Here is a 72,089-nt window from a genome sequence, read left to right on the forward strand (position 1 = left end):
GTAGATCCAGTTCTCCAATCATGCATATTTGGCTTTGGAAGAAGTTTCAATACTTAAATGTGAATGTTGGTGTCCTTCCAGTTGTAGGAATCCACTGTACTGTGCATCAAAGGAATTCGACCACCAGAGAAGGAACCACTTATTAGAGGCTGGGAACTGCTCCACTCCTGCTCCAGATGCACTCTTCCCTGTGCCATTTTATTCAAACAATGTCACTGTGGTAGATAGACGGCAAAAGGAGCCCCATTCTTCCCTTGTATCCACCCTTCTCCCAATGTCATCCTGCAACTCTTCTTATCAAGAGGTGGGGGTCTATTTCCCCACCTCTTGAATCTGGTGGGCCCTTGTGTCTTGCTTTGGCCAACAGAATGTAGCAGAAGTGCCAGCGTGCCAGTTCAAGCCTAGTCTCGAAAAGCGTGGCTCATTTTTGCTTGTCTCTGGGAACACTACCACCGCCATGAGAACATGGCTAGGCTAGCTTTCTGGGAGTGTGAGGGCCTGTGTGAAGAGGGCTCAGTCTAGCCCAGCCAACCCCCAGCCAGCCAGCCTACAGATTGCACATGGGTGGAGCAAACCCAGCTGAGCTCACCCAGGCCTGAAGAGCCAACCAACTTGAACCAACCCACAGAACTGTGAGCTCAATAAATGGCGACTGTTTCAAGCCACTAAGTTTTGGGGTGGTGGTTTGTTACACAGCACCCCCTCCTCATATGAAGGTTTCAAGACATCAAACTGCCCTTTGTGCTTAAGGTAGAAAGAGAAATTAATTCTTCCTTCTTTTGGTAGTAGAGTTAAATGTGAGTAGGAAACCCTAAATTCCACATCCCTTTCAACTCTTTGCATAGCCAACCTGTATTTTAAAGAATTTTCTTATGAGATAAATAGCATATATGATATATCTATCATAATACGCTATATCATCATAGCAAGGCATTTTCTGTCCCAACTCTGTTGCTGAGGTTTCCACCAATAAGACACAACATAACTAACATTTGACCTCATGGCACACCACAGAGATCAGGAACAAGTCAGAACATTATTTCACAAAGAACTCTGTTTAAGCAAGCCATGAAAAAAAAAATCTCTATGGTCAAATACAAGTTTAATAAAGTCTTTATCACATGCGCCCCCCCCCCCAATTTTTCATTATTGTCTTCATTTCATTCTGTTTACATTTGTTACATACATCTCTACAATATAGACACAGACCTTTTTATATTTGCTATACATTTCCTATCATTTCATTGTCTTTGGATCAATACAGAATTAGTAAGGATCAGTGTGGGAAAGAATACTACCTTTTTCTGAAAGTAGATTCTTGTGTATTTATTTAGCACCTTTTATTTAAGGAGCTCAAGATACTTTAACAGGCACTGTAGCATCCTTTTGTTATCTCTGGGTAGGGAAAGTGTCAAATATGATCATTAGTGCCTTTTTATAGAAAAAAGAAAGCATAGGAAGGTAAAGTAACATCAGTGAGATGATGACAGTCACAGTCGAAACTTGGGTCTCTAGCTCAGCATTCTATTTTGTGAACTCTGTTTTGTCTAAGATACTCCATATCAAAAGGTATAATGGTTTCTTCCATTTTTATAACATTTCTCTTTGGATGGATGTTAACTAAAAGGGCAGGACAGTAAATTCCCACCACTGATCATTCCGGCAATGCAGTTGTTTCCTGTAGTTTTTTATGTCAGCTAAGGAGTCCCATAAATTACAGAGCCACCCTCTGCTTCTACATTAAAAATCACAAATTTGCTACTACTCTTCTAGCATTTCCAAGAGATCTGCAACAAGTAGGGAGAAACCAGTGACCAATGGCCATTCCTTTCAGCTGGGCATTGTGGCCATTAAAGTCTAGACAGTGACAACTAGCAGCACTCTTAAAACCTACCAGGTCCACAAAGTTAATTTTAATATGCTTAGGTTTTTCATTTTTCTCCAGTATTTGAGGAGAAGAAATGCTCACTGGCCACAACAGATAGAGCTCAGGGTAATTCCTTTCAGTCTGACTCAGATGCTCTACTTCTTCACAAGAGGACTGATGCTAAGAGAAAAGCATCTTCAGGGCAAGTTTTCTTCAATTCACAATATGAGGATTTGATTTTTAATTTAAATGCATTAGAAAATAGCAGGAATGTTTTCCACTTCTACAAGGCTAAATTACAATTATTTAGGAGGAAAATAGGGCCTATTGCCTAAACACATTTATGCCCTTCTTATTCAGAAAGAGAAAACGCAAATTAACATTTCCACTTTATTCTTTCTTTCTGGAACTTCCCTGGCACCTTTTTTCACTCCGTGCAGGCTATCCCCGTGCCCTGTTCACTTTCCTCTTCTTTTCCAGAGAGACATCAAGAATAAGAATGCCAAGCTGCAGCAACTTGGATTTTGAGAGATTTAGTTGCCAAAGTACCTGACTGCATCTGCTGGAACAGGTAAATAAATTCACCCCAGGGGATGAACCATTTCGGGATGGCGAAAGGGACGAGGACGAAAACTGCCACTTAGTTCTGCCCAAGGATTGACACAAACCTAAAAACATTCAAGGGGGGAAATGGGGTTTCCCTTTCTCCTTCCTTCAGAAAAACGGAAACAGAAAATTTTTCAAAAACTAAAAATCCCTCCACTTGTTCCCTGAGCCTCCCTCCAGGCTTCACATTTCCAGCTTTTTTCCCAAAGTGCTTAGTACAGACAACCCCTCCCTCGAGAAGCCATCGCCCAAACACAGGCACCTACTTGTGAGAAGGGGTGCGAAAAATATGTAAAGACCAGGACCCTTAGGAGAATTTTCAAGAAAATCTTTAAGTAGTCAAAGGGGGGGGGGGGGGGGGGGGAGTAACAAGAACAATGCTAGGAAAGTTATGAAAGTGACATACAAATATAGGGGGGGAAAATACAAACCCCAATAGAGCCAGATAGCCATAAAAAGAGATGTCATAGAGACCAGTACTGATGAAATGATGGAAGGAGGGTGGGAAAGGAGAAAGAAAATCCATAAAAGGAGGTAAAAAGTGGAGCTACCAAAGAGAGCAACGTGTACCTGTGTCATTAGTTGGTATGTGACTTTGGACATCAGCAAATGGTAACAACTAATGCACGTTTTTAAAAAGTCCCCGATTCTATGAAGAGCAGGTGGGCAGAGAACGTCAGGTAAGTTGACGCAGATGTACCGAATGGAGGCGCGGAGAGGCGCAGATCGGGCCCCGTCCCCTGCTCCCCGGCCCCGCCCTGGTGCAGGTGCTGGCGGCCGGCGCCGCCGGGTAAGGATGCGGTCCGGTTCGTGCCCGCGCAGAGGGCGGGCTGGACGGCCGGGGGGTCGGCACTCCGGCGGCATCGCGGATCCGAGGGGCGCCGTGGGCCGCGGCGGGTCCCCGGCCGCTCAGCGCCAAGCCCCGGGCGCGCGGGCGTCGGCCTCGCCCTGCTCCTGCACCGGCCGCGAGGCCTTGTCGGGCTCGGGGGCGCCGCGCTCCTGAAGCCCCGGGCCCGGGCGCGCCTCGAGGCCGGCACACGTGTCCGGGAAGCGCGGCCCGAGGCCCGCGAACGAGTCACAGCGCGGTGGGCTCTCCTCCTGCACCGGGCGGCCCACCGGCTCCCCCGCGCCGCCGCCCGGCGCCGCCGGGCCCTCCTGGGAGTTCTGACTGACGTAGACCACGATGATGTCGCCCTTGAAATTCATCACCTGCCCGCTGGAAATAAACGTGGAGTTACTGTTTCCAGTCACATTGCCTACAAGGGAGAGGAAGAGAGAACACGCAGAGGGTGAGTCAGCAAGTCTCCGTGAGAACTTGGTCTTGTGAGAGGAAAGTTTCCCTAAGAATCGGGGGCGATGGCGTCCCAGTGCGCTCACAAGCTGTTCTGGAGCGGCCCCTCCTACCGACACGGCTCCTAAACCGCATCGGGCACCCCCAGCGGCTCCTTCATTTGTCATCTCACCAGGCCTGACTGCGGCCGAGGAAGGAGGGAGGGGGAGAGAGAGAAAGAAGTTAAGAGCAGAGCAGCCAGAAGAAGCGAGGGGACAAGCCCAGAGACGAGAAGCAAGACTAATGGCCATGCACGAGTTTTGAGTTTGCCACCGGGACCCTGGGAACAGAGCACACCCGGACTGTAGAAGCACAGACAAGATTCAGATGTTACCACAGGGTGCGCGCGCGATCGATATGCAGCGAGCAGCCCACGGCCCAGCCGTGGTCAAACGTGTCAGGAAGGGAAGCGAAGGCTGGAGGGAAGGTTGTTGCCTGACAGGACCCTGGAGGCCACCTCAGCCCTGACCTGCCTCCTCTCTGACCGGACCCTCACATCTGAGGCCTCTGTCACCCTGGGTGCCTTTACACTTCCCACCCTCCATGGAGGTCCCTAACAGCTCAGCCGTGGAGGGCCATGGGGCCACCCAGGCTCAATTTAGCAGAGGTTGATCAGTTTCCTTTTTTTTTTTTTTTTTTTTTCCAGGCAGAAAAGAGAGAGAGAAAATTTGCGGGGGGGGGGGGGGGGGGGGGGGGGGAATCAATCCTTTAAATCACTCTTCTGAACCCTGAGGGATGTTTTGCCCCTAGGAGGTTCTATCATCACTTCTTTGTGGATGACTGGATTGAGCCAGTCTCTAATTAACGGGCCTTTTGAAAAAACAAATAGAAAAGTTCAAGTGTTAGGAAACCCGCTACCTCTTATTATTCTTCTATTTTAAAGACTGATGCTCTAGAAATGTCCCCAGGGAAAATAAGTGCCACAAACCAAGCAGATGCAGAAATGCCCCAACACTCAGCCTCACAAACAGAATTTTTTAGTCTGACCAGGGGAGGTGAGCATCAAAACGACTCATTATTCATCTCCCTCATCTTTTTTCTTCTCTATTGTGACCCAGCCTAATAGTAATTTATGCAAGTGAAATTAAGTTTCTGTCACTACTCCACATGGAAAGATGTTCCCTGACTTTGGAAGGCGTGTTTTGGATGGTCTGACTAAAATACAAAGGGCATACAGGAGATCCCTTTGGGGGGCCTTCTCTCCACCCACAGGGTACCCACAGAGAAGCCGAGACTGAGGCACAGAGGCCCATGAACACAGGGGTTTCAATGTGAGCAATAAATCCAAAGTCACACGGGAAGATTTGAGACTCATGCTGTTTCTCCCCTAGGCAGTTGTATGGGGGTATATTCCAAGATGGGTAGTGGCAGGGATTTATTTGCTTAATAACCCCCTAAACAAAATGGGGGAGGCCAGCTAGTATTTCCATTCACCAGCTAGCCAGATTGACCCACGTTCTCCATTCCCTCTACAATGTACCGACAGGTGCTCATAACAGACAGCGTTCTCTCTAAGCTACTTCTCTAAGCTTCTACTCTCTAGCATGTCTGTGTCTTCTTGCTCCCCCCAGTTACTAAGTTAGTTCTCAGGTCTGTTTTTACCAGTTGAACTCATTAGGAAATCTAACTAAATATCTATTATGTAAAGTGGTGAAATCTAAGTGTGAAAAAAAATGGGAAACGTTTCTATGAAAACTAAAGTGAATGCTTTTCAAGGACCCAAATAAAAGTGAGTCACTAAGGGTAAAACAAAAGAAAAAAACCAGCAAGCTGCTTAACTGGTGTGGTGCTGTGGGCAAGGCAACTGCTGGAAAAGGGAAAAAAACGAAACAAAACAAAAAACAGTAAAACTCCAGAAGGGTTTTGCACTCAAATTTGTTTTGCAAATATCTCTAACTTCTCGGTCTGCACTAAAGAAATAGAAACCGGAAATTCAGATGGCATGGTTAATGTCAAAACAGTTCAGGAGACTATAACCTGCCGATACAGCCTTATACTAAAAAATAATCAGTGTGTGAATGTAAGTTATATGTTTTAAGTTAAAAAAGATGTTTAAGATGTGAACTTGAAAATGACTTTTTCAAGGAACTCAGCATCTGCTGACCAAGAGCTGATACAAGGGCTTTTGTCGCAGCAGAGTGAGTGAGCATGTAACACCGAAGCCTTCCTATTGAGAGGTCACTAGTTAGTTAATAGAAAAAAGTTAAAGTGAAAAATCAAAACCAATGTGTATATACCGTAACATTCTATTCTGATCCAAAATGTTTGGGGCCAGCCCCACGGCCTAGTGCTTAAGTTCGGCACGCTCTGCTTTGGTGGCCCAGGTTCAGTTCCCAGACACGCACCTACACCACTTGTTGGTGGTCACGTTGTGGCAGCAACGTACATACAAAATAGAGGAAGACTGGCAAAGATGTTAGCTCAGGGTGAATCTTTCTCAGCACAACAAACAAACAAACAAAAAGGGGCGAGCCCTGTGGTCTAGTGGTTCAGTTTGGCACACTCCACTTCGGTGGCCTGGGTTTGCAGGTTTGCATCCCAGGTGCAGACCTATGCCACTTGTCAGCCACGCTGTGGTGATGACACACATACAAAATAGAGGAAGATTGGCACAGATGTTAGCTCAGGGCTAATTTTCCTCAAGCAAAAAAAAGAGGAATTTTTTATTTTTGAATGTGATTTCACCTCTTCTTTGTCCTCTTCATATTGAGATTTATAAATTAATATCATGGTACATATGATTTCTCCATCATTTTAAACTGTACTTTCCAACAAATTGTCATCATGAATCCATTGTTGTGTAAACTTCTTCCATGTCAGAACCTTCAATTTGTCTGAACTCAGGTAAAAACCCATTTTTTACTATCATCTTGCACATCAATTTTCATATGAAGAATTTCATTCCATGGCATCGCTTCATGGCAAACAATATCATTGATATATTCTATAGGATCTATATTCTTATTTTCTATTTTTTTCCTAAAAGTGGCACTCGAACCCTTTTGCCTAAGAGATACGTGTAAACATTTCAGAATCCTGATTCACAGACTGGATCAAGAATATTATTCTCGTGGGGGCGGGCAGAGTTGGGGAAAGGACAAAAATAAGACCTTTAAATTTCCTGATGATTAGGATGTAAAGAAAAGTTACCTAGAAAGAATATGAGATTCTCAAACAATTTTATTCTTCACGTTTCTTTATCGAAGGTACAATGATGGAAACCACCTTTGTCAAGTCCAAGTCCATTCCGTCCATTCTGACTTTTATGAGACTAGGAGACTGGTACAGACTAAACTTCGTTAAAAAATTCTACTGATTTGCCAATGACAGTAAGTGGCAGGAGGCGTCTTCATGTGCGTGAGACCTGTGCAGTCACACAGGGCCCTGTGCTCTGAAAGGCCCCATGCCTGCTTTAATGTTCTACTGTCATCAATTTGAAATTCTTACTAATTTTCGCACAAGGCCTCGTATTGTCATTTTTCACTGGGCTCTGGAAATTATGTAGCCAGTCCCAAGTGGCACGCAGCACTTAGGAGTATTGCTCTGGGATTTTTTTCCCCACTCTCTAATTTTAGCATCATTCTTTTTGGAGGTAATGTCTTATAAGTGGGACACGTTTTGATATTGCAGAAGTGTTTGCCAATCTCATTTTCTCTATTGATGAAGAAGTAAGCGTTGAGTAAGACACTGGGTTGCAGAAGCTATCCACTGGGGCTCCTCAAATACGGATCCTATGCTGCCCTGGTGTTCAAGCCATCTGTCACTTGCTGTAAATCGTTCAACACAAGCTTTCTGATACAGCATTGAGGCTTGTCCCTTTGAGAAAATCCTTTACTGCTTTGCCTACAGCCTCTAGTTGGGCTTCTTTAAAGTGGAAGGAGAACTCAGTCACTTGCCAAGCAGTCTAAGTACAGAATCTTTCTAGGGTTTTATTCCCTTCATCTTTCATAGTTGTCTCACCCACCTCAACTTCAATAGCAAAAACCTTCTAGCAACTCATTCTTTGAATCGTCCTGAAGCAGTGAACAGTTTTCATAGAAAGAGTTCTCATGCTTATCAACCTCATTTTTTACCAGTTAATGTAACAGTTAAAGTTTTAAGTTAAAGCTCATACTCACAGGACTGGGAACACCCATGGTTAGTAAGCGTGACCGTTCCCCAGGTGGGAGCAGAAAGGCCCAGGTGTTCTTGAGTGACCTGTTAACTGAGAGCCATCAGTGTGGCGTGGGCTTCAGGCGGCTTACTTTACAGAGGGAAAGGGGAGTGTAGGCTGATCCATGGCTACTGGAGATAGATTAAGAGAGCACCCATTACGGCAATAATACACTCCAAATCCAGAATTACTGAGCGCTCCCTCCATGCCAGGCTGGCTGTCCTGCAAACACCAGCAGGCAGTTACTTTGCATGTGAGCATCCCAGGTTTGCTTCTTTTTCCCCCTCTACTGACTGACACTGCTTCAAGGATGAAGACTGTCTAACAGCCTTCTTTTTCCACGGCTTGTCATAATGCAGACTCACCCGCAAGTTATCTAATAACATCAATGTCATCCTGATGTTTCGGTCTCTGAAGAGCAGAAGGTACATGACTAGTGACTAAAGGGAGGGTGGATTCCGTGGCTGCCTGAGTACAGGAGGGTAAGAAATGGGTGGGGCAGAGGATAGTGCAGGGGTCTGAAAGCTCTGCTCTTGTCCTGGCTTGGCTCCCACTAGCTGTGGAATGTGGGACAAACCACCTGACAACTCTCCAGATCTGAGTCTGCTCATTTATGAAATGAGCATCAATTTTCAAGCCCTGCTAGCTTGGCGGGGTGCAGCTGCATATGATAAATGTTAAATGAATAAATGAATGCATGAGAACCCGGCAGGATGGCAGAAGGGTCGAATGAGATGATAGACTTGAAAATGCTTGGGAAACAGCAAAGAATTAGTCAATGCATTAGGTGCAGTGATGGCCTGACTACTCCCAGAAAGTAGTCTTAGTGCTCATGGAACTCCCAAGGAAACAGAGATTTAGGAAATGTACTGAGCAGTAATGTTATCTTTCCATCCCCATCTTGGAGGACTTGTCTTGAACACTGAAAGGCACTTTCCTCTAGAATCTGACCAACTTTTGTTTTCTTTGCTGAAATAATCATTATGACTGTCTCTGGTTTGAACATTCATCTATGTAATTCTACACCAACCCCCCACGGTCTTGTTTCTCGTCATGCAAGTTGGCTGTGAGTTGAACACAGCACTAGAGTAGATCAAGGTTTAGAATGAGTTGGTAATATTCGTATTCTATCATATACCTCAGTTCCAAACGCACCTGGTTTAAAAGCAATAATTCCTTAAACGTTGCTTTCTACCTTTCAGAAGAGAATGTTTTTACATGTTCATGCGAACTGACCTGAGAGGGCAAGGCCCTGGGATGGCAAATCAACAGGACACCATGCCAGAAAGCTGCATAATCAGGTGGTTGCTGTGGGGCCTTCTTTTCAGCATGGTGGCCATGGTTTCTGCAGTTGAGCCCCTCAAAGGGGTAACTCTTTCCGTTGAGTGCCAAGGAAGCCCCAGGATGTTCTGATGTTCTCCCTTGCTGGTGGCTGGTAAGCAGTGTGAAAAGGGAAGGATGGTGTGGACGAGGCTTATCCAAGATGCCTTAAAGGCCTGAGGCTTTTATAGGTACCGTTAGTCTATGTTGCCCCTGGGAATACAAGTGAAGCAAGGGCCCGTCACTCCCCTTTTCCTTACTCCCCTCAGCTGCCTTTCCAACAGCTTTCCTCTGCAAGGCTGCCCCTCACATTTATTTTGTTTCACTTGCAAAAAAAAGATTGGGTTGGAGGCATGTGAAAGAACAGGCTTTCCTCACAAAAGAATCGGTGATAGTGAAAATAGCAACTTCCTGAGACAACTGGCAGAAGAGAAGGACTCATAGGCCAAGGTGGCCATCACCTGCACGGACCCTAGTGTCCCTTCCCGTGGAACCTTTGGGCCGGGCTTGGCTACTGCCCTTCGCTCAGCCAGAGTAGGTGATTATCCCAGGCCCGAGTCTGCCCTTGTCCTGTGGCACACTGGACTCTCCAAGGCACGGTACACAAATGAAATCCCTATCAGCGGCACTGATTTAAGGGGAGCCCATGCAGTGGTTTAAGAGACAAGCTTCACAGTCAGATGTTTGAATCACGGTTTCGTCACTGACTAGCTGTGTGGTTCTGCATGAGGAACTTGCTGATAGGACTTCTGTGAGGAATTGGGAAGATAATACACACGAAGCCCTTAGCCAGAACCTGGTAACTAATATCTATAAAGTCATTGATAAAAATATAACCTTCAGGATGTCAACACGGTCTTACACGTCTCTGAACACAGGCGACTGATAGAATTATATTTGAAGGCTAATCAAAAGTATGATTTGAGAGCCAGAATGACATGAGGATTTTTGTGTTTTTTTTTAAGGAAGATTAGCCCTGAGCTAACTGCTGCCAATCCTCCTCTTTTTGCTGAGGAAGACTGGCCCTGAGCTAACATCCATGCCCATCTTCCTCTACTTTATATGTGGGACGCCTACCACAGCATGGCTTGCCAAGCAGTGCAGTGTCCGCACCTGGGATCCGAACCGGCGAACCCTGGGCCGCCAAAGTCGAACATGCGAACTTAACCGCTGCATGGCACAGCCAGCCCCTACCTGAGGACTTTTTTAATTAGAAATTTTGAAGAGTTTCTAACCTTTAAAATGGGTTAGTTGACTTAACATTAATATTTAATGTGACTTAACTAGAAAAATTTCCAAGTAACTTGAGAGAGTTAAAAATAGCATTTAAGTCAACAGAAACAATAATAAATGAAGTGCCCCATCGTGACCAGAAAGGTGTTTATATTTTGCTAAGTCCATGCTTTACAAAGTGGGCTCCGTGGAATCTCTTATTTCTCAGGCAGAGAGAACAAGCTTCCTTTTAAGAACTCAATTCCTGACAGAATTTACATTTTTAAGCAAGGCAATGCACACTTCTCTTCTCAAAAGCTTATGTTGTTTAAAATACATGAATATTAAATCACAAGAACTATAGCAAGTAATACCACCCAATTGTCATGTAGATTTTCTTCCAAGGAACAGAACTAAAAATATACACAAATACACTCAAACTACCCAGGCTACATTGAGTTCTTTTGGAATTTTTTAAAAACTTATTTTATATTTAACCCATATGCTTCTCATGTGATTTTCCTTTTTATGGAAATGCAAGCTCTGTTTTAGGCATTTGGAAGAAACTGGGTATATGACGATAAGAGAAGGGAAGCAGTATTTAATAGTTCCATTCTGAATCATGCTTGAAAATTACTTAGAATGGCGTACGAAGGAAACCCTTCCAAAATGAGCCCCATTAGAACAGAAAGAAGGCAAGCAGGACTAAAGTAAACAAAATATACGGTGAACACATTTTTCATATATTTTGAAGTAATGCATTGACTTTTAGCACTAGTGAATGCTGAATATTATTACCAAAAACCAAATTATAAGACCTTTTTTAACTTGCAGAGTCAGTGAGCTAATACCTGCCTGTACCACACTTAGCTCAAAGTGAAACACAAGTTAGTGGATGGCATTTCAACAGGAGAGAGAAGAAAGTTAGAAACAGAGGACGAGCCATTCTTTGGGGTGAGGCAAGGAAAGGGGAAGAAAATTAGGGCAGGAAAACCTTTATCTGTCCTTTCAGGATGGAAATAGATAGTCAAGAATGGTCATTTCAGGACAGAGTGGGACCCAGGGATGGAGACTGAGGATGGGGGAGAAATGGGGTGGGGCAGGTTCCCTTCATCCTTCAGTGTCCTTGCCTCCCAGGCTTTGGCCTTGGCGTATCCGCCATTTGGATGAACCAGTTTGCTTTTGCTTCGTCGTCTCTGCCTCCTCTACCCAGGACATCTAGGTCTGCCCAGGAGCACTAATGCCAGTCCCTTCACCCCCTGCTTGGCCCCCAGCTCCCCAGAACAGACTGAAGAAGTGGGAGGCTGACCACGGGTTAGGGAGCAAACAGGGAGCTATGGTCTCTTGTTCCTCTAGTTATTCATGACTGGATGAATGAATGAATGAGCTTATAAACATCTACTCTCTTAACATACTGTGACTAAGCCACCTTAGGAGAGACTAGAAAGATCAGGTGTGGCGAAGGTCATGGAAATTCCTACTGATGGCTGTGGCTGCCTAGAGACGGGATGTTGAGAAAGGAGTGAGTGTGCTAGGCTCAGTGAGAAAGACTCCAAGATGAGCTGGGGAGGGCTGCTGAGGGTATGGAAGGGGCCAGTGGCCGCACAGGCGGCATACCTGCCATCCCTGGTTTAGGAAGTAGCATTTGAGCTGAGAGTTCAAAGACAGGAGGAAGTGGGCGCGCTGAAAAAGGGACAATGTGGAGACAAGGGAAGCACGTCACGGTGCAGAAGCAGGCAAGGGAGAGCTGTTCCCACTAAAAGTGGCTGGCTTTGGCCAAATCTTTGGTGGGTGAGCGGATGAAGGGGCACAACAGGCTGCAGGTTAGAGAGGGGCGTGCCGTGGAAGGCTCTGCTTTCTCAAATTATTGATTCTTTTTGTATTGTCCATTCCCTGAGCTCAATCCCTATTTGTTTTCCAAGTCTCCATGGCTCAGTGGACCCTCAATAAAATTTGATAGAAAAACAATGTGTAGCTGGTGTTAAGAACCATTGTGGGCCTAGTAAATAAACAACTCGCTCCGGCTCAGAAGCAGCTGAACCAATTAAGTGATTTCAGGAGCCAGAAGCAAGTCACTGGCCCACTAGAGACACATTAATTATAAGAAATCGTTCTTTCTTTCCCATGAAATAATTTTCTGGATACAGTGAGAATTCTCCAGACTCAAGGCGAACGGGCTTGTAACCAAGGTAACCACCACCGAGTTGTCAGGATAATACTTAAGAGGTAAATGAAGACATGATTATGTTAGGACATAACCAAAGGTATGTTTTCCCCTTTCTGGGTCTTTGCTAGTAATTCTCACTGTGCTTTGAGAGTTATACCACTGCTAAAATAGCCTTCATGTTGGGTATTGGTGGAGCTGTTTCAAGAATCATCATTCTCTTCAAAAGGATGCTGGGGGCAAAGGAGACACTCTTCCCTACCGAGGAGGTCCCCAATCCTGTCATTTCTCCAGAAACCACTTGATTTGGTTGTGAGTTAAAAAAGCAACAACACAAAATCCAAAACCCAATAAAAAGCCCACCTCCCTCAGGTCCTGAGAGCACAGTGGCTTTTAGGACATCAAATAGGATCAGGCCCCCCCTCTTACCTTCCACCCAAGCTCCATCCTATTTCACACATTTTATAGAACACAGATTATGACAGTTTTTGAAAAAAGCAATAATGAAAAAGTGCTATTTTGACCAGAAACCAGAAGGCCTGTTCATGTCGAAGTAATTATGGAGAGCACAGCACAGCCTCCAAAATCAGTCTGGCTGCTGCTTCTCCTCGGGCGAAAATGAATCTGGCCCGTTTGCCGGCGTCCGCGGGCAGGCTCTCTACGGATGTTCTGCATGGCTAAGCACCAGACGAAGACAGAAAAAGCAGTGTAAACTTTCCGCAAATTAACACCACTTAGTTGATGACACACTTTTTTTTTTTCTTTCCTCCATGCCTAGATGTTTAGTGCTGGAGAAATAAAAGATAATGAAAAACAGACTAGGGCACTTTTTTAACCCTTTACAGGGGAGCACAGATCTGGCTTTTGGTTTTATGACACTAAGTGAAAAAAAAAATCTCTTTAAATTTGGCCAGTACCATTCTTCCAAGAACTGCTGATGATTTTCATACTGTGGCAAACGTCACCTTCCTGGTGTCACCAACAGAAAAACCAGCCTGCCCCTGGCAGTGTTACCAAAACATAGCCATGGCCCCACTGAGCTTCGGACTCCCCACAGCCCCCAAAACACTAGCCTTCTGTGTGTCTCTATACCCAAAGGGAAGACAAGCAACTGCTAAGAAAGAAACAGAACAATGCAAACAAACAATGGAGCCAAACTTTTAGTCACGGAAATTCCTTAAAATCTTAAAAAAACGTTGACGTTTTCTGAAGGAAAAACACATCACTTCTTTGAAAAATATCCCTAAACGTATCCCCTCCTTTCAGTTTGAGAATTTATCTTATAGAATTTACACATCAGTGAATTTGTGTAGTTGCAGCAAAACCACAGACCTTGGAAAACAGATTAAAGTACACTATTCTACCAAAGAAGCCAGGGGCCATCATCAGCGTGAGGTCAAACAGTCTCTGAGCTGCGGGCAGGGATCTAGCTACCTCTGGTTATAAAATAACTCAAAGACCAGCTGCTAGCACCACTCGCTGTCTAAATAAAAAGGCAGGAAAGGAAAAAAATAAAAAGCATCCCAGCATGAAGGTGGTCCATGAATGCACTCTGTTTAGAGGGTGGGAGGATTCTGTGAAGCCCATTAAATAGTATATATCCATATTTTCATTTTTCTGGAGAGAGTGTCTATAGCGTCCAGAAGATTCTCAAAGAGACCATAATCCCCCAGAGCCGGAGGAAGCCTTCAGCATCAGAGGCAAAGTCCCTTGTGACTACATAATGAAACAGATGGTGTTCTACCTTTGTAGAAAAAGCTATAATATTATAATTGGTGGGCTATTCACGCTCAAGCAGTGGGGCAGTGATAAATCTCTATTATGATTTTAAACTGTAAAATTATCTTCCTGGTTCCATAAATATATTATACTCAGTGGTTATAAAAGAGGTTTCTCATATAAAGCATTAAAGGATGGTTTACTGCATCATTAATTTGGTATAGAACCAACAAGTTAATTTCAATAAATATTAATTAAAGATTAAACAATTTTGTTTGTCCTTCTGAAATCTATAACACATTTTTTTGGGGGGGGTGGATTTGAGGTGTCAAAAAACAAAAACAAAATCCAGAAATCTCAGCCAAGCCCGAGGTCAATGTTGACATTGTCTTCAGAGGGTCAATACTGGGATTTGAGGTCTAATCCCGTCACAAGAAGCCTGATTGCAGGAGGGCCTCAGCTAAGTATCAATGAAGAGACAGCCCCAGGGGCAGAGGAATAAGTCACAGAGCAGTGGGCACAACCCACAAACCCAGTGGGTGGACTGAATCAAAACCCATCCTGTAAAGAGGCCTATCAGGAGAAAATGCTCCAGCTGAATTTTTCGCACGTTCGCTTCCCTCTTCCCTAAATGGTGTGTGACATTTGCCCCCAAACACTGCACCAACAACAGGCTTCTTTGCTTAGAAGCAAGAGACCAGGAGAGCTACTTACCAGATGCAGGTAGCTGGTCACTGGAGGGGCTTCCTGGCCCAGGGCCTCCCTTTGTGGAGCTGGGAAGCCTTACATCAGCCCCATCCACGGGCTGGCCTGCCCCCTCTGCCCCGTCAGCGGCACCTTCAGGTGGAAGGCCCATGCCATAGGCACACTGGGGCAAGGGTCCACTTTTCGGGGAACCCATGAGGGGTTCCCGGTCCTCCACAGGAGGGTTCCCGCAGCCTGTGCAGCCGTCTGCAGAGTTGGAGCTGGCTGCCCAATGGGGGCAATTGCTACCCTCCACTTTTTGCAAGTACTTTTCGGAGGACATGGGAATCCAGTCAGTCCTGCACAGGCGCTCGGCGAAGTTGCAGCTTTCGGAATCCACCATGTTCTCTGTCCCAGTGAAGCACTGGCTTAAACTGTCATTCTCCCCCACCTCCAGGGGCTCAGTGAAAGGGGGTGTGGATTTGCTTCCAGGCTGAGTGAGGAACAGTAAAGAGTCTGGGGTCTGGGAGGGCCTGTCCACGTATTCGTCTTCCATAGGAATCTGCCTGAAGGGGTCCCCCTCAATCTCGCTGATCAAGGTGAGCATCCCGGCGTCTTCTGCCCGTGCACGGGGACTACCGTCTGCACACGCGCCCCCACAGACACCACCATCGTCTGGACAGCACATGTCTTCAGAAAACATCTTCTCTTCCAGAGTCAGCAGTAAGACGCCTTCACGAATTTCACGCTGGCTGGAGGCTTCCATGTGAGTGCTGCTAAAATTGCTGCCCGAGGACTCCTGCTGATTTAAATTCAGAAGACAGAAGCATTAATACCCAGAGTTATTAGAACATGGTTCTGCTAAACACAGCTGAAATGGTGTTTACAGTAATTATTTCCACCATAACAAGTACAGATGGAACACTCACTATGGCACTTTATTTGTGTTATTTAAAATTACAGAGTGGGAGGGAACCCTAAAATGGCATATAACCAGAAACCAATGAATCTAACTGTATTTCAAATGAATGGCATGTTCCCACTGAAGCAAGGGGAAGAGCTATCCCAAATACCTTTAGAACACAGTATTTTGTCTATACTCTCAACCTAAAATTTTAAAAAAACATAAACAAATATTGCATCTAGTTAGTAGCTTCGTTTTTTGCTGTGATATGGTTTAGTAATTCTGAAACTACTTTCTGTGTATTCTAGAATTGAGCAAATGAGTAAATATACTGAGAAAAATGGGAGCCTGGTTCATACTGTTGGAAAAGGGAAGATTCAAATACAGATGAAGGAAAGACTAGAATGAATTCTGTGGTGTTGCGACTGGAATTGGGGACATAGTATGAGCACACGGCCTAAAATTTATGTATCTTTATACCTAAGAAAACAAATCTAAAGGACATAATTGGATAATTAATGAAATTTTAATATCAAATGTGGATTGGATAATAGTAATTGTACTACTACTAAATTTCTTGATTTTGATAAATGGCCTACAGTTATATAAGAGTATGTTCTGAAGAAATTCACACTGAAGTATTTAAGGGTATAGGAGCATGGTATCTGCCATTCACTGTGAAATGGTTCAAGAAAAAAAATATACATACACACACAGAGCAAATAATAAAGCAATGTCATAAGTAGAAACAAATGGTGGATCTGAATGCAGGGTATGTGGAAATTTTCTGTACTATTCTTACTACTTATGTATCATTTTGAAATTACATCAAAATTAAAAGTTACCAAAATAACTACAGAGTAAAGGAAAGTAGTAGCTCTTTCCTCCTAGGAATCTGTACTAGGCAATCACGACTGGCACCAAAATAATAATATAAATAATATACGTACACAGAGATGATGGAAGTGGAATGAAATACAAAGAAAACAGGCATTTAGGATGAGTACCACCTTGGGCTTTGGGTTATTCTGTGGGAATCAACCCTGGGATTTGAGGGTCCATCTCTTCAAGGAAGTACCCCTTACACAATAGGACTCAATATTTCACTAATAATAGCCCTATCAGCCTAATTGTTAAAAGTACTTGAAGGAGGCACTTAAGATTTTCAAATTTACCTTATTTCCACTTAGGCGGCGGCAAGCCTCATTGACCCAGTGCCACAAATTAGCTAGAAAAACAAAGAAAGGATAAGGGCTTCATATGATTATTTCCTATTTTTAATTAAGTGTTACTGACCACTATGTCAGTTCAATATTGTCTTTAAACATAATCCTCTGCATGTCTTCCAGGGAGAGTTCCTGAGAGTGAAAACACTTAAAAGAAAATCAACCAATTTAAAGACGATGAAGGCATCTTAGTCTTCCTCTCAAAAACAGAACTTTCTGGGCTGGCCACGGTGGCCTAGGGGTTAAGTTTGGCGTGCTCCCCTTTGGCAGCCCGGGTTTGGTTCCTGGGCATGGACCTACACTGCCCGTCTGTCAGTGGCCATGCTGTGGTGGCAGCTCACGTACAAAAAGAGGAAGATTGGCAGCAGATTTTAGCTTGGCGAATCTTCCTCAGCAAAAAAACCAAAAACAAACAAAAAAACAAAAAAAACCCAACTTTCTGATCCATGTAAAGCAAAATATGATCCAGTAACGTTCTGTCGAATGCCTTCGGGCACATTTGAGGGCTGTCAGAGCTGCTGTTATGACGACAGACGTTCTCACTCCCTCAGCAATGTTTCTTTGACTACGAGGGACTAAGTTCAGCATGTACAGGAGCAAAGATGACATGGGCGTAGGAGACTGACTTTCCAGTAAACTAGCTCAAACAGATGTACAATAAAAGTAAAGCACACGCCGGCAGGCTGTGTCAGACCCCAGTGAGTTCCAGTGGTCCCTGGATCCTTTTCCACTATACCCTCTTGCTTCTCAGAAGAAAGAAGGATACGTTCTGTGGCAAATACAAAGAATATTTCCACTAACTTTTTAAAATAGAAGTGATGAAACAAGTCAAATCTAGGAATTAAAAAAAAAAAAATCTATGAACTTATATTATTCAAAGATAAAATTTTACCCCACCTCCGTTGAATATTTAATGTTGAATTCACTATAAAGACTGAAGTCAGGAAGTTGTCAAGTCTCCATTGGCAGATAATCAAGTCATAACAATAGCTAGTGATACCTATTATGTGACCTTGCCCCGTTTACTTAACTTCACTGAGCCTCAGTTTCCTCACTGTCAAATGGAGAAATTGAATGCCTTCCTTAAACTGCTGTTATGAGATTTAGTTAGTACCTCTAAATGCATATAGCAGTGCTGGCACAGAATACATAGTCAATATATGTCAGTTATTGCTACCGTCATCGTCATTCTTCTTACTGCTGCTTTTTTATAATTTTGAAATTATATAAAAATAAAGTTACCCCGAATAAAAGGAAGGTTGCATCTCTTTCCTTGTAGGGATCAGTACTAGACAATCCCAAATGGTACTGAGAAATATCTGCACACAGACGTGATAACTTTTCATAAGTACTATGATAATTTCTCCCCTGGATGATTGCAAAAGCCCTCCTAACTGGTGTGCCTGCACCCACTCTTACCACACCTCCAAATTTGTTTTAATTACTGAAATAGCCAACTACTAAAACCAGAGGTTTTTGAGATGGCTGTTTTTACTTCCCTTTGACGAGGATAAGGAGCAAACTCCTTAGCAAGTTCTGCGGGGCTGCATCCTCCGGCCATTCCTCCCTTTCCAGTTTAATCTCATGCTGGTTCCAGCTTTCTACTCCAGCTGCACTAACCTTCCTTCAGTCCTGACTCGCCCTGCTCCCTCCATCACGCAATTCTCTCCACATGGAATGCTTTTGATTCTCCTTGACTCTCCTCAGGCTAGTTAATTCCAACCTGTCTTTCAGATCTCAGCTGCCCTGTCTCCTCCTCTAGGAGGCCCTGGGCAACCCCAAGGCTGGGAAGAGGCCTGTCATATGCTCCCCTGGAGCTCTGCACCTTCCCTTTCAGTACTCAGCCTCAATCCGTGGGCCTAATGCCTGCCTTGCCCACTGAGACGCTACCTCCGTGAGGGCACTCACTATGTTTGTGTTGCTCAGTATTGAGACCCCAGTGCCAGCCAAGTCCCTGGTGGCCAATAAACATGTGTTGAAGGAAGGGATGAAGAGAAAGTTAACAGTCATAAATCCCGGCTTAGTAATCGGTAGGCCCATTGCCCTTCACATTGATAAGATAGGGTAGTAAAAGATTATACAGGGAAAAAAATTAAAGAACATTGGAGGTCTGTTTATCTCATATAAACATGACTATATGAACAACCCACATCATCTGCATATGCATTCTTCAAATCCCCAGCTACGATGTTGTGAGGGAAGTGAAGCTGCATTAAATAAAAATATTAAAAAATGAATAAACTTTAAAAAAAGTGGCTTGTATTCAAACACTGCTCTCTGCTTAACACTGGTGACTTCAATCACCATCTTCTCTCTTTATCTTTTGATTGCCCAGTGTTACATTAGGTAAGGTAATGTCAATGGAAATAGCAAGATGTGCAGGGTTTCATGAAGCCCATGGGTGTAACGTGGGAGAAGTGTCAAATCACAGCAAAGCAGAGGTAGACGAGATAAACAGTGAGCAACTGAAAATGGAAAAGGATGGCAACCTCTCCAGGCACTTACTGTAAGCAGGTCACCCGTGGGCAATATATGCATCTTCCAAAGCATTTACTTAGAAATGTATCGTTTTCTTTAAGATTCGTTTTCAAAAACCACCATAGACACGATACCTGTTAGTGCTTTCCCTTTTTTCCTGTAGTAAACACCAAAGATGACGGCAGCAACTAATGCCACAGATATGAAGAGAAGCAGAATAATTAAACTAGGCAAGTAAATCTGGGGTTCTGTATTGGAAGAAAATGAGAAAAAACGGTATTAAAGATTATTTTAATTTTACTCTCTAAGTTTAAAAACCAAACCCTTTAAATCAAACCCCAGCATCAAGGATGTTGGTCTGGAATGAGAGAAGTGTGAAGCTCTGAACCCTGACATAGGTTTGTCAGAGTGCTCACATTCGGAAAGGTGGACTCAGCAACAGAGCCCAGTCCTGCTGCCGGGCATCGCTCCGCGCGAGCCCAGCCCAGGACCATCTTTACATGGTTCTCCTTTAGAACAACCCTAATCATGTTTGTCATGCCATCCGGTTCCATCTTTGCTTACCTACAGAACACCTCAATCTCTCCAGCTAGACGGCCTGGGAGGCAAAAGGAAGCTCCTTATCATATTTCTTTTCAAATAACAACACGGCACCAGGATTTTGCTGGTCATGAGAACAGAACTGCAGCCATCTGTGAAGTGTTTCAGGCATTCCGTCGACAACACAATGTGGACTCACCCAATTTCTTCATCCCCCTTGATCACTCCATTGCTAGAACCTTACACTATAAATGCTTGGTTGACACGACCTGGTTTCCAGGACTCTCCCCTCTCTCCTTCTCTCTTTTTAAAAATAACTTTCTATTCCCTCGCTTATTTTTAATATTGTCTTCAAAATGGTCTATTTAAAACGCTGCTCTGACTGTGTAACTCCATATCCAGAACCCTTTGATGTCCTCCTGTTTCCTAAAATGTCACACCTAAACCCTTGATTTTCTTAGCCACAGTTCATTAATCTCATTATTCTGTGGCCCAGGTTCTCTTGCCTCATCAGAAAGGTCTTTTTGCCACTTAGGCCATCTCTGTGCTGCAGTGTCTGGACCCGCCTCCAGATATCTCACTCACCTGGGTAACCAGCATCCTCCACTACGTGTCAATTTCCTGTCAATCTTTGAAACTGTATTCAAGATTAATTTTGTCTACAAAATGTTCCATAAATAAGAATAGCTATATTCCAAGAAGTTGTTAACTCTGGTTTATAACCAAAATTTCCCCATGGACACTCCTACTGTGAACTACCACCATCTTACCATATTTCAGCATTTTAATTTATGTTTGCAGCTCAACTTTCTTTCTTTTTTTTGTATATTTGAATATATTGTTAGATATATCATTAGATTATTAATTAGATAATTAATTAGATTAATTAGATATACATTATATTCTTGTTATCCATTGCAGAGTAGAAAATTATCAAGTAAACACATATCTGGAATTAAAATACTGATAAAAGTGAAATCCTGAGCTGATCATGGATAGGATGAGTTGAAAAGGGAGAGATGAACCCGTCTAGATATAGCATGTAATTCAGGAGAAATCTAGAAGAGCTGACTAGATGGGGACACATCTACCAACCAACCTGCTCTATTTAAACATACCATTTGGTGGTTTCATTGATGGCAGAGAAGAACTACAAACCACATCTGATTTATCAGTCCCGTGATGTGCTTCCATCTTTCCAAGAATGGTACAGCTGTGGAGGAAAAGGTAGTTAAGTACTTTGGTTTTATATTCTTATTTAGGAAAAAAAAGCTACACAAGGTTTTACTCCAGTAGATGACTAGCTCCTTCAGGAGAGAAGCTCAGGTCTTCCTGGACATTTGAATCCCCAGCACCTGTCCACACATCATAAAGGTGGACAAAAGAATAAACAAAAGTAACCACTGTCAGTGTTCTCTAAGAATGACTCTGAGAATATGGTTCCAGAGAGAGTAGATTGGTGTTTTTTTGAAGAAGAAGATTAGCCGTGAGCTAACATTTGCCACCAATCCTCCTTTTTTTGCTGAGGAAGACTGGCCCTGAGCTAACATCCGTGCCCAACTTCCTCTGCTTTATATGTGGAACGCCTGCCACAGCATGGCTGGAGAAGCAGTGCATGGTTCTGCACCAGGGATCCAAATTGGTGAACCCAGGGCCGCCGAAGCGGAACATGTAAACTTAACCACTGTGCCTCTGGGCTGGCCCCAGATTGGTGTTTTCAGTAAAGAAGATTCCAACACTTCCATTGCTAGGGCTAAGTGATAAACTTCTGATGAATGCTCTTTTGAAGTCGAAAACACAGCAGATCTTTTCAACATAAAACTTGGATAAGTGGATCAGAAAATAAATATTTAATAAGAATATATTGGGCACTGAAAGAATCATTACATTGATTATTAGTATTCAACAACCAGCAGGCAATGAAAGGATTTAGGAATTCCACTATAGATATATTCACATAAGGGTGAAATAGTATATATATGAGATGATTCATTGCAAAATTGTTTATTATTGCAAAAAGACTGGAAACAACCTAAATGATTATCAATAGGAAACTTATTAAATAACTTATGATACATCTCTACAATGAAGTACTACATAGCTATGAAAAGCCATGAAGATCTAAGTGGTAATATGGAACGAGCCTCCTGCAGGATAGATTACGTGTTTACAGGATGCATAATTTATATAAACAGGGGGCTTCCATATACGCATACACAACACACACCCACAATCTCTGGACAAACGAATGAATGGTGTTGAGAAGCTGGGAAAAGTGGGAGTGGTGAGTGAATGAAAATAAATGTCATAAATCATTTCCAACTAAACAAGGTTAGAAAAAGGAGAAGGAAGCTACCACGGTAAGTCAAGATTCAGTCAAACCAAATCTAAAAAGTAACACACAGTTCTTGTCACACATCAGGATGAAGATTGGTGGGACTGGTTTATTTTGCCCACGCTCAATTGACAGACTCTTCCCATTTTGAACATGGCTTGGAGAGGAAGCCTCACCAAAGTGAATCAGTCTGTTTTCAACCCAGAGGAGACAGGGAGGTCGATCTGTTTAAAATCAACAACCTCTCTTGGCTCCTTCACCATCACTTACTTGGTCCAGGGTTTGCACTTTTCTGTGGAAGAGAAGGCATCGGAGAAGTAGCCTAGAAGGCAGGGCTGACACACCGTGTCCTTGTTGAGCTGCACTGTCAAAAAAACAAACAGACAAAAGAACAAACAGAAAACAAACGAGGACACTTAGAGATCGGCCAGGATGACGTTCCAGAGGCCCAGAGCTCGGGCGCTGACCCTCTGCCTCTGGCCTCCTCACCCCCGCCCTTGCCACCTACGGCTGATTGCTTCAGCCTCTGCTGGCTTTAGAGGGCCCCATGAACCTGTGCTGATCCCAGCAGTAGGTTACAGAATTGTGTTCAGAAAGGGAACAGGCCCAGTGTCAGGCTGCTAACGTCCGTATCTGAGTTAGAGCCAGACCTCTGGTCCTGACCCTTTGCAGTTCAGAGCCACTGTCCTGGTCACTACTACTTTGTTCCTAGCCCAGGAGCCTGCTGTCTGACTTGTTTTAGCCAGGCGTCTGTCTGCTCTCCCTTTTTAGCCTCTTGGGCTTACCATCAGCTTTCGTCTACAGAGAATGGCAGCCCTTTAGTCAAGTCAAAGGGTTTTTAAGGGAAACTTCTTGTCCTCACCCCTTCTCCCCAGCTTAATCTCACCAGCCCAAGTATTGGAGTGACAACGTTTTCTTAAAAAAAAAAAAAAACAAAAAAAACCCTACAGGTTCTCTTAAACCAAGGTTTGGCAACAAACTTTTCCTATAAAGGGCCATCCAGTAAATATTGTAGGCTTTGCAGGCCTTCCAGTCTCTGTAACAATTCCCTGTGGCATGAAAGCAATCATAGACAATATGTTAAAAAAAAATGGATGTGGCTGTGATCCAGTAAAACTCTATTTACACAAATACAAGTGGTGGGATGGATTTTGGACACCTGCCTTAAACCTGCCAGCACTGAAAGCAGGAATTGATCCTGGTTAGTAAGCTTTCTTCAACTCTTTCATACTCCTCAAAAACTACACTATCAAAACAGGAAATATCTCAGATTTCCTATGTCCATTATCCTTACTGCCACCAACACATGACAACCCTCTGGTAATTCCAATAAAGAAGAACATTGGCTACCATGTGATATCATAATCAGGCAATTGGCTAGGGCCCCAAACTACAAATTACTCTTGAAATTAGTGGCACTTCTGTGATTTATTTTCATGAATAAAACACTAAAATAAGGAATTACATTTTCTTTGTCCAAAGTCAAGTGGGAAATACATTCTTGATTTCTGCAGTTGCCTCAATAAGTAAGGTAACTCCCCCCTTAATCTAGCAATTTGATTTGCCTTGAAACCATATTAACAAAAGCCCAGTTAATGTCTAGTCACTCACATTAATTCAGACAGCTTTTAAAAAGATAAACACACTCTTGAAGAGTAATCCTTAAAAACAAAGAGACTTCCTCAGGGGTGACAAGGCACACAGAGCTTTAAGGACATTAATTTCTATACACTTGGCTTCCACGTCCACTCTTTGTAACACTGACCTGCCAGGGGCATCCTGCAGGTTCTCCTTTTCCTTTTCCCTTCCACCCTCGCACTCCTCCCACTTTTCAAAAGAAGGCACACTTCTTACCCTTCCACATCCCGCTGTGGTGCCAAACCTCTGAGAGGCCGAGCCAAGAAACAAGTCAAAACAGTGGTGATGGCCACACTCCTGCATTCAGGGCACCTCAGTGCAGCCTCTGTCTTTCCCTGTCTATTAAGGGCAAAGTACGACAACAGAAGCAGGGTATTTGGGACTAGGCTGAGCTGTTCTGAATTCAAATATAGTGCAAGATAGGGCAGGAGTGAAATTTTCATTCATCCATTCACCCCCTCTATCTCCCACCTATTGCCAAAAAATGCACCATCCCCACAGGAGAAGGCAGAGAGGACATTCAGCAAAAAGGAGGCAGCACCTTTTATCATGCAGGTGCCAAACTTGCGGAAAGGCACTGGGCCTTGTCTATCTTAGAATCAGAATTCAGAAGGCAGCTGGCTGTCATAGGAAGATTTATTCTAATAATTAAAAAACCAAGTCAGACTTTTTCTAAGAGAAAGCTCGTCTGGTTAAGTCAGGGCCTGTGACAACAAGGACAGACTGCGCCAGTTAGACTCTGGGATGGACTCTTCCCTCAATAGGAACTGAAACAAGTAATATTTTAATTCTCCCAATCCTGTGTTTGACTTTTACAGCTATAATATAGCAAAATATAATATATTCATTTTTGACCAATTGTGTAATAAGAACTATAGTAACAACCTAGTCCAGAAGAAAGGTTTTGAACGCTTAGAACCTTGAGTTACAGGAAATTTTTAAAAATTAAGATTTCAAATAGGTGCCTATTTTTTGATGTAAAAGAGTGTGAAAAGGTAATTAGTAAAAGCTCTCGAAGCATAAAAATATAGCATAAAATTCTGTGGGGAAGGTAAAACGGATATGAATCAAAAGAGAGAAAAGAACTATATAAAATTTCCAACAGCTAAGGATGACTAGTGCGTTTTAAAATAGATGAAGGGGATCAAATCGCTATGGTGTTTAGATTCCACTGAATACTTTAAAACGCGTTACTGCTGTTAAAACTCCCTGGAAACTAAGTCCTTAGCAACTCTTTAAATTTGTAATAAAACATTTTAGATGTCAACTTAAAAATATGACAGGGGGGTGCACAAGTTAAAAAAAGCTTCAGGACCCCTGCACTACCGGGTGCCCTCCTAAGTGGGGATCCTGAGGTTTCACAGATGCAGGAGTCTTGAGATGAGCACGTGAGCCGAGCGCTCACATTCCCACGGAAGATCCATGACCTGGGGTCATCCTCTGGGGACCCTCAAGGTCCTGCAGCGCCACCTGGCTCCCTGGAGCGTGAATGACGCAGGGAAGCCGGCTCAAGGGCGGCTTTGGCCTCGGGGTCATCGCACGACTGGGTGAGGGCCGGCAGAGGCACTATGGGAGGCGTACCCGGGGGCTGGGCGCCGAAGCCGGGCGCGCACTCGGCGTTGCGGCGGCAGCAGTCGCAATCCTCGCTCCAGTGGTACCCGGCCGTGCAGGCGCAGCGCCGCGGGGCCGTCCGGTTGCCGGGCTCCACGGCCACCAGGGCCTTCCCTGCGGGAGAGAGAGACAGGGCGGCGAGGCAGCGGGAGGAAGCAGGGACACACACCTTCCACCTCGTGCAACCCTCCAGCACGCAGCCCCGAGCCACCCAGAGGTAGCGCCAGGGCCGCTCGCCGACAGATGACTCACTCAGCACGCTAGGTTTCAGAAGTTCCCCTCACACTTCCTGTGCTGGGACCAAAACATCCCAGGAGGTTTTTTCTCTCAGTAATTAATAGAGTCTTGTGGTTTTTTTAAAACTCAATTTTCATGTTAGTAGGAAGATTAAGGACTGGGAAATTTATGATCATTGACTACTTCGGCTAATGCAAAATAGACTTCACAGGTTCTTGATTTTTAGTAAATTCACTTGTGATAAATATTCTTAACACGAATGCTAGATTGGACCTATGAGGATAGGGTTTCTGGAGAGTGGGGATCCATCCTGGGATCCTGTAGGGCCACAGAATCATTCAGAGTCATGAAAACAGGGGTCATGGTGTAATTAGGTAAGTCGAGAAAGTACAGAAGTTGGGCCTGATGACATACTTGGAAATTAATCACTCCCCGGATACTTAGGATAACACGCTTATTTGTCTCCTTTTGCACAACACAGAGTGAAGGGCTTTCCTTCTTATCCCACAGCTCCTGGCCCTTTCCAGTTTTTGTGGAATAGTGGTAAATGCTCACACATAGTCGATCTTTATTATTCACGGATTCATATTCAATTCCACCTACTCGCTAAATTTCATCATAGCCCCCAAATCAATCCTCCTGGCACTTCTGCAGTCATCCTTGGATGCACACAAGTCAGAAAATTTTGAGTCACTTGCTTGACATGCATGTTCCCAGCTGAGGTCAAACAGGGGGACACTCTGCCTTCCTGTTTCAGCTCTCACGCTGGAAACAAGTATCCTTTGTGTGGCCTGTTTAATGATATTTTTTTCATTTTTGTGCTTTTTGTTAGTGATTCCACTGTTTAAAATGGCCCCCAAGCCTAGTGGTGAAGTGTTATCTAGTGGCCCTTGGTGCACGGAGGCCATGATGTGTCTTACGGAGAAAACGTGTGTGCTAGATAAGCTTCCTTCAGGCAGGAGTTACAGTGATTTTGGCTGTGTGTTCGATGTTAATAAATCAAAATACTTATTAAATAAGATGTCTTTAAACAGAAATACACATAAAACAAGGTTATGTGTTGATTGGTTGACAAAAACGTCATGACAGAAGCTCATAGGAGCCTGTATTTGTCCTAGGAGTCAAGGTGTAGTGTCTTTGCTGACCTTATAGAACAGAACCGCTGTGAACAATGAGAATCACTGCACACACACACACAACATCATTTAAAGTAGACCTTCTACCCCATAAGACCCCGTCTCGCTTGGATTGTCCAAATGGCCCTTGTGCTTTACATTCTTGAATAAATTATAGGAGTTTGTTATGGACTGATGTTTCTGACGCCTCAAAATCCATATGTTGAAATCCTAACCCCCAATGTGATGGCATTAGGAAGTGGGGCCTTCGGGAGGTGATCAGGTCGTGAGGTTGGAGTGTTCACGAATGGGATTAGTGCCCTTATAAGAAGAGACAGCAGAGAGCTCGCTTCCTCTCTCTGTTCTCTGTCATGTGAGGACACAGTAAGAAAGCAGCTGTCTTGAAACGAGGAAGAGGGCCCTTATCAAGAAACCAACCAGGAGGCACCCCGATCTCCAACTTGCAGCCCCCAGAACTGTGAGAAGTAACCGTGTGCTATTTAAGCTACTCAGCTTGCAGTATTCTGTCACAACAGCCTAAGCTGACTAGGTCCGAGCTCCAAGGGGAAAGAAACAATCCAGAAACCTGTTCCCTCCTTCACGGTCTCAAGTTCTGGCAGCAGGGGAACCTGGAGAAATCTCCATTCCCTCTATGTCCACTCTCCGAGGCCCAGGTCAACTCTGCCGCACCAAGGCCAATATGCCTTCATGTGTACATAATGCCTGGAACATACATGGATAACTGTCATTTCCTTGGAAAATCCACTTCCAGTGTCCCACTCAAATGGAAGTGAATGTAAGCATGTGTGGTGATGAACGGTTCTGACATATTTTTAAATATCTTAATGAACTAGATTTTATGTTTTAATCAATTTTGGCAGTAGACAGAATGAATCTTTATTTCCAAGAGACAGCAATGAGTCAAGGTCATTACTGAGCAGTGGGAAAGAAAAAAAAGACTCAATCAGATGCTTCTGTTTGGTGGAGTTTCCATATTACCTTCTCTGCCAAAATTTGCCAGCTGTCTGTAACACATTAGAAAAATTATGATGTTAAAAAGAAATACTTATTTCCTAGTTCTGTCCACTGGAAAAAAACCTATAAACAAGGATCAATCCAGTAGCAATGAGCCTCCTAGCACTCAGACGGAGGTCACCAAATAAGATGTTCCACTGAAAGCAATCAGGAATCCTTGGAGAAACGGCTGATTCTAGGCCCAGGGCAGGACATGTCCCAGATGAGCCTGCAAGCAAGGGAGCTCTTAAAGACAATTGGGTTGTATCAGAAGACATGGGGGCCACCTGGAAGAGGTGGGACAATCTGAGCACCAGTAAAACCACAAACTGCAATGGTTAGAAACACCTCAAATATGTCTAAATGCATGAGTTCATAATATTCATATAAATCCTTTGGAGAAAGCTTGATGATCTTGTCATTATTTTGAAAAGTGGTAAATAAAGTTAGAAGCATTCATTCTGCCTTTCCTGTGTATACAGGACTTTCAGGGTAACAAATAGTTGATGAGGGCAGTTTCTCTTTATAAAGCATGCCAGCTAATAAATGAAGACGGAATGACCGAATTAGAATATCACCTTTCTGCAGCCCCTAATGAAAATGGATCTAGGCCATGACAGTCCACACCTGCTAATATCACAAAAAGAGGGAGAAGCAGCCACTATATGATGCCTGACGTAAGTACAATACACCAACTATGAAGGAGTTTTGCCAAAAACAAAACTAAACTAAATTCTGATCAGCCTTCTAGATCTAATAACCACTTTACAGGAAATATAGGAGACAGAAGCATATGTTAAATGACGCCAAGGGAATGCAACCAGTAAAAATCAGACTGGACCCTCCCCAGGAGTAACAACATGGTTTCTTCAACAGATAAACTGAATGGAAAAAGGAAAAAACAGAGAGAAAGGAACCTTTAGGTTGAGACTTAAGAGATATATTTTGATCCTGATTCCTACAAATAAATTACAGTTAAAAAAACATTTGAGGCAAAAAAACTATAGCAGTGTGATAAGGAGATCAAACTATAGAGTTGATAAGACATTGACGATTTAGGAAAAAGCTAAGAGAGTCGGAAGATCTGGCTTTGAGTTCTGCTTCTCATTTGTTATCCTTGGAGAAGTCATTCAACCTCTCTTGGTCTCAGTCTCTTCATCTTTAAAATGGGATAATCATGGCTACCTCACAGAGTTTTTGTGAGGATCTAATAACACAATACATGTGGAAACATTGTGGAAATATTTTGTCAACTGCAAGATGGGTTCCATGATTTAAACTGCAGCACAAACATATTCCAGAACAAAAGTGTGGCATGAAGAATTTTAGCACAGTGCTTCTGGGATCTGAAGCACATCCTTCTGGGGGTCCATGGTCAAAACTTCTTCCTATGTGCCCCAAAGGAGACAGCACTGGGGTATCTAAATCCATCGTTTATCCACACTCCCCACTAACATGACTGACTGACCTGTATCGCAAACTTTATGCAGCAAGCATTTATCTTCTTCATTCCAGGTGTCCAAGTATTCATCCGGGCCACAGGGCAGACATACACTTTCGGAGGTAGTAGTGCATTTGGAAGACATGTATTTTCCTAAATTAGAAGAGGAAAAAATGCACCAATAAAAAATAGCCAAGAAAGGGCTGGCCCGGTGGTGTAGTGGTTAAGTTTGCACACTCTGCTTCAGCAGCCCAGGGTTCGTAGGTTTGGATCCCAGGCATGGACGTAGCACCGCTCGTCAAGCCATGCTGTGGCAGCATCCCACATAAAATAGAGGAAGATTGGCATAGATATTAGCTCAGGGCCAATCTTCCTCACACACACACAAAAAACCCAAGAAGCCACAAAACAATAAAAATGCACCAATCTACTGGATCATTTACATGACCATGATCCCAGGAAGTCCTACAGACAGTATGACACACGAGAGGAGGCCACATGGCACAGTGATGGTCTCCTCAAGCCTCCCAGATGGCTAACATCACCTCTCCCGGGTCTGCTGTGCCTGCGGTCACAGCAGTCTTTTAGCTCTTCTAAGTAAAACATCACCTTTTCCACCCAAAGGACTAAAGAAAAGAATGATGGTTTTCAAACTGATGCCTGCAGAACTTGAGGGGTTCCCTGAGGGCTAAGCAAGAGGAACTTCATTTCACCCCTCCCTTCCCATCTTCAAAATCCCCTCTATTGTTAACATGGATAGTTAATTTCTTTTATCCTCCATACACTGTGGGCTCATGGTTAACTTAGTTTGACCAGAGAGTCCTACACACACACAGACACACACACACACACACTCAGCCCACACACACATGCATGAAAATTACTGGACCTTGGTTCTGGACATCCAACAAATATCTGAGCTGAAATATCTAAAGGGTCTTGTTATAAGGTAACCACCTTTTGCTCAAGGATACCCTCCCCTCCCCAGAACAATGAGTGAGTGAGGACCCTATGGTCTTGGGACTTCGCTGGGGCTACAGAAATACTTGGCTGCATTCTGGCAGAACACCTTTGGGGAAGTGGTAACCAGTCTACCTTCTGCCCCTCAGCAGGTGTGTGGGGAGAAGGTATTACAGGGTTTAGGCAATTTTCAGCAGCAACCATTCCAATATGATTATCCCCCCAAAAATTTCTGTGAAAATAATACTTTTAAATAAGAGTTGCATTCCATATTTTGAGAGTTTGACTCACAAAGTGCGAAGATACGGTTTTAAAAAGCTTCTTGCCTTCTCAAGAAACAGTGTTTTGGAAAACTGTGTTCCAGCATGAATTAAGTACGAGTTTCTGAAATTGCCTTTGATTGTGAAGTGATTTCACCTATTGAGAGAAAGGCTTTCGTCTTCAGAGTGATATGCAGCGCTACCTGCCACTACCATAAAAAGTGGATCCAATTTCTTTTTCCATTTGGCAGGATAGGGATCATTCCGTAGATTAAAAAAAAATAAACAAAAGCCCCACCCACTTCTGAAGGACAGTGAAAGATGGCTCCGAGTACAAACCTGGTTCACATTTGTTACAGCATCGTCCAAAATGCTCATAGTGCCTCTCACTGCCACACGGAGGGGTGATCTGAAAAGTCACCTGAAACGAAAATTGACATCAGGGAGAGATGATGCACAAGTTCTTTCTGGATAAAACAAAAAGTGAATCACCGAATTACCTTTCTGAAAAGCATAAGAAACACCATAAACAGTACTGAAACTGCTCTACATAATTTCCCCCCAACCCCAAAATGTTACTTTTCTATTCTAGCCCATTTCCCCGTGAGAATGTATAAAACCACCTGATACTGGCATGAAAATCCATTTAAGCACTTAAAAATATTTTGGTTATGCTCATGGCAGGATGACGGATGAGAGGAAAATTTACAAATTGTACACAGAAGGTTGAAAACTGCTTTACGCGAGCCACATACAAAATTGGTCCCACTTCCGTACAGTCACATGGTGGCAATATGCTCGGTCAATTTGGTCATATAACTGTAGGAGAACATAATGAGGCCCCTTAATATGTGTGTTATACTGGGGGATGTCAAATTTGGGTCTTACAAGCTATCTTTGATTTTTTAAAAGATGTTTAATACTGCTTGACTTTTAAAATTTTAACCATGCAGAGAATTTTAAAAAGCAGGACAGCAAGCTCTTATAGGAACTGTGTGGGTTTGGAGCCAGGAGTCTTGACAGCCTTCTGGCTGAGGGGCCCTGGACAAGTTGCTTAAGATTTTTGTATGTTTCCTTTCTGTATGACTCTAATACAGATATTAATTTCTGAATCTGCCCATGTAACTAAAACAAAACAAAAAGCCAAGTCCTCTACAATCACTCAGAGATTCTTATCAGTTTGTAACAGAAAAGCTGTTTTCCTCATCAGCGTTCTCAGTGTAAGAAAAAGACAGCAAAGGCTCCTGTTGGCAGGCAGTCATCTTAGAAATTGAGTGGTGAAACTGAATAGTTGGGTTTAGCTGAACAGACATCAAATTATGCATATCAAGGGTCAGGTTCCCTGCTGGGTCTCAGGGATCCAAAGTTACAGATCTTGCTCTCAAGGGGCTTACACACACCATGGTGTGTGCTACGATGGAGGCAGATGGGCCCCTACCTCGGCTGAAGAAGGCCATGGAAGGTGTCCTAAGGGATGTGACAAGTGAGCTCAGGTCAGATGAGGACAAAGGAAGTGGCAGGTGGAAGTAAGGGGAGGGATGAGGAAGGCTTCCTTAAGACTGAGCAGTTCAAACAGAGGCACTGAGGTCTGAAGTGTCATGTGGCATGGGGGTGGCAATGGAGACCATAAGCAGAGTTGGTGGGAGATGAGAACAATGACAGAGCATTCAGACAACTTCATTTGCATATTAAAGAGCTGGCGTGAAAGGTGTAGAAATAATGTGGCTTAGAAGAAGCCACGCATCTTCAAAATACCTCAGTTATGGAAGGGAGTTTCATAAAGAGAGCACCACATCCAGGAAGCCCAAGGTAGCTGAGTGTGGTGTGGGGGATGCAGCCCATGTGGACTTCTCTGACCTCACCCTGGCCAGGCAAAGGGCTTACAGGGGGGATGGGGACAGGGACAGTTATTCTGAGGTCAGTGAGAAGGACAAATGCGTTCCTGGAGCTAGGAGTGCCAGGAGGGTTTTCTTCGGACCTGCTTCCTAGACCCTGTGGACACTGGATGCTCCCCATGCATTCGCTACAGGACAGGATCTGAAGGATAGAGCAGCGAGCCCAGCAGAAATCACAGCACCTCTCCTTTCTGGTCTCTTTTTCTCTTTGTTTTTATAGGAACCCATTTCTCTGTAGGCAGCCCTTGTCTGTGTCTAGCCCAGTAATGCACGCACACGGAAGAAAGAGGAACAGAGGCAAAATGGTACAGCTGAATGTGGCTAACGCGAATTTTGTCTAACAAATGGGATTTATCTGAGCCTCATGATGTACGAACACTACTGCAACGCTGATGACAAAGGTCAACAAGAGAGCTGTGGTTGGGTGTATTTCAGTGATTAAGGTAACCAATGGCTTCTGGCCCATAAGAAAACTGCAGCGGTCTCTGTAAGATAAGAGAAAACTTCATCTGTGTTACACACACCAACAGGTTCTTTTTAGGGGAATTTGGTAAAAGGGCTACCCCTGAAGCAACTGCTTGGGAGCACTGGCAGGTGCTGCTGGCTGTGTGCTGGGCTCTAAATCCTGGTTCGTGCTGAGCATCATCTGACCTGAACACATGGACAGTTTGTTTACACGTTTAGGAGGGTGGCTGTGATTCATTCAACCCATCCATCATCTCACTTAGGAGCTTTATACCTCCTGGCAAAAATGGGGAAGTCACTGATTCCAGAGATGACCAGATGTCCTAGCTCTTAAACAGATTTCCACAGATTATTCTTTAGAATTCATTTCTCTCTCCTAAGCTTACTGGGACTTTATACCTAGACATGTCTTCTTTTTTTAAAAATTGAGATATAATTCACATACCGTAAAATTCACCCTTTAAAAGGGCACAGTTCGGTGGTTTTTAGTATATTCACAAGGTTGTGTAACCACCACTGCTATCTAATTCTAGAACATTTTCATCACCCCCAAACTGACATATCTACTTGACAGAGCTATAGGATTACAGATCTTTTAAGGAGCAGCAGCAGTTTTGCTTTTGGGAAAATTTGCTATGGTGAGGCAGAAAATACGGCGTGAATCTAAGTGAAGGTAGAGCTTTAACAGAACCCTACTTTGTTCTCGAGTTACATTATATACTTCGCAGTAACCTTCAAACCTTCAAAATGGCAATAAATACACAACTTAAAAGGCAATACACATACATAGATCTATTTAAGGAAATGTGGTCTTGGGGTAAATTAAAAGAATCTGGAAAACTTTCTTTAGGATCCTGCATATTCAGGAGGCAAGACGTGCCTTTGTTGTCTTCTCTCTTCTTGCCTAGCTCTCCACATCCAACTTCCTTTTCCTCCACTTGCAGAGACCCAGCTCTCAGATGAACTCTCTTAGAGGACTTTGCAGCTCCCCAGACCTCGTACAGCAATGTAAAGGCCACTTTGTGCTGGCCTCACTCTGATCCCATGATCTACTTCTAGGAACAGGCTCCCGGGTTTGCTCTGCATGGCAGTCTCTATGTTTGTAACTATCAGGGAATCCAGATCTCTGACACCTGGCCTATCTTGCTTTGGCCAGTTCCTAGGGACTTAGAAGAGACTTGTCTCTGGATGCTGCAGGCCATACTGGCTCCGCCTGCTCCTGACTCTCAGACTCCAAGTCCCCCAGTTCCACCTGCTTGGGCTTGCTTTGGGTTAGCCTGTGCTGTATCTCCTTTATGCCAGTCTCCCCCTGCCTGCATGGCCTGCCAAGTACATCCTCTGAATGGCATTTTTTTGTATGAATGAATGGATGTCCTTCAGCCAGACAGATGGGACCCTGTTCCCAGGCCATTCAAGCCCCTCCTGGTCCTCTGGCCCTTCTCTTCCAGCTGCTCAGAATTTGGGCCTGACTCCATCTTCCAAGACCAAGCTTCCAATGGTTGTGAGGTGGTGGCTCTTATTATCGGCAGCAATCCTAGTAAGGCAGCAATCTGATAAACACGTTCCTGCTTACGAGAGTTACGGAAACAATCTCCTAGGGAATGGGGGAATTTAGCATAAGACTGCAGATTTTCAGTTAATGGGGTGATTTTGTCAGCCACCTACAGTCTCCTTTCTTTGTCCAAGATGTAGCAACAGAAGGCCTTCGGGAGTTGAGATGTATAAACTTGTAGTTATCTAGGTTTTTTTCTAGTTTGCCTTTAAGATTGACTTGTTTCCTTCTAAAACAATAGAGCTTTTGAACCATAGTTGTTTTCATTAAGCGAATAAAGCAGAACTACTCCTAAATTTTTATTTATTGAATAAAGAATACAGTTGCATGATATAAAATTCAAAAGATACAACAGGCTATTGGGGAGTATGCCCACCTTCTGCCAGCCACTCCGCTCCACAGGCAGCCAGTGTGATCATTGTTTTGTGCCTCCTTCTGGGGATGTAAGGAGACCTGATTGCCGATCCACTTGGGGGCCATTCGACGCAACAGCTGCCTTGGAGGCCAGCTGGGATCAGGTCTGTTTCCAGCACTTGTGTTTTGGGGAATACAGTTTGATTTATGGTACTTAGAAGTCTTGTAAAAAAACACAGCCACATATTGACAGGGTCCTACTACAGTTCTTAATCAATAAACTACAAAAATGATGCTTGGCCCACAGAATTTACATCAACTAACCTTTGCTTGCTAATAGACTTGCCGTGAATTAATAGGGAACACCAGAGCCTGTCTGTGGCAAATATCCTTTACACCCCCCCTCATATAATTCTTTGGAAAGTTTTTAAAAAAGGGAAAATGGTAAGAACGATAAATTTAATTTATTTGCCTTCTGTTGCCTCACTTTCTTGTGTGTTTTGTGTTGAGCGTATATTTGTTTCAGGGCGTACAGGCTGGTGTTTATTTTAACGGCTGACAAACTCTTCTGGAATAAGCATGTCCACAGTCTGTGCAAGGCTTTGGGAGGTAGGAGGAAGACCATAAACTGTACATCAGAATTCTGTTTAGAGGGGTACGTGGATTTGTTTCTCAATGCACAGTCGTGTTGGGTTTAATTCTGAAAAACCCTAAGCTGAAGAAACATAACAGATCTGTTGGCAGAGCTGCAGAGACTAGTGGATCTGCATTTGGAATCCTGTAGGGGAGGCTGACTCAAATACTCATTTTTCGTGCTGTTAATTGACTCAATCGTAGCGAAAGTCATTATGGATGCTAAAATTACTTTCTTGTTCTATTGAAAATTCATGCTGACATATAACAAAGCAGAAAGCAGCTTAGCCCCTTCTTCAAATCAAGGGGAAAAGAACCCGATTCAGAGGAACAAATGAGGGATTTTCCATAGATTTTATTTTATAAACTATCATCTGTGACCATATTTGAGAATTTGGCTAATAATTTAAGATAGTATCAAATTTCTGAAAGATGGTTAAAAGAGGAACTATTAAATGTGAAAATAATACCTTACTTAAAAGTCCTACTGCCCTGGGAAAAAATATCCTTAAGGAAAGCCACAATTAGAATTGGTCCTACCCAGAATAGAATACAAATAAATGACTAGTGACCTGTGTCCCCCAGAACACCAAGAGAGCTGCTTGACCGTGACACTTTCATCCCAGGATACTGGTTCTCTCTGAAGTATTTTGTTTTTAGAAACAAACAACAAACAAAGAAAAGGCAGCACTAATAGGTCAGAGTGACCTACTGACAAATGCTGTCACTTGTCCATTTCTCAGAATGTCTTCTTTCTCAGCTGGCTGAGAAGACAGGCCAGAGAAGGTCAAAGTTTCTCCCCTTACAAATGTGTCAGTTAGTGAGTCAAAATGCAGACCCTCTAAATTGAGATGTTCTGGGAGATCTTTTCGGTTTTGCCCCTTTCTTAGCTCCTTTTCCCCAGAAGCTTCCAGATTCCCTTCTCTCTTTTATCTAGCTTTCTAATCTGGATCGTGGCACAGTCAGATGTCTGTTAATGGAAAGAAACACCCCACTGTCATGCTTCTCTGTTCAAAGTTCATAACTGGAGTAGAAATGATAACAGGAGTCACTTGTAGCCCAGAAGTCAGAAGGCAGGTTTCTATGGAAAAAAGAAAAACTAGGGGCTGGTCCTGGGGCATAGTGGTTAAGTTCAACACACTCCACTTCGGTGGCCTAGGTTCATGGGTTCGGATCCCGGGCATGGGCCTATATCATTCATCAGCCATGCTGTGGCAGTGACCCACATACAAAATAGAGGAAGATTGGCACAGATGTTAGCTCAGGGCTAATCTTTCTCAAGCAAAAAAAAAAAAGAGGAAGATTGGCACAGGTGTTAGCTCAAGGTGAATCTTCCTCAGCAAAAAAATAAAGAAAAGAAAAATAAAATACTAAAATAAAGGCTGACATGCCAGAATGTAGGAATTTAGTGGAACAAAGGTAGAGGCCTGGAGAATATGGGAAGAGGGCAGCATGGTCCTGGAGAGCTGGTGAAGAGGGAGGAAGGGCCTGGCCAGGCGGCCCCACCGGTTCAGACAGGGTGGGCTTCAGGACGGGAAGATTTTTCTATCCAGGGCAGCTCTCAGAATGGAGCTTCCAGTTTGGCCTGGACAGAAGAATGCCTGACATTTCTTTAATAAAATTATCTATGTTTCTACAATTTGAAGAAAAGGAAAAAAAAAAAAAAGACAATTCTAAGCTTTAATGTCCTCACCTGTAAAATGGGGCTAATAATTGTGCCCATCCCACCACAGTGAGGATCAGATGCGATAATTCATGTAAACGATGTAGCATTGGCCAGTGGCAATCCTCAATAAAAATTAGGCTCTGCTTCCTCATTTTGATGCTAAAGACCTTTCTAGGAGGCTGCTGGGAGAGTGAAGTGAAGTGACCGCATGAGTCACTCGGCACAGTGGCCCCCACCACGGGCAGGCAATGGCGGGGGGATGCCAAGGTGCACACCTGTGCAGAAATAGTGAGCATATGTTACTTAGATCATTCCCTGAGGAGGTAAAGGGGAAAGAGTGTTACCAGGAAGGGGAAGGAGGGTGGGAGAGAGAGAACGGGATCCGTAGAAAAATTCTGAGGGCCTGACAATTTTCCTGAGCGCACCATCCCTGCTTCCTTTGAATTTGGCTCTGATGCACAGGAGGTGATGGCAGAGTGTTTCAGTTGGGCGACTGGAAAAAAATGTTGTTAATCAAAGAGGTCTATTTTTTTTTAAAGTACGTTCAGTTTCACATAAAGAAGCGCTTTCTCGTGGATTGCAGCCATGACAAGCGGTCCAAGTCATTTCAGCGGTTTTCTGTCTGGGGTTCAGTCAGCGGGGTGTGCCGCGCTCGGGCGAGGGCACAGACAGATCACTCAGGGTGTCTGCTGATAAAGCGGCTACAGATGCTATCTGGCAGGGGTTCTGTGAACTAGGACATAATCGAGTCATGACCAAATGCCCTTCCAGACATTCTCATTCTAAATAAACTTAACAGAATTTCAAGCTTACAGATTTACAGAGAAACTATCACTCATTTTTCTTTTGTACAAACCAAAGCTTCACATTTCATGCTTTAGAACATTCCATGGGCACCTATCAAGATAGTATAAATTAAAGAGACAAAGAGAATAAAGGGGCAGCTTTTGGGGCTCTCCTGTGCACCCCAATAGATCACCTGGCACACTCCCTGAGCTGTGTTCACACCACCCGGGACAGCACTGAACTACAGAACATGTTAAAAACTTGGAGACCCCACGTTATACCAGCCGGGTGCTTGGCCTAAGTCCTAACAGAAGCAGACACAGGAGCAGTGGGTTTAATCAGAAAAACTCCCTGAGTGTTTAAAATACAATTAATTTCATGGAAATCTATTTTACACGCAGCTCTTGGTAAAACAACTCTGTTGCCACAAGTGAAGGTTCAAGTATTCTCTGATTGGTACTCTCTCTACTGGTCTCATTGAATATCACAAAGATGAATCAACTCCCTCCCCACATAGAGTTGATTTACTCACTGCGCAAATATTAGAGCAAGGCCAGTCGTTCCTTTGCCTGAGTCATTTGCTTTTATCTTGTAAAAACGATTTTCACATAATTATAGTCAGAAGATAAATTTTGGTCTAGTCTAGGGTTTAAAAATAGAAAGCATCAATCTCTTAAAAGCTCTGCTATCATCACATCTTCAAAGCCGTCTGTTCTGAGCTCTCATATATTTGTGCAAGGGACTGGTTTAGTTCAGGACTAAAGAAACTAGCCTGTCCCTGTCCTCTCAAGGCATTTAGCCCCAGATGACAAGGCACAGATAGAGAGGAAAGAAAGCTGTAACAGATAGAGACCCACAAGACAATGCAAGAACTGGTGCACTAGAAAGCTCGGAGTTTCACTAAGTCCCTGGATTCAACCCTCTCTGGTCCTGTAGAGGGAAGGAGAGAGAGCAGCCTGGGACACACTGACTGGTGTCTGCATCTTCCGTCTCTGCGATTGGGAACGAGTCAGAGGGAGGTGCACAAAGCCAGGAGGGCAGGGGCAAGGGGCAGAGGCAGAGGGGGTAGAAGTGGAGGGAGCAGTGGGAGATCTGGGGAGGTGCCGGCTCAGGGGCTGGTGGGGAGGCCCAGGGGTGCTCTGACACTGGGAAGGGGAGGGGCTGCGTCAGGGCCCTGAGGATAGGGCAGGTAGGTGGTAATAGGAGAAAGGGAGGGTCTTTTTTTTAGCGGCATCATGACACATATTGCAAAGAATAGTGGAATGAGAAGGCCAATAAGAAGGTGCCAACTCCTTTTAGACAATGCACAGTATCTTATGGAGGGAAGAACCATGTTAAGAGTTGTGTGAGCAGACGACAAAGTCGCGTGTCTGGATCTTGCAGGAGGCAAAGAAAGTAGCTCACTTCAGGGTGGTGAGAAGGGGCTGTCTCCCACTGGGAAACATTGAATTTGGCTCTTTTTATGCCTGTCCTTTAAATGCTTTTTTTTTTTTTTTTTTAACTTTGGGGTACTTTAATTAAAAACTTCTTTTTATTGCAGTAAAATATATATAACAAAATTTGCCATTTTAACCATTTATAAGTGTACATTTCAGAGGCATTACTTACATCACAATGTTGTGTCACCATCACCACTACCTATTTCCAGAACATTGTCATCATTCCAAACAGAAGCTCTTTTAACCATTAAACAATAGGTCCCCACTCCTCCCTCCATCTAGCCCCTGGTAATCTCTATTCTACTTTCTGTCTCTATGAATTTGACTAGGTACCCCATATAAGTGGAATCATATATTTGTCCTTTTGTGTCTTATTTCACTTAGCATAATGTCTTCAAGGTTCATCCATGTTGTAGCATGTATCAGAACTTCATTCCTTTATATGGCAGAATAATATTCCATTGTATGTATAGACCACATTTAGTCTATCCATTCATCTGCTGACTGATGCACACTTGGGTTGTTTCCACCCTTTGGCTACTGTGATGCTGCTGCAATGAGCGTTGGTACACACGCATCTATTTGGGTCCCTGTCTTAAATTCTTCGGAGTCTATACCTGAGTCATATGGGAATTCTATGTTTAGCTTTTTGGGGAACCATCAAACTGTTTTCCATAGCAGCTACACCATTTTAATACATTCCCACTGGCAATGGACGAGAGTTCCAATTTCTCCGTGTCCTCGCCAACACTTGTTATTTTCTGTTTTTTCGGTAACAGCCATCCTAATGGTTGTGAAGTGGTCTCTCCTTGTGGTTTTGATCCTCATTTCCCCAATGACTAATGATGTCCAACATCTTTTCATGTTCTTATTGGTCCTTTGTATATCTTCTTTGGAGAAATGTCTATTCAAGTCCTTTGCCCATTTTTTTATGAGGTAATTTAATTTTGCCTGGACCAGTTCACAGGACTCGATTCAGCTGTTAACAGCACTGACTCGTTATATAGGACACGACTGGTACCAGAGAGCTGGAGGACCCTTGGGTTCATTTTCACCATCTTGAAAGAAATCCTTGATTTTCCTGCTTAAGAAAAATGCTCCCACTCTAAACAGCATCACTGCATGGTTCTCTAGAAAACACCCCAGGAGATTTAGCATTTAAGTAAGACATGCTGAGTGAGTTTACAACCTAACAGTGAGACAAAATGAATCTACATCCATTTATTCCTTGCAAATTAACTGAACAAATGCTATGTGCCAGAGACAATTTTATGTTCTGTGGATACAGCAGATGGATGCTAGACACGGTCCTCGCTTACAGTCCACGGAGAAGAGTGACAATAAACAAACACATATTGAAATCTGGTTGTAATGACTGTGATGAAAAAATAAAACAGGATAAAAAAGGTGATGGGATTCTGACGGGGAGCCTCTGTGATAAGATGACATTCGAGCAGAGACCTGCATAGGGTGAGGGGACAGCCAAATTGACAGCAAGTGTCAGGAGGAGGAGCACTCCAGGTGGACATAAAAAGCTGGTGCAAAGGCCCTGGGAGGAAGTATGCATGGCTTGATCAGGAATAGCAAGAAGGCCTGTGTGACCAGCGCAGTGAAGGAGGGGAGTCGAGAAAGCCGCACAACCGATCACAGAATTTATCCAGCTTGTGAGTTAACATGCACCACAGCACCAGGACTGTGTGGCATTGACTTTTGGTTCATATTGGACATTGCTGATACCCCATAAAGCTTTAAATAGTCAGCAGTTCATGCTATTTTCTTTACCAGACAGGAATTACAACATCTGCCATAAGATATTTTTAACTGTGATAAAATACACATAACATAAAATTGACTATGTTAACCCTTTTGCCACAAGATAGTTTTGGAGATATTATGCACAGAAAAAAACCTGACTTAGGTCAGGTTGGATTAAAAAAAAAAACCTTAAAAATGTAGAGTAACTATGGCCTATTAGAAATCTTGACATAGTCACCATTTTGCTTTCGCAAACTGTTAAACAACTGTCTTTCTAAGCTATCTTGAAGTTGCTTCTTATGGACTCCTCAGCATCCCTGATCGCCTTGATTCCAGATAAGCTCCTTAAAGAAAGAAAAGAGTTCTCTACTTATGCAGACAGGAGCCTATCAAAGGTCTGTTGATTTTTGCTCAACTCTCTTTCTTACCTTCCTCACAATGCATTTATTATCTCTGCTCCTAGAAAAGAAAACATGTGGCCCAAAGGAAAATGAAGAAACAACCTTGCATTTCAAAACTTTAATTGCAAGTTTCTTTGTCTTCCAGAAAGATAAAGAGTGAAAAAATGAAAAAAGTTTGCAGCTGTGGGCTACTTGAAAGGAAAGTGCAAGGAAGGTTTGTTTCCTAAACACAGTAATTAGGATGGCTTTGTCCTTACCTTATCATTCACAGGCTCCAGTGAATGCCCCTTTATTCTCCCAGTGCAAAAGCGCTTTTTTTTTTTGCGCCATTCTTGGATTTTTTTTCCTTTCATTCATTTGAGAAGAGAGCTGCTTTCTCTTCTTTCCTGTAGCAAATGTCAAAGACACCTATGCTCCCAAGACTGCACTGGTCTGCTGGAGGCCAAAGCTCCTTCTGGACCCTGCCTCCATTCTGGGGGTGCACCAAGCTAATAAGGCCATGAGCCCCCAAAGTGGCCAAGGAAGGGACCAGACTGCCCCTGGCCCTCAGTAAAGTCCAGTGCTTCTCAAATGTGCATAGAATCACCTGGAAATCATATTAAAACACAGATTCTGATTCAGTAGACCCGGGGTGGGGCCCCAGATTCTGCATTTCTAACAAGCTCCTGGTGATGCTGGCGCTGTTGGCCTTTGAGTAGCAAGGTCAGAGAGTATGTTAACGACCAAGAGATGACAGTAAAGACCAAGATGAGGTCCGGCTTCTCAACAAGGTTCCCTATGCCTCCATGCACGTCTCCTGCCTTTTCCTCAGCAGCCCTGCCCAGCATCCTCGGCCTAGAACACACTGCAGCCCTGGCCCTCCATTTCTTCCAGCCAACTCTTGTGCTCCTACTCAACCTTCAGGCCCCTGTCAACTATGAGGCTGAAATGTGAAATTACTGATCTTGACCATTTGGGTTTAACCTAAAATCTCCCTCATACCTAGACTGGGGAGACTCATGCTAGACGGTTCCATATCCACCTGGACTTCCTCTTGTCCTTGTCTCTTCCATGCTCTGCGGTTGCTTCTTGTGTGCTTGATCTTCCTGGTAGACTGCAAGCTTGCGACTGGGCCCTCAGCACACCACCCATCTTCCCCAACTCACCTGTGCCCAACATCTGTCTCTAGATGTCCCCACAGTGCTTTCAGAGTCACCCTTGCTCAGTGTCCTCCATTAACTCTGTGCTCACTGGCATTCCATGCCCCCAACCTGGTTTTGCATCACCTGTGCCTGCTCATCACCCATTGCTCACCACACACCAGTCTACTGACCACACCCACTCACATGCCACCCCGCCCCGGAGCTTTGCTCATGCTCTCCCCGTCTTCATCTTCATTGTCAATCCAAATGCCAGCCCTCCCTCCCTCCCAGCTTGGCACACATTCAGCCTCTCCTGAGGAGCCTTGCCTGGGGACTCTGGCCCATGACACCCTCCAGCCTTCCTGACATCCTACCATGCATATCACATGTATTCCACATCTTAATATCCTCCAGTGTCCTCATGTGGCCACATCTAGGGACTTTGACTAGATTAGAAACTCCCTGAGGAGAATGATGCCTACATCCATGTTCCCTGAAGAACCAAGCAGTGCTGGCTACTGAACAGGCGGCCACAAGACACTGGACCCAGATGGAGAATGCACTGCAGCTCCTCACAGTGGCTGGCAGGGGGCCCAAGACCCTAGTGGCCTATGTAGCCTCGGGAGTAATCATTATCACGCTGGGCATGCTCCATCTGTCTTGCTTTTCAAGACCTTAAAGCCCACATCCATTGCATCCCTGGACTCTTGAACTTGTCCCTCTTCTTCCTTTTTTCTTTGATTAACACAGTTGATCTCCACCTTCTCTTATTTCAGCCACAAGTGACCTAAACTCAGTCAACTAATATTTATTCAGTACCTGTTAGTAATGCTCTATACCGGGTCTTCTCCTCCACTCCCACGTTCACAGACCAATTCTTCTCAATCAATAACATGCATAAGAATCACCTAGAAATCTTGTTAAAAATGCAGATTCTGATTCAGTAGGTCTAGGGTGGGGCCGGAGGTTCTGCACTTCTAACAAGCTCCCAGGTGATGCTGATGCTGCTGGTCTTTGAGTAGCAAGGTCAGAGATTACGTCAAAGACCAAGAGCCAGAACTTTCTCATATTCCCAAACCCTGCACAGTCATCTCCATCTATATAATGTACATTGAGAACTGCCCCTCCTATCGCTGGATACAGACACCACTTATCTTGAGTGGGAGTGAGGGAAGAATTGGCCCATCTGAAACACCTGCGTGCAGGCACTCTGTCAGAGACTTGACTTTCCTTATTTTCCTGCAACCTCACAAAGAGAGGGAGCACCTTGCTCCAATGGTTAGTGATAAGGTGACTGGAACAATGCTGGCATGTTGCAAATGCTCAAATTCTTGTTAAAATAATGAATAATTTTTCCTGAAGGACCATTGTGATCTCATAACTTCCCTTTACAGAAAGCTCTCATAGTTTCCTTGTAGTTCTGAATCAAATTCACCCTCCCAAGCCCGGACTGGGAAAGGCTCCACCAATTTGGGGCAAAAGTAGAGATTCCCTGGGGGGAGGGGTTGCAAAATCAAGATTAGAAATCTCTTCCTGAGCTCAAATTCTCTTTTTCAGTAGGGACAGAACAGAGTTCTACCTAAGTAACACACAACACAGCTGCTCTGGCCCTTTACGTCTGTCACTCCCACGTGGGAAGGGAGGGCCTCTCTCCTGGAGGAGGCCCCTCTCACGAGGCCCCTCTGGACTTGCTCTCCAGCCACGGAGGAGCAGGGCACCCATCACTTTGGCATTTCCTCACCTGGGAGGACCACTCTGCACCCTTAAGATGACAACCAGTTGGTTGTGCATTCTGATGCTTTGGTCACTTCTAATTTTACACATAAAGAGGGCCTCAAAGACCTGGTCACAGGAACCCCATCTGGGGCTTGGAAAACCTCAGCCCATCAGAAGGGGGCAATTTTCTATGGTTTCATTAAAAAAATGTGCAAACTTTGTGACCATTAGAAATTAAATGGTTAAAGTTTAAGACAGAGATTCCAACTGTGTTCCCACTGAATTTAATTGCCCCCATATCTTATACTCCCTTGTCATAGGTTTGGGGGTCTCTTTCGGATTTCTTGCCCCCGAGCATCAATAACCCATGTTATTCTTCTCCACCCAAACTCCCCTGGCAGCTCGCTATCTCCCTCGAGTAAAAGCTCCAGACCTGTCAGTGACCCAGAGGCTATATATGTCTGACCCTCTTTCTTATTCCAATTTCTCTCTCTACTTAGGGGAGAGCCTTTGAAGGAACGTCATTGAAAAACCATTAGTAATAGAAATGATTTAGATTTGCGCCGTGATAGAGACATCAAAAGAGGAGCGCAGGCGCTTGGGCGGAGAGAGGAGTTCCCAAATTCACTGTAAACAGAGTAATACTAAGACATGAGGGGCCTTTACAAATATGATAGAACTCCATGCAGCGGCTCACGGTACGCTGCCCGGGGCTCGGGGGCCTTGTCTCCACCCGACCTGCCCCATCCAGCGCAGAGCCTGGCAGGTGGCGGAGTGGGGTAAACACAGCCGTGAATGCCTGGACAGGTGCGGGAGCAGTGCTCCAGCACGGCGGCGGAGTACACTTTACTTCTGGGGGGGGGGAGCACCGAGGAGTCAGAGATGTCTTTGCTTCAGGAAGTGGCAGAGATGATTCAATATGTCACATTCCTTTTCCTCCTGAGTCAGGGATCAACTGGTGCACAGACCCTGGGCTGAGTGCTCAGGGTGCCTGTTTAAACTCCATTAGCCTTAAAGTCACAGCATTTTTCTTTCTGCTTAATAGTTAATGACAGAAAGTCCTCAATGGGTATCTGTCCTCGAGCAGAGCCCTGCGAACGCAGACTGGTTACGACATTTCCCCAAACACTAAAAGGCGTGCTTCCATCCCACCATTCCCGGAGGTTCTTTCTCTGGTTCTTTCCCCATCATACAGTTGACTTTATAAGCAGTTTACCTGAGGGCTTAAGACCATGCCACTGGAGCAGACGCCTGGGAGGAGTTCCAGCTCTGCCACTATGAGCTGTGCCAACTTGGGCAAGTTACTTAGCCTCTCTGTGCCTCAGTTTTCTCATCTTCTTGGCAAGGTGGAGTGAGGATTAGAGATAATCTGTGTAAAGCATCTAGCACATGCCTGGCACACGGGAGAGATCCAACAAATGGCAGGTACTTTTACTATGTTAATCATAGATCTGAATTTAGAGCCGAGCTCAAAACCATTCTGTGGAATCCCACAGTCTATAGCAGTGGCTTTCAAACTTAAGCGTGCATCAGAATCCTCTGGAGGGGTTGTTAGGCCAGACTGCCGGGCACCACCCCAGAATTTCTGATTCAGCAGGCACAGGGTGGGGCCCAAGAATGTGCATTTCTTACAAGTTCGCAGCTGCTGCGGATGCTGGGTCCAGGGGCCACACTCCCCATGGGGCAGAGTCCCAACTCCTAGGTTTGTTCACACAGCCCTTCACGACCAACCAGCGGCCCCCTCCCTGGCTGGCCTTACCCTTATCTGGTCTCTCTGGCCAGCCCTGGGCTCCAGACATGGCATGGAACTCAATTTTCTCCTGCTTGTCCCCACCTCTGCCCCTTCGCTCTGCCCTCAGAATCAGACCCGTCCTTCCAGTGCCAGATGAAGCACTACCTGCCCACTTCCCCACTGCAGTCCTCTGTCCCTTCGGTGCTCCTGCAGCTTCTCGCTCCTTCCTCTTTTGTAGGGCTTTTGACCCATGTAACTAACGCAAGGGACAGAGACCGGGAGGTCTCGTCTTCCCCGCTAGATGGGGAGCTCTTCAGGTCAGAGGCTGTGTGGTCTAAGTCAGATGTTTCCCACAGTGCCTTAGGGGCTTTTGTTTGTTTGTTTGTTTGTGGATTTTGCTAGTAAGTGCAAAATCAGTATCCACCAAATTGAAAGGAAAAAAAGCTGACAGAGAGGCTAAAGGAACTAGAATGAATAACCCTGGGCAAGGGGAAGTTGTGGGCGAACAATTTTCAACAATAGAAACATTAAAATAAAGAAGACACTGGCCAACTGATCTTTACCCCTATGAAAGAACAAATTTGAGGAAATGGGGTCAAATTGTGACATATTAGATGCAGGTCTGCTATAGGGAAGTTCCTGACATTGGGAATTAGTAAATGATGAACGAGATTAGCTGATGTGAATAATCTCGACTAACCTTTAAAAATGGAGCAGATTCTCAATTACCGTGCAAGTTCTTAGATGCCATGCTGCTTCACACCTTGGGGACAGAGTTGAGCAATGTGAAGGGCCCTTGACAGGTTCTTTTCAACTGGAGAGGAGTTTGGCTGCTGTTTGTGCTACTTAATGATACACTTTGTAGTTAGTTGCTAACTACATTAGACAAAGTAACAATTTTTTTTTTTTTGAGGAAGATTAGCCATGAGCTAACTGCTGCCTCTCCTCCTCTTTTTGCTGAGGAAGACTGGCCCTGAGCTAACATCCGTGCCCATCTTCCTCTACTTTATACGTGGGACACCTACCACAGCATGGCGTGCCAAGCAGTGCCATGCCCACACCCAGGATCCGAAGCAGCGAACCCCGGGCCGCCGAGAAGCGGAACATGTGCACTTAACCGCTGCGCCACCAGGCCGGTCCCAGTAACAAATATTTTAAAAAAAATCAATACCTTAGGGAAGTGGTTCACTTCCCACTTGGGGGATATAATGAGAACCCAAACCAGCAAACGCGGCGGTGCTAATAGGATTTATGCAACACCACACGTCTTCCCTTCCCACTTGCCAGGTTTAACCATCACATTCATGAAAAGTTGAGAGAGTTTTTCTTCCTCATTTTTAATGGAAAGTCTTCAAATTTCTGGTAGCTGGAGGAAGTGGCTCTTGCACCCTTAACACTGAACAGGAAATGTAATAAGTTATTATTACTCTGACGAACTGAAAGGGCAGTTTTTGCAGTCAGTTTTTCTCGCCCCTTGAAAACCTGGCAGCTCTGACTTCGCTTGTGTCACACGGGCTCCTGTGTCACCAGCTGGGCTAGGACTTTTTCGGGTGGCGGCTGGGCAGAGAGGGAGGGAAGCCCTCCTGTGAGGCACTAGCAATCCACCAGGAAAACGTGTTTTCTGCAAGCACGTAGTTTTCGCCGAGCTATGGGTCCAAGGTAAACACTGCTTCTGTGGGGGGCAGGTGACATATCTGAGGCCAGTGTGGGAAGACCCCAGGTCAGGTCACACCTGCTCTGACGCTGGACCCTCTGGGGGTCACTGGCTGCTTATCTCTCTTGAGTCCTGAGTTTTAGAGCTCTGCCTACATCCTGAACTTCTGATTCAAAGATACCTTTACGTCAGGAAATGGCTCTAAATTCCAGAGCACACCAATTTCCTGCGGATCCCAGCACCTTGGGCCTTTCAGCTTGTTTACCTCTATACGGTCTGAGGAACATCGTCTCTGCCGCCCAAGAAAATAAAACAGCTGAGGTTCAAGAGCCTAAACTTCATCCTTCTTTATTGTTTGTTTGGGGAAAAAAATCCTTTTTCACTTGAACCTGAACAACATTTGGATTTGGATTAACACAGAAATTTCCTTAATAAACTGAAAAATACAATTTAATGGTCAGCTATTTGTTCTGATATCTACCACATCTTTTTTTCTTTTAAATAACATGTCCAACCACATCCTTTGCCCCTGTATTGTGGGCACCGAGCACAGCCCTGCTGGCTCTGAAATCACTCCTGTAGGTGGCTTCTCCTTTCTCTCACCACTACACCGACCTGATTCAAGCCTTTGCTAGCTCCTCCCTGAACCAGGGCAGTGGCCTCCTTACTGTCCCCTCAGCCCCCCCCGGGGCGCTCTTTCCCATAACACACAAACCAGAACACACAAATCTGATCGTGTCCCTCCCGAGCCCACAATTCTTGGAGATAAAAATCTAAACTATTTCGCTTGCCCTCAAGGCCCCCGAGCACCGGCTCTGGCTCCCTCTCCCCTCGTTCCCTGGAGTCCAGGAATGCTGTCCTTTTTAGAGTTGCCTGAAAACTCTGCACTCCGTCATGCCTCCCTGCTATTCCCACCATGAGGGCACTAGCCACGCCTGAATCTCCAGCCGAAAAGCTGCTCTGTTGTCCCTCTTTACAAGCTTTATACACACACAACTGCACAGTAAGGAAGAACGTGGTATTTTCCCCGACACTTTCAGGTGGGTTAAAGCGCTCCTTGTCGTGGGTGCCCACACTTTGGAAATGCTTCCAGGACACATGTGTCCTACCGTACATGTCTAGACTGTGCTTCCTGAAGACGGGCTGTGCCCAGGGCTCTGCCTTCCTGGCCACCTGCGCGTGCCACCTGGCGGAGGTGCTCACTTTCTTGAAATAAATGACTACACACATTGAACACAAATCCAGTTTTATTTCTCACTATGGAGTGCCCTGCCCTGAATGTGAAAGCCCACAGAAATCAAAGGCTGAAAGTTGATGGTGGCCCACAAAACAAATACAGATATAAAGTTATCATCGCTCTTCCGTCAAGAATGGGCTTCAAACTGCTGACTGCGGTGCTGTCGTGGGAACAGCAGTGCCAGCCAGCCCCTGACGACTGAGACAGAGGGGAAGCCGGCCGGGGGGAGCGCTGGCAGGCTGTGTCCCCGGCAGGAAACAGACTGAGCATGTCTCTTGAAATGAGGACAGAAGATACAGGCCGGTGTGTAATCTTGCTCACCGCCTACTCAGCATTAAACCTCATAAGCTCACCGAGAACTTCAGACGGACCAGGTCTTCTGTTTTGCTGAAGCCCACTGCCTCACTCTTGGTTTCTCAGGCTCAGTGCTTTGGGGTGGAAAGCATGAGTTGAGCTTAAACTGTTTCTAGCAGTGGATCCTGTAGGAAGCCCACGCTTTGCAACCAGAGGGAAACAGAGAGAAGGTCAACAACTTTCTACAAACCACGTGGAGAACCTTAAGACGCTTGGAGGGAAAATCACCTGCTGGGCAGAATCTTACCCATGCCAGCTCTGGATGCCTGGAGGTGGGGTCAGGGAGCTGTGTGTGCCATCATGCATGCTTCCCTTGTGGGTTGGGGTCAGGACACTGCAGAGAGACAGCAGACAGGTCCTGGGTGGCCACCTGGCCAGAAGGTGGATGCCCTAGGGAGTGAAACACCTGTAGAGCTGATGACCATGGGAGGAGGCACACCCACACTGGCAAAAAGAACAGCCTAGACAGCATTCCTAGTCCACTGGACACATTATGTGGGAAAAACACTAATATTTTTTTCCATGCACTTCAAAAATAGAAAAATACAATGGGGGAAATTTTAATACTGACACGGCAGATAAAGTTCACGCAGCACCTTCTTAAAACAACACTCTGCAAAGGAGGGCCTGCTTTGGAACTCCCCTTTTCATGGCCTCATAAAGCACTGATTTATTGACCTTCGAAGATACACCTTTATTGTTTCAGTTTTCCTGGTGTAAGAATTGCTGGTAGATAACTGAAAAAGCAAGCTCACATTTCCTTATCAACACAGAGAATGTGTTCATATTACAGATTTGCCATTTTCGGGGAAAGTGGTGGGAAGGAAATAATGTTAGGGGGAGGCATTTGAAACATCTGTTATCAACCAAGTGAACTAAAAGGCCACTGATCTACATGGCTGTGGTTCTCAGAACAAAGTGTCTTCCCTCTAGGATGGGATGGGGGCAGGGAAACGGCCAGGGCAGGTGCCCAGCACCCACCTGCCCTCTGGTCCCAGCTCCACCCTCGGGGATTTCCTCTGCGGGGTCTCCCCACAGGCCTGTCCTGGGCCCTGCAGCCTATCTGTTTCTGAAGAGTCTACCTTACCAACTCAATAAGGGCCATACAAGAGTTATCTCGAAAACTATAAATGTTTAATGCCCCATCTGTTTGGTAGGGTTTCCTGAATTAAGTGCTTTGTGCTATCTATAAAGTCATAAAAATGTGTGTTTTTTTTTCTTTTTTGGCAAGATTCCTTTAGGCCTAAACATACTCACGCCATCCTCTCGGCTAGAAAGCTTTCTTCCTCAAGTACCTCTTAGAGTCATTCCTTCTCTGACCCTTGATTTCCTCCCCATCCTCCAAAGACCACGGCAGAACCCCCTTCCTCCAAAAGTCCTCCCCATTCCTCCAGCTACACTCAGTCTCTCCTGCTCTCGGCACCCTCTGCGCCTCTCTTATCACAGGCTGCTTCACCCGTCTGGTCCTCTCGACTGGACTGTGACCTGTGAAGACAGCTATGTGTTCGTCTTGTTTCTCACCAGCACCATGTTTTATGTACCATAAATGTCTGCTGGCCTGGCTATGAATGGATTTGCCCTTAGGTCTTGGATACCTGGAATTAACCTGGCTATGTATAATCAATTATCTAATGAAAACAGTGTGCTTCTATTATTTTCTTACTTGGAACAAACCAAACTAGCAACACAAAAACTTAAAATGTTTTATCTGTAGGCAAACACTCTTTTTATGGATGAAAACAAATTCCCTCACAAATACAGGCGGACAGAGATATAATCACCGAAATGTTTGAAAAGGCAAAACACCTAGCCTTTCCAGGTAAGTTTAAATCTATTTAATATAGTGTAAATGAAACTAAATACAATGCTTGCAGATAAAGCACTTTCTAGAAGCTGTTTTTGCCAAGTATTTTACAAAACCAATCCCCTGCCCCTAATAAGCAGTTCTTCAAGCCTTGCCCGGTGTGTGATAAATAAAATCAATAGATAGCCAATGCAATTCCTTTTTTTTTTGAACTAATAGAATAGGTTGGCCAAAAAAACAGTAATTGAACGCACACAGTGCCTATAACCACAGTGTCGCTTCTGGAGATAATAACGTGATACTACATCTAGCTCCACCTCTCAGAGTGGATGGATTTCCACTGGGGAGACTGGGCACAAACCCTATCATTTGATTAGAACTGTCCCAATGGCATTTGATTGCTTCCTGTCGAGGTATGATTGAAAAATGCACATAATTCAAGTGGTCTAAAGGGAAGGGTAATAGCACTTGTTGAAAGGTCTCTCCAAAAAATAAATTTGTTTCGCTAGCATTTGTTGTTATTATTCGAACCTACTGTACCTTATGCATAGATGTGGGCAGTTTCTGCAATAGCAACGTGAGACGCTCTTTAAAACCATATTCTTGGTGTGTTTTTCTCAGGAGGCTGGCTGTTCACTGGAGCTGGTCCTTTAGTTCAAATAAGGTAGCACCCTGTCCAACCTGTTGGACACTTAATTAAGCAACACCTCAAGTGCTTAAAATAAAAATTCCACTAGGTTTTTCCGCCTTCGTTTCCCTCAACCAACCGTCCTAGAAGACCCAGACATGTAGGAACGAAATAGGATGAATCTTCACGAGGATGTTCCGCTCCAGCCCACAGCATATTCCTCTTATTTTCGTCCATGCTTTCACCCCAGGCTGGCCTCCCTCCCTCTTCTCAGCCCAAATACAGTTCTACAAGCACCTCTCCTGTGTCTTCACGGGGTTCTGTGCCACCCTGCCGAACAATGTTAACAACAGCTTAAGCCAATTTTAAGAGAAGGGGAATCTGAAACTGCTGAAACCAAGAAAACCACCACCATTTCCCTTGCCTCTGAGGTACTTCCAAGTACACAAGATTTTTATAGTATTTGTGGTGCTGGGCTTGCCGCACTATAGCTCTCCCCTGGGAGGACAAACATCAGTGGCTGGCTTTATTTACTTGGCAGCTGGACTGAGTGATCGGTAAAGAAATTTCTTCTCGGAGGACTGGGCGGCAAGGATCAGGGAAGGTGCTCATTTTCTGGCCCCTCAGCACTCTTCACGCTGCAGCCCTCTATCAGCCCTGCGGTGCTGCTAAGGGGATGGCCCCTGAGGGGAGCCCCAGGTGCATCCCGGGCTGGGGAGACCCAGAAGGGCCTGGTACCAGGGAGACGAGCCACCGCCCCACTGTGGGTGCCTGTCCCGGCCCCTCCCGGGCCGAGTGCACGGAACTGGCTGTTTCGGGCTCTGTACTGACTTGAAGCTCGTGTACCTTGGTTTCTCCAATTGCAAACAGTACTTCGTCCTAACATCATCAAAGAGCTTCTGAGAACAAGTGATTCGAGCTATTCAGGGCCAGAACCTGAACTGGTGGACCTTAAACTGTTTTGGGGGGGGGGGGGGGGGGGGGGAAGGGGGACACACAAAAAAGGGGAGCATAAAAAAGAAACGTGATGTCAGCTTCTCGGAAGAAACTGCCAAATTCGGTTTCACTGCCCGCTCCGGCCATCTCCGCGAGGCGAGTACTGCTCTAGTCCTCAGATGACCAACGAAGCTGAGGCGGGACAGGGTGCGAGCGAAGCGCAGTTAGAGGGAGTGACCCAGAGCTCCGGGGGACTCGAGGTGGCCCGAAAGGAGAAACCGCATTCGGAGGGGACTGCCCACTGTGGGCCCCGTCGCGGCTCCGCACGGTCTCCCTCGGTGATGCGGTTCGCAGCGGGAAGGGGCTGGCTCTGCGCCGCGGTCTCCGCAGCAGCTACCCGGCGTGGGAACTCCGGACGGGCTCCAGAAACGTTCGCGGAATAAACGACATCATCAAAGCCTGTCCCTAAGCGGGACTTTTAGAAGCGCCGCGTCCGGGGGCTGGGGTCCCGCAGCTCCCCCTTCCGCGCCCCAGAACCGCTCTACTCGCCCTATCCCTCCTTTCACCGTCCAAGGCGGGGACCGCCTCCCCCGGGTTTCCGCCGTCTCGGTCCAGGTCTCGGGACGTCCCGCAGCCCCGCGCCCCGTCCTGCCCCAGCCCCGGCGGCCGGGCGGCCTCCTTACCTGCAGCGGGCCGAGCAGGGCGCACAGCGCGAGCAGCGCGGGCAGCGGGCGGCGCCGCCGGGCGCGCGGGGCCATGGCGCGGAGGGCCTGGCTGGGGCCGCGCTCTGCGGCCTCTGAGGTCCTGGCGGCGCGACGGCCTGGGGCTTCGGGGTCGCCCCGCCCCGCCAGGCCCCGCCCCGCCCGGGCACCTGTCCCCGCCCGCCCGCGCTGCGCCCCCCTCCGGCCGGGCCTGCCAAGTGGAGCCCGAGCGCGGGGCGCGGCGTCTGCTTCGCGGGCGTGCCAGGGGTCGGGGGCGCTGGGGGCGCTGGGAGCGAAGGCGGCGACAGGGACCCGGGCGCTCATCGCCCGGACGCCCGCGTGCTCTGCTCAGTGGGCGCGTGAGTTAGCCCGGGAGCTTCCCATCCTTGGCTCCTCAGGTTGCACGCCGCCACCGGGCCCCCCCTGCAGAGACAGGGTTGCCTGCGACCTGACCTAGGTGTCTTTCACGTTCGCAGGCACCGGCCGGCCTGCATCCCAGGCCTTCTGGGCAGGATTACCGGGGAAGGCAGGCGGCCTAGCGGCCCCGCCCCCGCCCAGCGCCCGCCCGGAGCCCGCCCGGAGCCCGCCCGGAGCCCGCGCGCTCAGCCCTCCCAGGCGGAGCTTCCCAAAGGTGGATGCGCCACCACCGCGGATGGACGAGAAGAGGCCCTTTACAGGAAATCTCGTGGACTACACTGAAAGGATTACCACAATATCCGTGCAGCATGTTCATAAAATATCCTCTTTCAAAGTTTACCAGCCAGCAGCCACCTCCTCTTGCTTTTCCTCCAGGCTGCCAGCCAGCAGCCTGTCTCCACCCCTACTAGCCAGATGCGGGGACGCAGCACCTGTTGTTGTGGTCCCTTGTTCTTCCTTGCTTAGGAGTGTGTCTTCCCTCACATTCTAGGTCGATGCTGGATGCACATGTCTACCCACTCCTTTGTATAGATAAGTTTTTGAGTGAAAATACTTGTTCCATGTCAATAGAATGTATTGTTTTGAATTCTTTGAGTGCCGCCAGCTATCTGCTTGCCTTACTTTTGGCGCAGCACAGGGTGTATCTTAGTGAATATTCCTGTGCACTGGAAAAAACGTTGTCTTCCACCGCTGTTGGGTGAAGTGGTTTATAAATATCAATTAGGTCAAATTGGTTGAAATAACCATATTGATTTTCTGTCTGCTTGTTCTGAAAAAACTGGAAATTTCCAACAATACCTGGATTTGTCTATTTTTCCTTTCAGTTCTCAGTTTCTTCTGCCATGTTTTTGAATTGCTGATTTGAGGCATAAACATTTAGGATGTTTATGTCTTGATGAATTGACCCTTTTATCATAATTACATGTCCTCCTTGATTGGTGGTAAAATTTCGGGTTCTGATGTCTTTGATATTTGTTATATAGCCACTTCACCTTCTTATGAGTAGCATTCACATGGTATATCTCATTCTATCATTTTAATTTATGTTTATTTAAAGTGACAGCATATAGTTGAGTCTTGCTTTTTCATCTTATCCAGTTTGACAATCTCTATCTTCTGACTGGAGTGTTTAGACCATTCACATTTAGTGTGATTACAGATATGGTGAAGTTTAAGTCTACTATCTTGCTATTTGTTTTCTATTTGTTCCATCTTTGTTCCTTTTCTCCTTCTTTTGAATGACTTGAGTATTTTTAAGGATTCCATTTTTTTGCCACTGAGAGCTGATTTTATATACCTGCTTGTTTTATTTTTTTAGCTCTGGGTTTATAATATGTGTCTATAACTTATCACAGTCTACCTTCAGATAAAATTCTGCCACCTCTTGTACACTGAGAACCTTAGAACAGCACACTTCCATTTGCTCCTCTGACCTTTGTGCTACTGTAGTCATACTGATTGCTTTGCTTTGTCACTCCGTACTGTGTGGCCTGATTGGTGTACTGCCCAGCTGCTTTTGTGCTTTTTGGAAAGCAATCTTGTAGTGTTGATTAAAAAAATTAAAAGTGAAAATATCCTTTTACAAAGCAATTCCATATCTTGGAATCTAACATATCAATACATAAAGAGAAAGGTACCAGGATGTTTACCTTAGCATTTCTGTAAAGCCACAAAGAGAGAAAACTGTGAATGTGTTTATAGAGAAATGGTAGAAAAAAATTGTGGTCCATCAGTATAAAATATAATGCAGCTTTTAAGAAAATTAAGTAGTTTTAGAAAGATGTCTGTGATATAGTAAGTAAAAGAAGCAAGTTACAGAGCAATATCATCCCATGTTTGTAAACAACAATTATAAACATTTATTTATATAAGCAAAGGAAGTTTCTGGAAAGACAATAATAATAGCAAACACTAATAGCATACCTACACTTACAAATTCATTTACTCCTCACAACAGCCTTGTAAGGATTGCTATTATTAGTCTTATTTTACAGATGAGGAAACTGAGGCACAGAGAGGTTAATAACGTGCCTAGGGTCCCTAGCAAAAAGGGCAGAGCTGGGATTCAAACCCTGGCCGTCTGGCTCTGGAGTGTGAGCCCTGCTTCACTAACCACCAAATTTTTAACATCAGGTGAGTTGCAGAAGGGAAAGGAGAAACTACTAATTTTATTTTTGATGTTTCTAAATTATTTACATTGAGGAAAAGTACTTTTGCATTTTAACTGACGGTTGTGTAAACATGGTAAGTAGATGTTAAAACTCTAAACAAAGTAAGTACAGGAATGGTTGCAAGTACAGATTAAAGAATATTTAGTTATCTGGCCTATTATTGTCTTGAATGTGGAGCCAAGCTTTCTAGAAAAAGTGGTATGAAAGCTGGATGAGACTATGATTTTGCTAAAGGGAACTGACTTGGGGGAAAGGGTACTTTCACTGTGGCACTTCATGAGAAATACCAAGGCTTACTCCTGGCGCATTTCCAATGTTACCTCTTTCTTTTTTCAGAAAAGATTAGGGGACTTAAAACTTCTGCTTGGAAAGCCCCAGAGGTGTGTGCTGGTTTTGGAAGCACTTTGAACAACAGAATGCCCGTGTTAACACATTCAAGCTAGTAAAAAAAAGAAAGCTTAACTTTAGAAAATTAAGTTACTTTTGAGAGACTTTATTTCTATATTTACAGAACTATTACTCAAATAACTCAAAATTATATAAATATTAATGTAGAATACCATTTGTTAACAACAAAATTAAAAGGGGCCTGAGGATGTCATCTTTCCTACATAAATAGCATTATTATGAGAAACATGGAAGTAAGTTATCTCAAATACTATTTTTCTCTATTAAGTGAAGGATGCACATGTTATAGCTAAAGAGGTTGCTCATCATTTACAAAAACTAGATTAACTGTTACTTATTAAAAGACCTCTCACATTTATAAACACATGTACAATTAAATTTTGTTATATGTAATACATGTAAAAATAGACTTTAAACAATAGATACCATAATATTTATTAAAGTCAAATGTTTCCAAGTTTTAAAAAGTAATCAGCTGACAATGAATTGTCTTATTTGTACTGGGGAGAAACAAATCGCATTCTACAAATACAGGAATTGTAGGTATATTTGAAAACTCTTTTCTAAGGATAGAGTGCACCTCACCCTGGAAATCCCCACTCCTCCCACTTCTGCATGATCTCTTTAGTTTCCAGAATCAAAAAGGTAAAATAAAATGTGGCTATCATTCTTGTTCCTAGTGGATGGCTTTTAGGTATTATATTACATTTTAACAGTCTTCGTTTAGGAACCAGAAAATAGAAGCACGATCTTGTTAATCAAATGCTCATAAATGTCAGCAAGAATGAGAATTAATCAGTTTATGTAATTTTTTTCGCATGGTGATATAAAAATAGTTACTGTTCCTGGGCACAGAGCTAAAGAGAATACATAAACAAGCAAAGTTATTAAGTAAACATAAGACTTCACACATCTTTCAGTGAAAACTTGCTAACAAACACAAATATTTCTATTACCTACCCTGTTAGCTTTTGCTCTTCTCTTCTTACCTGTGAAACACTTTTTAAACAAAAGTAAATCATTGATAAAGCAGTGGTCATTCAGAGCTAAATTAAGGTGCAATGCTGTCCCATAATGAGGCCCAAACATAATATGAAAACTTTTGAACTGTATATATGGAAACCTACCCTGCCTTCTTTGGTAGATAAGAACTTTTAGTTCTACAGGTTTGGGATTTGAAATAAATGAATTGCTAAACTGTAAAACTAGTAGTTATCACATGCTTTTTGGATATTTTGTTACAGGTAAAATGTTTCAGGTGGGAACAGGGATATAATTTGTATCTCCTCTCCTTCCCTCCTTCTTAACCGGGCTTTAATGATATGATGGAGAACGTGGCTGCATGTCCCTCACACACGAACATAAGGACAAGTACTATCCCATACGCTGATGGCAAAGTTCTACTTTCGGACCGTCAGGTTCAGATCGGCCTCGGTAGACAACTGCTACGGCTCTGTAGATTAGATAGAATGATTTCTTTTTAGCAGTATTTTCATTGAAGTATAATATACATAAGTTGTACAGCTTGATGAATTATCATAAAATGAGAACATACCTATAGCCACGACCCAAATCGTGAAGTAGAACACGACCAGCACCCCAAAAGCCCTTTTGGGGGCTTCTGGTCATTACCTCTCATCTTCCTTGATAGATTTAATTATAATATCACTGATTAGTTTTGTCTGCTTTTGAACTTTATATAAATGAAGTCTACACTGTAGTATCTTGCGTGTGGCTTTTGTTCAATACTCCGTTCGTGAGAGTCACCCACATCATGACTGTATAGTGTTCCACTGTATGAATAGATGACTCTTTATTCATCATTTTACTGATGAAGGCTATTAGGGTTATTTTATATGTTGGTGGATTCAGATTGCTAATATTTAGTTTAGGAGTTTTCACATCTATGTTCATTACAGAGATTGGCTTGTCATTTTCCTTTCTGAATTGGGTCCTGTCGGGTTTTGGTGTCAGGGTTTTGCTGGGCAAGACTGAAATGGGTGGAAGAACTTTGAAAGGTTGTATAAGAACGGTATTTTTTTTCTTAAATATTTGGTAGAATTCACTAATGAAGCCATCTGGGCATTGGGGTTTCTTTGTGGCATGGTTTTAAACTACAAGTTCAACTTCTTGAATAGGTACAGAACTGCTGAGGTTTTCTGTTTCATCTTGTGTTGGTTTTGGTAAGTGGTTATTATTTTTTAATAGGAATATGTCCATTCCATCCAAACTTTTAACTTTATTGGCATAAAGTCATTCATAGTATCTTATATTTTTAATATCATCGGGTTTGTAGAGGTTTCTTCTTTTTCTAATATTAGTTACTTTATGCCTTCTCTTTTCCTTGATAAGTCCTGCTGGGTTTAATCAAATTTATTGTTCAATTAATTAGAATCAACTTTTCAGCTTTGTTGATCTTCTCTATCGTATGTTTGAGTTTTCTATTTCCTTAACTTCTGATCTTTACTGCTGCTGCTGCTTACTTTGGCGGTTCTTTTCAACTTCTTGAAATGAACACTAGATAATCGATCTTAAGCCTTTATTCTTATCTATGCATTTAAAGCTGTATGTACAGCTCCCTCTAAGCATGGCTTTAGTTTCATCTCACGTTTTGATATTTTTGAATTTTTATTTAATACAAATATTTTTTAATTTTCATTGTCATTTCTTCCTTAACCTACGGTTTCTTTTAGAAGCACATTGCTTACATTTCCAACACCTGGTATTTTCTAGTTACCTTTGTTATTAATTTATAATTTAATTCCAGTGTGTTCAGAGAATATTTTCTGTAGAACTTCAGTCCTTTGAAACTTGCTGTGTGGCCCAGCATATAGTCAGTTTTGTTAAATATTCCATGTACGTTTGAAAATAATGTGTATTCTGCGGTTATGTACAGAGCTCTTCATAATACGATCAGGACAAACTTATAATTGTGTTGTTCCAATCTTTTATGTCTTTATTGACTTTTAAACTGCTTGTTCTCCTTCAGTTTCCGAGAGGCGTGGGTTAAAAGCATTACAATCTTCCACTATGATTGTGTGATGATTTCTCCTTTTAGTTCTGTCAATTTTTGCTTAGTATATTTTGAAGATATTTTGCACTATTAAGTGCAAAAAAAGATTAAAAAAAATCTATTCTTCCTCTCAATAAGCTTGACATTCTTTTAATGGTTAAACTAGAGGTTATAATATACATCCTTCACTTGTTAAAGTCTAATGCAAAGTTTACTTTTATTATTTCCGGGGCAATAAGAAACTTCGACTACTTTAACTTCAGTCACACACCATCCCCACCATGTGTGCTATTTTTGTTGGGTTTGTGTATTTTAAATCTTACAAGACACTTTTAGTTTACCCACGTATTTATGCTTTCTATTGCTCCTTATTCTTTTTTTGCATCTCTAAGATGCCATCTAGGATCATTTTCCTTTTGCTTGAATAATTTCTTCTGGTTTTTTATTTGGTGTAGGTCAGCTGGTAAAAATTCTGTTTGTTTTTTTGGGAGGGAGGAGTCTAAAAATATCTTAATTCGCCTTTATTTTCAAAGCTATTTTTGGTGAATAGAGAATTCGAGGGTGGCAGTTATTTTCTTTCAGCATTTTAAAGATATCATTCCTTTGTTTTCTACTGATAAGTTAACTATCGGTCTTACAGTTGCTGATTTTAAGATTTTCTCTTTGTTTTTGGTTCTCAATAGGTTTACTATAACACATGTAGGCTTAGTGTTCTTTGAATCTATCCTGTTTGTGATTTGTTGCCCTTCTTGATGTTTTTGTAAGTCTGAGAAAATTCATGGCCATTCTCTGTTCAAATAATGTTTCTGTCCACTCTCTCTCTTCTCCTCTTCTGCCTCATATGCCTTTTACCCTCTTTTCTGTGTTGTGCATTAAAAAAAAAAAAATCTGTGCTGCTTCCTGTTTCCATTTCCACATGTAGGGAGCTTGGAACTCACCACTCCATCCTAACAACAAGTAAAAAGCTGAAGGAACTGAAAAAATCAACAAATCTTCTTAAGACCATAAGAGAAGTGAGGTCAGAGGGCACACTGCTGCCCACAAATTGGACAGACCAACAGGCAAATACAGAGAATCACGAGTTACCAGAGAAGAAACTACGAGCTGAAACCTCCGTGGGAACCAGTGTTGGGGTAGGAAAACCAGCACTGTAACTGATGAATTGCTGGAGGCTCAGTGTGGACAAGTCTGAGAGTTAAAAACTCCAAGGGGACCCAGTCAGAGTGGCCCCTATACTTTTGTGAGCTTTACTTGCAGCTTGACTATGTTCTCCCAGTAAATATCAGAGAAAAATCTCCTGTGCTTCCAGCAGGGGGAGGGGAAAAGGAACCATTTTGAAATACACTAGAGCACTGTGTTGTTAACAAGGCTTGCACTCAGGGTAAACTAGTTACTGACACCTAACCTGCTGGGGTATTTTCAGAGCTTAACTAACTTAATTTCCAGTGAACGGAAATACCGAACTCCAGCTCACTCCTGCCAACCTGTACTACTTAAAGGGGAGAAAAAACATTTGAAAACGCTTGTCAAGTAACAGTCCAGAGACACATCTTCAAACAAGACTGAGACCTAATCACAGGACTATAGAATGCTTCCCTTGCTCCCACACCTCACCACCACTCTACTAAAGGTCTATTTACAACAGTTCCTTTTACCCAGTACATCATATCTGGCTATCAAGAAAAAATTGCTAACCATACAAAAAAGCAAAAAACACAGTTTGAAGAGACAGAGCAAGCACCAGCACCAGACATGGCAGGGATGTTGGAATAGTCAGATGGAGAATTTAAAAACAACTATGATTAATATGCTCAGGGCTCTATTGGATAAAGTAGACAGCATGCAAGCACAGATGGACAATGTAAGCAGAGAGATGGAAATCCCAAGAAAGAATCAAAGAGAAATGCTAGAGATAAAAAACATCGTACAGAAATGAAGAATGCCTTTGAGGGGCTTATTAGACTGGCCATGGCTGAGGAAAGAATCTTTGAACTTGAGGATATCTCAATAGAAACTTCCAAAACTGAAAAGCAAACAGATAAAGACTGAGGAAAAAAAAAAAGAACAGAATATCCCAAACTGTGAGACAACTACAAAAGGTATAACATGCATAATGGGAATATCAGAAGGAGAAGAAAGAGACAGAGGAATAGGAGAGATACTTGAAACAATAATGACTAGGATTTCCCCAAATTAATACCAGACACCGAACCATGGATCCAAGAAGTCAAAGAATACCAGTCAGGATAAATGCCAGAAAAACTACACATAGCCTTATCATTTCCAAACTATAGAAAATCAAGGATAAAGAAATATCCTGAATGAAGCCATAGGAGAAAAACACCTTACCTATAGAAGAGTAAAGTAAGAATTATATCTGACTTCTCCGAAGGAAACAAGCAACAAGAGAATGGAGAGACATATTTATTTATTTATTTATTTTTTTTTTAAAGATTTTTTTAAAATTTTTTTCCTTTTTCTCCCCAAAGCCCCCCAGTACATAGTTGTATGTTCTTCATTGTGGGTCCTTCTAGTTGTGGCATGTGGGACGCTGCCTCAGTGTGGTTTGATGAGCAGTGCCATGTCCGCGCCCAGGATTCAAACCAACGAAACACTGGGCCGCCTGCAGCGGAGCGCGCGAACTTAACCACTCGGCCACAGGGCCAGCCCCCCAGAGAGACATATTTAAAGTGTTAAGAAAAATAACTCATCAACCTAGAATTCTGTAACTTGTGAGATTACCCTCCAAAAGTAAAGGAGAAATAGACTTTCTCAGGCAAACAAAAAGTGAAGGTATTGTTGCCAGTAGGCCTGCCTTGTAAGAAATGTTCAAAGAAATTATTTAGAGAGAAGGAAAATAATATAGGTCAGAAACTCAGATTTACATAAAGAAAGGAAGGGCACTGAAGAAAGAATAAGTGAAGGTAAAATAAAAACTTTTATTTTTTCTTATACTTAATCTAACAGACAAGTTTTTTCAAAACAATCACAAATGTATTTGATTATGTATACTTATGTATATATCACGTATGTATGCTTACATATACTTACATCTAAGTGAAATGAATGACAGCAATGATACAAGGGATGGGAGGAAGTAGGATTATTCTGTTATATGGTACTTACACTAAAAGCATTCTAGTCCTATTTGAAAGTGGACTTGGATTAGCTGTAAATGTATACTGGAAACTCTAGGGCAACCACTAAAAAAAATTAAAAAAGAAGTAAAATTGATAGCAATTTCCTCTTAGTAAAGAGAGGAAAGAAATGGAATCATATAAAATGCTCAAAGCCACAAAAAGAAGAAAAAGAAAACACAAGTATGAACAAAGAACAAGGGCAATAAATAGAAAACAGTAACAAATATGGTAGTTATTAATCCAAGTATATCATTAATCACTTTGAACATCAATGGTACAAATGTACTAATTAAAAGAAATTGTCAGAGTGTATCAAAAAACAAGACCCAACTATATGGTATCTACAGAAAACTCACTTTAAACATAAAGACACATATAGATTAAAAGTAAATAGATGGAGAAAGATCTATCATGCTAACACTAATCAAAAGAAAGCAAGAGTAGTTATATTAATTTCAGACAGAACAGACTTCAGACAAATGAAAGTTATTAGGGATAAGGAGGAGCAGTACATAATGATAAAGGAGTCAATTCCCCAAGGAGACATAACAATCCTTAACGTGTATATGCCTAACAATAGAGCATCAATATATACAAGGCAAAAACTGATAGAAATGCAAGGAGAAATAGATGAATCCACTATTATAGTTGGAGACTTCAACACCTCTCTCTCAAAATGGACAATCCAGCAGGCATAAAATCAGTAAGGACACAGTTGAACTCAACACCACCATCAATTAACTGGATATAATTGATATCTGTAGGCTACTTCATCCAACAGCAGCAGAAATCACATTCTTCTCAAACTCACAGAGAACACTTACCAAGATAGACCACATTCTGGGCCATGAAACACATCTTAGAAAATTTAAAAGAATAGAAGTTAGACAATGTCTGTTCTTTTTTTTTTTTTAGATTTTTAATTTTTTTTCCTTTTTCTCCCCAAAGCCCCCAGGTACATAGTTGTATATTCTTCGTTGTGGGTCCTTCTAGTTGTGGCATGTGGGACGCTGCCTCAGCATGGTTTGATGAGCGGTGCCATGTCCGCGCCCAGGATTCAAACCAACAAAACACTGGGCCGCCTGCAGCGGAGCATGCGAACTTAACCACTCAGCCATGGGGCCAGCCCCAAGACAATGTCTGTTCTCAGACCACAATGGAATTAAACTAGAAATCAATAATAGAAAGGTAACTGGAAAATCCCAAAATACATGGAGATTAAATAACTTCTAAATAATACATGGGCCAAAGAAGAAATCTCAAGAGAAATTAAAAAATACTTTGAACTAATGAAAATGAAAACACAACTCATCAAAATTTGTGGGATGCAGCATAAGCAGTACTTAGTGGGCAATTTATAGCACTGAACACATGTATTAGAAAAGAAGAAAGATCTAAAATCAGTCATCTAATCTTCCATCTTAGGATATTAGAAAAAGCAAATTAAATCCAAAGTAAGCAGGAAAAAAGAAACAATAAGATTAGAGCAGAAATCAATGACATTGAAAACAGGAAACCAATAGAGATAACAAACAAAACCAAAAGATGGTTCTTTGAAAAAAATCAATAGAACCAATAAGCCTCTAGCCAGGCTAACTAAGAAAGAGAGAAACACAAATTACTAATATCAGAAATGAAAGAGGAGACATCTCTACAGATCTCATGGACATCTCTATGCCAAATTTGATAACCTAGATGAAACGGACCAATCCCGTGAAAGACACAATCTGTCAAAACTTACAGAAGATATAGACAATCTGAATAGGCCTAGATCTATTAAAGCAATTGAATCAATACTTAATAACCTTCCAAAACAGAAAGCACTAGGCCCAGATGGGTTCACTGGTGAATTCTTACCAAACATTTAAGGAAGATATCATACCAATTCTCCACAATGTTTCAGAATACAGAAAGAGAGGGAATACTTCCTCATTCTATGGGGCCAGTGTTACCCTAATACCAAAACCAGACAAAGACATCACAAGAAAAATACAGACCAATATCTCTCATGAACATAGATGCAAAAATCCTCAACAAACTATTAGCAAATGGAATCCAACAATGTATAAAAAGAATTATACACCACAACCAACTGGGATTCATTCTAGGTCTGTGGGGCTAGTTTCAATTTTTCAACTGAAAATCAATTAACGTAATCCATCCCATTAACAGGCTAAAGAAGAAAAACACAATCATATCAACAGATGCAGAAAAAGCATTTGACAAAATCCAACACCCATTCATGATTAAAACTCTGAGGAACAGCCTCAACTTTGTAAAGAATATCTACAAAAACTCTACAGCTAACATCATACTTACTGGTGAGAAACTTGAAGCTTTCCCACTAAGATCAGGAACACTTTGATTTGCAGAGAAAACAGGTGCCCAACGGACCCTATCCTTTTAGTTTAGAGGAACTACCCACCTTCTCAGAGATTATCAGTCTAATGCCATCATCACAAACCTGCTTATCTCACTCACCAGAAACCCAAGGTTTTTCCAACCTGAGCTCTTACCTCTGAGCTACCCTGAATGTTCCTTAAAGTAACAATACTCTTAATACTCTCTCCAACCCTTCCCCACCACTGACTGGGCCCATGGGAACTCATGGTCTGTTTTCAGATGTCTCATCTACACCCTCAAACTTCTCTGAAAGCCCTCTTCTTCATCTTATACTAATTGAATCCTGGCTACTCCTAAGACATCATCTTCCCTGCTATGCTTGTTTTTTTTTTTTTTCCTGCTATGCTTTTAAGTGGAGCTTTTCATTTTCGTTCCCACAAACCTCTGTACCTTACAGCCTGGAGACAGAACATGTATCTTATTTGCTTTTCATTTCTACTCCCAAAGGAAGTATCTTTCCGGTTCACTTACTTTGAATATTCTCACTAAAACCTACTTTTGACTTTATTGAGACCCATCTCTCAGACTGTTTATTTCCTCCCTTACTCTGATATCTCATTTTTTCCCTTTCTCCAGTTTAGAGTCTATGGTCCATCACTATAATCATTTCTTTGCAAGCAGCTTTAATATCCTTGTCTTTTCTCCTCCTTTTATGCATCTGGAAAAACCCAGACCTGGTTATACTTTATTCTGTGTATACTTCACATGTGCGCCTGAATGACCCCATCTGGAGAAAAAAAAATACAATTGTGTTAACTGGCTCTCTTTAAATTCATAATTACCGTTCTCAAATGGGCTTTCAAAATTGCTTGGCAATTCTACCATTCCCTCAATAATTCACTCTGCCACTCTTGAAGACAACCATTCCTACCTTCTTTCTCCTCAAACCTCCAATACTTCTCACATGCCAGCCAAGCTAATGTCTTTGCTTCATACTTCACTGAAAAAACAGAAGGAATTAAATGGAAACCCCCAAATCTTCCCACCACTGAATCGACCAAATCACCTCCAAGTTTGTCTGTTCTCTGCTTTCTCTCCTATTACAACGGAGGCCAGTCTCTGCATTTGTGCTCTGAATCTCAGTCTTCTCTTCTCAGTGATTTCACTCTCACAGTTATTGCCTGTTAATGCTCCTGCATCATCACCTTCTCTCACTTTCCTGGTGTATTATCAGCAGCATATGAACATGATCTAATTTCTCCCATTATAAAACAAAACGGTCCTTTGGCCTCATGTTGCTTTCCAGCTACCAGCACTTCTGCTCCCCGTCATGGCAAAATTTCTTGAAAGACTTGTCATTTCTAGTCATTGTCTCTCTTTAACCGGCGCCAATCAGGTTTCTATTTCTACCAATCCACTGAAACTACTATTGAAGTCATTAATGAACTTAATCTTCCAATGAGTTTCAGTTCCATCCTCATCCTGACTGAGTAGTAACTGACCCTCCTTGGAATGCTCTTCTATTTGCTTCCATGGTGCTACACTCTCTTGGTTTCCCTCCTACCTCTTTGTACACTCCTGATCCTTGCAGTAGTTCCTCTTACTTTGCTGAATTTCAAAATACGGGAGTGTCCCAGGGTTCAGAGTTGGATCCTCTTCAAGTTACTCTCTCCCCAGATCATCTCATTTAGTTCCATGCCTTCATCTAAATATTGATGACTCTATCATCTATATTTTTCAATCCTGACCTCTCCTAAGATCCAGACTTGGATAACTAACTTCTTACTTGACATTTACACAGGCAACACTCAGATATTTCAGATTTCACACATCTGAAACAAAATTGTAGATTAACTCCCCAAGCTTGTTCTTTACCTCACTTCCTCACTATTGTCACCACTCATCATTTAGTCTAGACAGAAATCTCAGTGATATTTTGTTTTTCTCTTTCCCTTACTCTTCATACGCAACCTGTCATGCCAATTCTTCCAAAATCTATCTCAGATCTGCCCCTTTCCCTCCATTTTTGTCCAAGCCGTGATCATCTCTTGCTTGAATTACTGCATTAGCTTTGCCTTCAGCCTCTACTCATGCCCTTCTCTAAAGCACTGTTACCAAGGAGAAGTTTATCTAACCATAATGTAAATTAGATCAAGTCATTCTACTACTTCAACTATTCGAAGGCTTCCCTTTGTAATTTCTAACCATAGTGTACGAGGCTCTATATGATCTGGCTATACCCCCCTCCAAGTTCATCTCTGGATACTGTTTCATTCATTATGCTCCAGCCATATTGGTCTTTTTTTCCAGTTCCTTGAACATGGCACTGTTTCTCATCTCAAGTTTTCTGCACATACTGCTCTTTTTTCTTTTCCTATTTTCACATGGTTAAAGCCTATTCATCCTAGTTTTCAGGTAAAATGTCACCTTAGAGAGGCCTCCAAAGTAAACCATAAAGATAATCACTATAACTAAAGTAAGTCCTCCTCAGCCCTTCCCTCTCAAGCTGTTTGTTTCCTTGCCTGGCTGCAAGCTCTCTACGTTGGTCTTCTTCAGCACATCCTCATGCCTAGCGTAAAACAGGTACTCCATCAATAATACAGCCTTTGAATGGTGAATGACTTTGTAATCTTTAGAAAGGGATGGCTGCATCACATTTACAAATTGCTTGGAAAGCTTGCTGAGTTTTGTTGAGAAGGGGGACTGCCCAGGGAGCCAGAGACATGAATACAAGCTCTGTGAAGCTTTTTAGGCCATAGACACATGGCACAACTCTTTATTTGCACTTTTATTTCGTCCATATTTTCTACCTTGGAAATAAATAAGGACATTATGAGACACAGTCAGATACGTTGCTGAGATCAAGATGCACAAGACTACACAATTCTCCTGATCAACATATAATGGCTCCATGAAAAGGACATTAGGGTAGTTTGGCACGTAGTCTCAGTAAACTCATACTGTTTTGAAGGACTTCTAATTATCTTCATAAACTATTCTTTTAATCTAACCAGCAAACTTGCATGGAATTCTTATCAAGCTCAACAATTCATTAATTCATTAAATCAATGTTTTTTGGGTACCTATCATATACCAGGGATTTTTCAAGTACTGGAGAGACACTGTTTGAAAAGGATAGACAACATTATCTCATGGAGCTGAGTCTAGTGAGAGAAAAACAATTAAGAACAAGAAAATGAGGGGCTTGCCCTGTGGCCTACTGGTTGGGTTCAGTGTGCTCTGCTTCAGTGGCCTGGGTTTGGTTCCCAGGTGTGGACCTACACCATCTGTCAGCGGCCATGCTGTGGTGGTGACTCACATATAAATAGAGGAAGACTGGCACAGATGTTAGCTCAGGATGAATTTTCCTCAGTAAAAAAAAAAAAAAAGGAACAAGAAAATGAGTACTTCTGAGGTAATCATGAAAAAGAAAAACCAGGGGCTGGCCCGGTGGCGCAGTGGTTAATTTTGCACATTCTGCTTTGGTGGCCCAGGGTTCACCAGTTCAGATCCCGGGTGTGGACCTACGCACTGCTTGTCAAGCCATGCTATGGCAGATGTCCCACATATAAAATAGAGGAAGATGGGCACGGATGTTAGCTCAGGGCCAGTCTTCCTCAGCAAAAAGAGGAGGATTGGCAGCAGATGTTAGCTCAGGGCTAATCTTCCTCAATAAAAAAAAAAAAAGAAAAACCAGGGTGCTCTGAAGGAGTTACAGGGGTTCCTTTGCATTGGGTGGTCAGAAAAGGCCAACTTGAAGAGGTTTTATATAATGGAGAACTAGATAGTCCATATTGTATAAAATGTACTGGCTTCTCATGTTTGAAAATCAGGACATTTATCCATTTCTAGTCTTTCATCAATTCTCCATGATTTCTTGAGGATGATTATGTTAAGTATTTTAGTAGTATGACAGAGAAAACAAAATGGTCTCCAAATTTAATTTTACCTCCTAAGATCTGAAGACTTTTGTAGCTTCAGCAAGAAACCTAGATTCTAACTTTTTTTTATTGGTCAATGGTTAACTTAAAAGTTTCTTTCTCTTAGATAACACCAGGAACCAATTATTTTCAAGAAATCCCAGTTCTTAGTTTTCTCCCATTAGTATGAAAAGTTTCATTACAAGGAGCTTGGAAGTTCAAACTAAGTATCAAAATAAGCTAGTTTCTATAAGAATCAAATGTATACTAACATACATGAGTGGAGTTGCAAAGGGTAAAATACTTTTCAAAACCTAAATAAATTATGTAATGGAAAATTAACTTATCAAACTAATTTACTTAGGTCTTAAAATTTTTTTTTAATTACAAGTTTTAGTAAATAAAAAGTAAAATCAACTTACTAGTCTTTTCTAGGCTGGAAACCCTAGGAGTGGTTAAAGTAGGTAAAAGTAACAATTGAAAGTAGTTTCTGCATTCTACTACAATTTTAGGTAAATCATGCCTGGCATGGCAACCTATTCACTTACTAGAAAACAAAAGTATGGGGGAGGGGGTTATCTATGCTTTATTCAGTGATTTAAAAATTTAAATTCCACTTTGAACTTTCATAATACTTTCTAAGTGCTAAAGCATTTTCATGTTTACTATTATGTAATTTTCATAAAGTCCTGTAAGGAACGGAGAGCGTGTTATTATTTCTATGCTCTTTGATGTTAAAAGAATTTGTTAGAAAGGTGACTATGTTTATAAAATACACATAAAAAATAAATTAGGAAATGATTTACATTATGAAAGTATTCACTATAGGTTCATTATTTAATACATGACAGGAAAGCTTATGAACAGGGAAAGCTAAAAATTCGAAGAACTGTCAAGTAATTGTCAGAAATGAAGGTAAAGCATCTATGAAATCATAAAGTCAATGAGAAATTATTACATTATTCAGCAATGTATATTTTATATAGAGATATTTATAGTATTTTTAGCTTTGAAAATGCACATCTAAAAATATCTAAGGTTGCAAATACCAACAGTTCAAGAAAAGGTTACTTTTCCAGTAAGACAGTAGTTTTGTTTACTTTTAAAAAGCAGATTGCTGTCAACAAATGACAACCTTAAAAAAAATCACTGACAAAGAATTTAATACCTGTAACACAACACAAAATGCCAGTTTATAGACAACATAAATGTTACTACATTCAAGTCCCTCAAGAAATCTATACATACAATGATCTAATTGCAAAAAGGTAATAGATTAGTCTTTAATGGAATAAAAGGAATTAAAATGCTCTAGACAGAATTTTCCAGGTATTATTGAAGACTCCTTAGAGAAAACAAATAATTTATATTCCTCACCACACTACACTGAAGGAATTATTTATATGTTGTCAAAAACACATAATAAAGTTTTCTACATTGTGTTAAGTTTACATGAACTGTTGTGTACTTTCTGATCGGTATGCCTTGTAATGAATAGGAATGTTTATTCAAGATTTTTCTTAAACACGCAAACAAAGTAAACCATAAAGAAGGCAATGAAAACAATGCTTCCTGTAGTCAGTCCTGCAGGGAAAACACGAATAAGACGCGCCCCTCTCGAGACTGTGACTAGAGCGCTGATTCCACAGATGAAAGGCCCAAAGAACACCCTTAAGTAGTCTGAAAAGTTTAAAATCCAATTATTTTGCCAATATGCAGAAATCTACCAGATCCACTTATTATTTTTGATTAGTAGCTTATGTCTTTAATCTCTTATTTTTTAAACGTCCTGAAATAAAATAGTAACAAAAACAAGCATACTGCAAAGTTACATCAGACCTTTCAAACACGTCTATTCATATGAAAGGCTAAATTTATTTCAGTTTGCTTATAAGAGAATGAACATCCAACACAGAGTTGGAATTTTGCTACCTGGCCAATCTGGACAATTTACTATAATTGCTAATTACAAAGCTCTTTAGATATACATTTCTTACACAAAAGTTAAGAAATTGGTAACCAGCACAAAATGTTAACTGGAGTTAGCTCTTGTAGTTCAAAGATCAACAAAGTGGTAGCTAGAGAAAGTTACTTTCTTAAAGTTCAAATAATGATCTAAAATAGGTTATTTTAAAAATTCAGGTCATGAAAAGACAACTCAATTCATATTGATTTCACCTCCCCAAACTTTATGAGAGACTGTTCATTTGAACTAATTTTTTCTGTAAAAGAAAGAAATTTGATAGCACCTTGAATTGAGATCCCATTAAAATTACTTAAGTTACTCACAATTTCATTCAGGTTCTAAGTCAACTTGATGTTTAGCAAAGTAACCTTTCCAAAGGGGTGCTGATGCCAACAAATGAAGGTCAAGGGCACCTGTGTACAGAGATCAATAGTGCTACCATTCAAGCATTGTTCTTGCAATAATTCAGCAAAATTGGTAACTATGACACTTCTGGATTTCAGAAAAATTTTAATCTCTGGTTTGCTTAGAAACACAAGAATAATTTCAAATTAGCTTTTCATTACTTTGCAAACTTAGCTTTTAATTAAGTTGAATACTGACACTTGTACAATCTTTACTTCTGTTTAAAGAGTGAGTATGGAAGTTTTATGGCTTGTTTTGGAAGAACACAGTCTCAGTGATTAGTGTCTGCCTTGTCTTTAAAGATTCTATATTTTACCATAAAAATCAACGTCAAAGTAAATATGAAGTCTTACTGACATCAAGATATTTAACAGTATAACAAGGGAAATTCACTTGAAAATATTGTGTATCTTTTTAGCTGTTGCCTTTTAAAAAACTATTAGCATTTAGATAAGTGGATTCACAAATTAATAAAAATTATCACAAAAAAATACATTATATTCATTCACCTGGTAACAAACATACTTATTCTACTGTAGTTCACAGCAAATGACAGTTTTTTTTTTTTTTTTTAAAGATTTTATTTTTTTCCTTTTTCTCCCCAACGCCCCCCGGTACATAGTTGTGTATTCTTTGTTGTGGGTTCTTCTAGTTGTGGCATGT

The 72,089-nt window shown here is 42.9% G+C and overlaps 1 protein-coding gene across 1 annotated transcript; it reads right to left on the reverse strand.

The window, feature by feature from the left end:
- Positions 1-2,840: 2,840 nt before the first annotated feature.
- On the reverse strand, positions 2,841-53,967 carry TNFRSF11A (TNF receptor superfamily member 11a). Its single transcript, XM_046672024.1, has 10 exons — positions 53,626-53,967; positions 31,154-31,235; positions 29,622-29,747; positions 25,758-25,901; positions 22,809-22,902; positions 21,322-21,416; positions 19,798-19,911; positions 17,135-17,187; positions 15,086-15,857; positions 2,841-3,729 (listed from the first exon to the last, which is right to left on the reverse strand). Exons 1-10 carry the CDS (start codon positions 53,965-53,967, stop codon positions 3,383-3,385), a joined length of 2,169 nt encoding a protein of 722 aa, XP_046527980.1. The 3' UTR covers positions 2,841-3,382.
- Between the last annotated feature and the right edge of the window lie 18,122 nt (positions 53,968-72,089).

This window comes from Equus quagga, chromosome 9 (assembly GCF_021613505.1).
Source record: "Equus quagga isolate Etosha38 chromosome 9, UCLA_HA_Equagga_1.0, whole genome shotgun sequence".
Taxonomy (NCBI): Eukaryota; Metazoa; Chordata; class Mammalia; order Perissodactyla; family Equidae; genus Equus; species Equus quagga.

Coding starts and splice junctions, on each gene's coding strand:
- TNFRSF11A (XM_046672024.1), bottom strand. CDS start 53,967: ATGAGCGCCCGGGTCCCTGTCGCCGCCTTCGCTCCCAGCGCCCCCAGC. Junction 31,236..53,625: donor CCCTGCTCGGCCCGCTGCAG/GTAAGGAGGCCG, acceptor TTTTCGTTTCAG/GTGACTTTTCAGATCACCCC. Junction 3,730..15,085: donor TGACCAGCTACCTGCATCTG/GTAAGTAGCTCT, acceptor TCTCCCTTGTAG/GCAATGTGACTGGAAACAGT.